At 37.9% G+C, this 72,089-nt stretch overlaps 3 protein-coding genes across 6 annotated transcripts in view; all 3 read left to right on the top strand.

Moving 5' to 3' along the window:
• The first annotated feature begins 3,797 nt into the window (after window positions 1-3,797).
• KRT74 (keratin 74) lies at window positions 3,798-17,396 on the top strand. Its single transcript, XM_074267451.1, has 9 exons — window positions 3,798-4,314; window positions 5,078-5,292; window positions 6,411-6,471; window positions 7,514-7,609; window positions 8,489-8,653; window positions 9,727-9,852; window positions 12,008-12,228; window positions 13,049-13,083; window positions 16,262-17,396. The coding sequence occupies exons 1-9, from the start codon at window positions 3,847-3,849 to the stop codon at window positions 16,465-16,467; spliced, it is 1,593 nt and encodes a 530-aa protein (XP_074123552.1). The 5' UTR covers window positions 3,798-3,846; the 3' UTR covers window positions 16,468-17,396.
• Window positions 17,397-45,456: 28,060 nt separating this feature from the next.
• LOC141542839 (keratin, type II cytoskeletal 71-like) lies at window positions 45,457-58,347 on the top strand. Of its 2 annotated transcripts, none has more exons than XM_074267452.1 (9): window positions 45,457-45,934; window positions 48,265-48,479; window positions 49,715-49,775; window positions 50,597-50,692; window positions 52,028-52,204; window positions 53,210-53,329; window positions 54,959-55,179; window positions 56,562-56,596; window positions 57,440-58,347. In XM_074267452.1, exons 1-9 carry the CDS (start codon window positions 45,470-45,472, stop codon window positions 57,652-57,654), a joined length of 1,605 nt encoding a protein of 534 aa, XP_074123553.1. In that variant the 5' UTR covers window positions 45,457-45,469; the 3' UTR covers window positions 57,655-58,347. The 2 variants fall into 2 exon arrangements, with proteins under 2 accessions (XP_074123553.1, XP_074123555.1); XM_074267454.1 differs by having other exon boundaries at window positions 52,028-52,192; window positions 53,204-53,329.
• Window positions 58,348-64,198: 5,851 nt separating this feature from the next.
• The window catches only part of LOC141544306 (uncharacterized), a 10,766-nt gene continuing 2,875 nt past the window's right edge, over window positions 64,199-72,089 (top strand). The window contains exons 1-3 of one of the 3 annotated variants that reach the window (XM_074270313.1): window positions 64,199-64,341; window positions 64,819-64,994; window positions 67,399-67,524. In XM_074270313.1, the coding sequence (XP_074126414.1) occupies window positions 64,908-64,994; window positions 67,399-67,524 (213 nt within the window). In that variant the 5' untranslated portion in view covers window positions 64,199-64,341; window positions 64,819-64,907. Of the gene's footprint in view, window positions 64,342-64,818; window positions 64,995-67,398; window positions 67,525-72,089 lie in introns of those variants that run through there. The other 2 variants (XM_074270314.1, XM_074270315.1) reach the window with 2 other exon arrangements.

Consider the following 72,089-nt stretch of genomic DNA (forward strand, 5'->3'; position numbering starts at 1 on the left):
TACTTTACTCAGCATTTCTTTAGCACTGAATGTGTTCAGTTCATGCTGAACTTGTTTTCTGAATCCTTCTTTAATACTAAGAGCTCTCCTAGGAAGGGACCATGTCTCTATCCTCTTCCCTCTGAATCTCCCCTTGAAGGTCTAAAGTAGGATTCTACAGAGGAAAGGAAGGAAAAGAGAGAACATGGAGCCATATGGATTGGAACATAGGCTCTAAAAGATTAAAATAGTGGAGGAGATAAGACAGAAGGCTATCAGTCCAACATGAGTCATCATCCTAATGGGATTAGGTTACATTAGCAGAAAGACAGGGTTCAAAACACTGTACACAGAGCATGGGCTCTCTGGGAAGGGTTAATGGCAATGGATCTGGTACTTCCTCCCCCCCCCCCAAACACACACACACACACACACACACACACACACACACACACATCTGGCTCATACTCTGCATATCTATGGTCAGGAATGAGGGACAGCATTATTCCACTGGGCTCAGTTTTGGTCATACCACATCTGTATGTCATTTGTGTTTTGGGCGCTAAATTTTGGGAAAGACATTAAAAAACTGGAATACATGCAGAAGAAAATTATAAGGATGAGAAGTTTCAATACCATTCCACAGAAGCATCTGTGAAAGAATTGTCAATGTCTAATCTAGAAAAGAGAATATTGGGAGTAGGGTACATGATTGGGGGGAGGTGGTCTTTGAGTATCTGAAGGGTGTTAAATGGAAGAAGAATTAGTTTAGTTCTGCCTAGTCCCAGAGGCAGATTAAGAACACTGAGAGAATGAAGTTGAAGATAGAATTTAAAATCAATATAAGGAAAAACTTCCACTTAAGTAGAGCTGCAAAAAGTCAAAGTTTCTTAATCCTTATAATCTAGGTAGTGGTGAATTCCCCACCAGGGCTTGAAATATTACTCACTGGAAATTGTGCTCAGGGGAGTCTTATTCAGATGCAGATTAGATTAAATAATTTCTAAGGTTCTTTCCAATTGAGATTTTGTAATTTTATAATAGTCACATAACTAGTTAAAGACAGAATTGGTACTCAAATCCATGTTTCCTAGCTTTAATTCCATTGCCTTTTTTTTTTTTTTTTTAACAAAAGTCTTTATTTTTTACTTCCACTGAATTTGTTTATACCCCTCATTTATAATGAATTTACTTTTATCCATACTTTACCTACTAAGAAGTGCAATCACTTATAGGATCATAGAGTTGCAAAAGATTTTAGGGGCTATCTAGTCCAACTTTTAGATTTTATAGATGGAGAAACTGATGACAAGAAGATTATGTAAACCTTATTACTTAGTAAGCATCAGAGTCAAGATTTGAATTCATGCATGCTGCTCCAGACAAGTAAAAGTTCTCAGTCAGGAACTCATCTTCTTAACTTCAAATCTGGCCTCAGATACTTACTAGCTGTGAGATCCTATATGAGTCACTTTACTCTATTTTCCTCAGTTTTCTTATTTGTAAAATGAGCTAGAGAAGGAAATGGTGAACCACTCTAATATCTTTGTCAAGAGAACCCCAAATGATGTCATGAAGAATCTGAAATGATTGAGCAACCACAACAACAGCTGCTGCTTTTCCAGAGCCCTTTCTTTCTTTCTTTTTTTTATAGTTTTTTTAATTAATAAAACATATATATATGGGAAATTTTTCAGCATTGACCTTTGCAAAAACTTCTGTTCCAACTTTTCCCCTCCTTCCCTCCACCCTCTCCTCTAGATGACAGGTAGTCTCATACATAGTCTCATACATGATAAATATGTTAAATACAATATAGGTATACTTATTTAAACAGTTGTCTTGCTACACAAGAAAAATCAGATTTAGAAAGTAAAAATAACTTGGGAAGAAAAACAAAAATGTGAGCAAACAATAACAGAAAGAGTGTAAATGCTATCTTGTGGTCCACACTCATTTCCCAGTGTTCTTTCACTGGGTATAGCTGGTTCTGTTCATTACTGATCAATTGGAACTGATTTGGATCCTCTCATTGTTGGAGATATTCACTTCCATCAGAATTGATCATCATATAGTGTTGTTGTTGAAGTATATAATGATCTCCTGGTTCTGCTCATTTCACTTAGCATTAGTTCATGTAAGTCAGAGCCCTATACCATACTGGCTCCTTTCCATCCTATTATTTTTTAATCTTGTTTTTTCTTTCCCCCATTGATTTTTGGCACAGAACCCATCTTTTCATCTTGTCCTATAGTAACTGATTCTAAATAAGGTAATTTGATTCATTAACTTTCTGGGAGAAACCCAGATTGGACAACACAGACTAGAAAACAGAAGGAATCTTAGAAAGACATCATGAGGTAGTTACCCTCTCTGCATATTCATTCATTCAGAAAATCTATTTTGAACATTGCTCAATACAGAATGGTGCTGAGCATTGTGAATTATACAAAACCAATATTATATAATGCAAAGAGCACTGGATTTTAAAAGTAACATTAAAGTATGAGGTTAAAATCCTAACTTTGCATCTGTAAAAAGAAATGTTGTAAAGAAATCTTATCTTTGTGATCATAAAAGAGGCAAAAAGACCCACGTATGTAAAAATGCTTATAACAGCCCTTTTTTATAATGGCAAGAAACTGGAAACTGAGTGGATGCCCATCAGTTGGGAAATGGCTGAATAAGTTATAATATATGGATGTTATGGGATATTATTATTCTATGAGAAATAGTGGGCAGGCTGATTTCAGAAAAGTTTGGAAAGACTTATAAGAACTGATGCTGAATGAACACCGTATGCAGCAACAACAAAATTACGTGATGATATTGGACTTGGTTCTTTTCAACAATGAGGTGGTTCAAGGCAATTTTGATAGACTTGTGATGGAAAGTGCTATCCACATCCAGAGACAGAACTAGGGAGACTAAATGTGGATTAAAGTACAGTATTTTCACTTTTTGGAGGATTGTTGTATGTTTGCTTGTTTTTTTTTTTCCTTGTGTTTTTCCCCCTTTCTGATCTGATCTGATTCTGCAACATGATGAATATGGAAACATATTTAAAAGAACTGCACATGTTTAATCTGATTCAGATTGCTTGCTGTCTTGGGGAGGAGAGAAGGAAGGAGAAACATTTGGAACACAAAATTTTGCAAAGATGAATGTTGAAAACTATATGGAAAAATACTATTAATAAAGAAAATACTCTGTAAATTTTGAAAGACTTATGGAAAAGCTAACTGTGATTTACTGCTTAGAGCCTTGGCTTTCTAATCTTCAAGTTAGATAATTTGACTAGGTCTGTAAGGTCCTTTCTAGGTCTAATATTGTTTATTAGAATATAGGGGAAATTGAATCAGGTGGAGGATGTCCCACCTCTATGGAGGAGGGAGAACTTGATTGGAAGAAATTCTAGTAGAGTTGAAAGGAACGAATTAGGAAAGAGATGAAATCTTAGAGTGAACCCAGAGATCTCAAAAAAGTTCAAACAAGAAGGAGGCAGAGCTAGAAAAATAAATCCTAGAGATCTCTGGGGGATAACCCTTCTAATCCATAATTAGAGAGTACAGATAAACTGCAAATTAGACCACTGCAGCTTGCAAGGACAGCATATCCAATTGTAGATTGGATGGGCTTTGTTGGTATAAAGACTTTAGTTATACCTGTTCAGCAAATTGCCCACCACCCCCTGGCTCATTGGGAGGAGGAGAAGAGATAGGGGAGAGACGCCCTTTTCCGGCTGTCCTGGATGTGATTGGCATATAAGGAGATAGATATTGCAGTTGTTCTATTAGCACTGTTTGTTCTCAGCCCTCTTGGTTTCTGATAATCTCCCACTCTCCAATCTCCATTCTTTCCCACACCATGAGCCGGCAGCTAGGCCTGAAGACTGGTGGTGAGAAGAGTGACTTCAGCGGATACTCTGCGATTTTGCCACGGAAAGTAGGGGGCAGTTCATCTTCCTATCGGGCAGGGGTCAAAGGGGCTGGAGCTAGTTTTGGCAGCCGGAGTCTCTACAGCCTAGGGGCCAGTCGGCGCATCCCTCTCAACATGACTGGGGGTATTCGAACAGGGGGGTATGGCTTTGGGCATGGGGCTGGGTATGGAGGAGCCAGGGCTACTGGCTTTGCAGGGAGTATCTTTGGCAACGTGGCTCTGGGATCTGTGTGCCCATCACTGTGCCCACCGGGGGGCATACACCAGGTGACCATCAACAAGAGCCTCTTGGCTCCCCTCAATGTGGAGCTGGACCCTGAAATCCAGAAAGTGAGGACCCAGGAGCGAGAGCAGATAAAGGCGCTTAACAACAAGTTTGCCTCCTTCATCGATAAGGTGAGCCTATTAAATCTCCAAGGGGAGGCTGGGGAAATAGGTGGCTTTGCCTCTTTACCTAGACAATGTTCTAAAGGACTAAGGTTATATAATAGGAAAGACTTTCAGACCTCAAGATGGCCAAGCTAATTTAAAGGGGAGAAGAACATCCTGACTTAGAGGTAATGATTTGGAGAAGCAACTGATGAAATGGCTTAGCCTGGCAGGCCTGAGGTAGATGAAGAGTAGCTCTGCCTTGAAAGGCAGAATTGGGGTGAGATTGGATGAATGACATGGCTTTGTAAAGGAAGTGAATGATTGCTGGAGGGCTGGTTGTCAATGGAAAAAAAAAATGGAAGGAGGTCAAAAAGGATCTCAGTAGGACTTCCTAACTGAGATGGTCTGGGAATTTTAAACCAGGCTCAGGGATGCAATTGAGGGTTGTTGTTGTTGTTGTTTTTTTTTTTTTCAAAAACGTTTCAATAATTTATCAGGAAATATTTATTTCATGATTTTGCAAAATGGAGAGTATAAGACTTGCATTGTGTACTTTTCTGAGCTATTATCAGGATCAAGTGAGACATTATCACATAGATGGAAATTGCTTTAATTACTTTGTGAGACTCTTCTTTATGAAGGTTTTCTTATGTAAGAGTAGACAAAGGAAGGGAAATGGACAAAATGAGCTCTTAATGTCCACAGCTCTATGATCCTGCTTTGTACACAGAGAACTGTCATAGGTATTCAACAATGGGCCATAAGTAACTCTCTTCTTGGATTCTAGGTGCGATTCCTAGAACAGCAGAACCAGGTACTGGAGACTAAGTGGAACCTGCTTCAGCAGCTGGACCTGAGCAATTGCAAGAAGAACTTGGAGCCCATCTTTGAGGGCTACATTGGCAACCTGCGGAGGCAGCTGGACACCCTGTCAGGGGACAAGCTGAGACTGGACTCAGAGCTGAGGAACATGAGGGATTTGGTGGAGGACTTCAAGAAGAGGTGAGAAGTCATGGGTGAATGGCAGAGTGAAAATTTCCCTGGCTGGCAATAAAACATGCACCAAGATGTCTCTGGGGCATCTTGACCTTTGGGACGTTTTTAGGAGGAAAGAGAGAGGGTAGGGAAAACCTTGCCTAGATCCTGCCTAGTGACCTGGAATTCTCAGAATGGCCAAGCTAATTTAAAGGAGAGAACATCCTGCCTTAGAGGTAGATTGGAAGACTATTCAAATGTTTTTGGATGAAATGGCATAGCCCAGCAGACCTGAGTTCTCAAGTGGACACTTGCTTGGTTGCTCTTCTATTTAATCTAGGAAGAGGAGCCTGCAGAGTCAGAGTCAGAAAACTGTAGTGTCTCTGTTCTCACCTCATACCATATATTGCTAATACCTTGGTTGGACATCAATTACATTCCATCAACACTTATTTAACTATTTTTAAAAACAGACTTTGATATCTATCCATCCTCACTCCCTGTCCCATTGCATAGACTTATTTCTGCATACCAGAAAGCCATCCCTTAAAACAAATTTTTTTTCTTTTCTCAAGAGAAAGAACAGGTAAAAATTTTAGCAAGACAGATCAATGAGTTAAAAAAAAACAGACATTTCTTTCCTTTCTTTTTTCCTCTTTGGGAGATATGCCTAGTAATAGAATTTTTAGGTGAAAGTTATGAACATTTTAGTAACTATGTAATTCAAATTGATTTTCAAAATGGTTTTACTAATATGTGGAAAAATCATCAATGCATTAGTGTGACAAACCTTCTTTAGAGTGTAAATTGTGTCTCAAGCACTATATCAGGTACTAGGAATACAAATATGAAATTAGATACAGCCTAATAAGAGGAAGAAAACATGACAAAAAAGTATATTGTAAAAAATATGATGGAATAAAAAGAAAAGATTCAGTTAGAAGTACTAAGAAAAATTGAGAAAAGAGATAGTGTTCCAATGGCAATCAGGACATTTGTCTGGCTGTGTGTGTGTGTGTGTGTGTGTGTGTGTGTGTGTGTGTTGTGTATGTATATATACAATGTGATATAATTATATTGTCTGATCCTATCCTTGAAGAGGTTGAGGAGAGATAAATGCATCCAATGTCTCTCCCTATTTGCAGATATGAGATGGAGATTAATAGGCGCACAGCAGCTGAGAATGAGTTCGTTCTTCTCAAAAAGGTGAGAATAGAAGGTTTGAGTGTTATGCAGTCTACTGGGAAGACTATTGGGTTTGCAGTCAGTGCTTTGGATACTTACTTTTTTATTAACAATATGAAAATCTTAATTTCTTTGGGTCTAGATTTCCTCAAATTCAAAGTAAAAGGGTTGGACCAAATGATCATTATAAAATTCTGTGATTCATTAGAATCAAATGAGATAATATTTGCAAAGCCTTTAGAGTCTGACACACAGTAGGCACTTAAGAAATGTTTATTCCCTTCCTCTCCTTATAGAATCATTTCTAGCTCTAAACCATATGATTCTGGTTCAATTATATATCCATCCCAGTTCTCTTCTGAACTCTGTCCTGGGGACTGAGGGAAAGAAGACAGAAGATACTTACTCATTTGCTCAAAAGTTTATTTCTCCTTTGTCAGGGAAGATGAGTTTAGAAACATTGGGAGCATAGACAAGCATGTGAAATGAAAAAAAAACTCTAGCTTGGGAGTCAAAAACCTTTAAGTCTATGCTGGGCTTTCCATGTGATGAAGAGTACCATGGAGCACCTCCATTTCTCCAACTCTTACATGGAGAGGACAGGACTTACTTCTCCCCAACCCAGTCCTTCCTGAGAAGATGCATCAAAGACTTATAGAAAAAGTGTCACATTACTACAATTTGTTACTATTGATTTATATTTTTGTGGGCAGTATAATATTGAAAACTGAATAATTGAAAATTAAAGAAAATCAGATTTCTACTATTTAAGACTTTCTGATTGTTTTTCCCACAATGACTACATGTAGTAGTTGGGTAAAAATATCTATTCCCATTTTCATTACATTTCTGTAGATGAGAATATTAAAACACAAAGAATTTTAGTGATCCATTTAAGGTCACAGAGTTTGTGACTATTACATGAGGGACTGCAATCAAGATATCAAATCCAGTGTCTTTTCTATGTCACAGAGAAACAAACCAGCTCTGGGGGCATAGGAGAAATGGAAACTGTGGGTATATGGAACATTTTAACTCCAGGTTCTCTGTGCACTTACCATAGGATGCTGATGCTGCCTATACTATCAAGACAGAACTACAGTCCAAGGTGGAATCTCTGGACAAGGAGATCAAGTTTTTGAAATGCTTGTATGAGGCGGTAAGATCCTGTTATGCACTACTGTCCAACTAGGGATTAATATAGATAGGACTTATCTCCCAGTCATTCATCTGAAAAAAGTAAGCTATAGTGTGAAGGCATTAGTACATAATGATGGAAAAATTTCCTAATCAGGGTCATAACTAAGGTAGGATGACCAGAGCTTTACTCCCAGTGTGCCATATTTAAAGGACACTGATAACCCTTTAAATTATCAGCAACAAAGAAACAACAGGATTTAGTACCTGTTAGAAAGAATACTTAGGAGACTACCAGATGGAAGGCTGGGGGACTTAGTTCCTGGCTCCTTCAGAAGTATCCTGGAGCTGGTTTCTCCTGAGGCAGTATCCTCTCCCTCCCACCCAAATTAGAACTCACTTCATATCACTTACACCAAAAGAAATTTGTGATACATGCCCTTAATGTAAAAATTCCTGCAATAAATGATAAAGAGAGGACTGATGTCACTTTTCTTTGGACAATTTTCCCCATAGAAAACAATCTCATTGGGGTTGAGATGGCTACCTTTCCTAAAGTTAAGAAGATGAACTTTTAAAATCATATCAGTTATGGGATTATGGGATTCTGCAAGACTCTAGGAAATTCGTCCTTCTGTTTCCTTTGTTCCTAATATCACTTTTTCATTCTTCAGGTATCTATTTATTTTCAATGAGATTTTCCCTTTCCATAGAAAAGAGAGTTAGAAAGGTGGTTTCCCATCTAGTGAGATCTCCTCTATATAGATTTCTGGCCTGAGTCCCACAGATCCTGGTTCTCGACCCACCTTTATTCTACCTCAAGCTATAGGGATAATATTCCAATGGACCTGAGTAGCAAGGATTGAGGAGATAGAGACCTAACTGTTTCTTGCTTCCATAGGAGATTGCCCAGATTCAGACACATGCTAGTGAAACCTCTGTCATCTTATCCATGAACAACAACCGTGAACTGAACCTCGATAGCATCATTGATGAGGTCCGCAGTCAGTATGAGGAGATTGCTCTAAGGAGCAAGTCAGATGCTGAAGGCTTGTACCAGAGCAAAGTAAGTGGTGGGGAGAGCCATGGGCTAGGAAATAAAGAGGTATTCAGAGAACAAGGGATTACTTCTAGCTGAAGATTTGGGATGGGAGATATCAGAGAAGGCTTCATGATGGAAGTGATTCAAAGGCTTGGCCTTAAAGAAAGAGAGGGATTTCGGGAGGTAGAGATGTAGAGGGTGTGGGAAACAGTCTGTGTGAATACACAGAGGAAAGATCTATTTGTAATCTAAATATGTTGGAATATAGACTTCATGGAGGGGAATAACATTTAATAAATCCAGGAAGAGAGAACAGAACAGATTCCAGGGAGTCAATGCTGCCTTTGAATCCCTTTGACTGTCAAAGGATTTTGCATAGTCAATGGGAAGCCATTGGAGATAGAGCCCCATTAATTCTTCAGGATATTGTGCTGAGGGGCACACAAAGAGAATTCCATGGATCCAGATCAGAAAGAAACAAAACATCTTTCTTTCCTTTCCCAGCTTGCCTTGAAACCTTTATGCTGATGTCTTTTGGAATTTTAGCCCATATCAGTGTGGAACTATGTGTGAGCTCTTCTTATCCCTTATTCCTTTAATTTCCATTGTGATCCTTCACAAAGAACATGTTCGTTGATTTTTAAATCTAAGACACACCATGGGGAAAAATATGCACAACACTGAAAGACACCATGATGAAAGTAACAAAACAAGCCAGTAGGCATTTGTTATAGTCTTGATACTTGCTACCTGTGTTATCTTGGGCAAATCATTTTCAATAAATGTAAAATGAAGGCATCAGAGAAGAGCCCACTGAGACTCAACCATTTATAAATCCCATTATAGTCAGAAGCATTGTCACCACAGAGGATGGAAAGCTTGTTGGGAGGCTCATGTGCCTGGGTCTGAAAATTCCTCTGTATAAAACAAATTGCTCTCTGGTTTCTTCCCTGGTGCAACCATTTATTTATTTATGATACATTGTTGAGAGGTGGGCAGCCTGACTACCTCCACCATCCCCAGCAACCTTCTGGAAGCGCACCCAGAGTGAATCATGTCATGCCCTTTCTCACCACCTCCTATTTCTTGAAAACCAGATCCAGGAGCTTCAGTTGGCTGCTGGCCGTCATGGGGATGACCTCAAACACACCAAAAATGAGATCTCAGAGTTGAACCGGCTCATCCAAAGACTTCGCTGTGAGATTGGCAATGTGAAAAAGCAGGTGGGTTGAAGCTCTTCTAGTACCACAAGGAACAAAATGACCAAGATGTAATCGAAGTCCTTGGTGTTCAGAACTTGATTCCCAATTCAGGATTTCTTCACTTACTGCCTCCAGAACCTATACTTTGGCATCCTAAATTTCATAATATAGAATCACTGCTTCACTCAGGTAAACTAATTCCTTGTACTTCTACATATAAGTGTCTCTGATCACATGGTTCTCCATTCCTCCCCCAGAGGTGTGCTGGTAAATGTTTAACAACTGACTTTCCAAAAAAAAAAAAGTACGCCCACATCCTTTTAAAGCTTAATTTACATTATGAACATTTTTTTTCTATCACTTTTTAAAGTCTAGACAATCAACAAAACAGTAAGTCAAGTCCTTTTCTGAGGCATAAGTACTCTGAAATACACTAAATACTGAATATAAATTCACTGAAACTGAAACTATTAATTCTTGAAAGCCAGTCTGAGCAGGCTGCATCATGCCCTTTCTTCTGCTCCTTCCTTTTGCTCATATCTTTCCCATGCCTCCTCCACACATTACTCCTTCAGGAAGAATTGATTGACCCCTTTACGATCTCACACTCTCAAAACCTGGGCTACCTTTTAAAATTCTACTGGCTTGATCCAGATTGCCTCTCTAGAGTGAACCCCCACAAGACTAGGAGCCCCCTGAATGGAAGAGCCATAATTCTCCCTTCTTTGAGATCTCAGGACAGGGCTCAGAATGGGTTGTGGAGGGGAGATGGGGTGGGATTGCAACATAAATTGAACATATATTAAGAATTGTTTCATTTGTTGTATTAATAACCCCAGGATCTAGCTCAGTTACTGGCACATAGCCTGGGCTTAATAATTGTTGACTGACTGATTCATTACTGGGTTCTCCTTTATCATGATTATATCCCCACCTTCCCAGAATGGGGAACAGCAAGACGAGGCTTTCTACCTTCTACTTGTCTTAGCATGTATAGAGGAAAGGGCACTAGGTTTGAAATAGAAGACCTGACCTTACTTAAATCTTGTCTTTGTGACCAAGGAAAAGTCACAGTCTCTGGTATGAGCAATAACAGCTAGTATTTGTATAGCATTATAAGGTGCAAAGTGCTTTACGCATACAGTCATATGATCCACACAGCAACCCTGTAAAATGCTATTATTGTTAGCTTTATTTTACAGATAAAGAAACTACCACTAAGTGTTTGAAGACAGGATTTGAATTCAGGTTTTTCCAACTCGGCCTAGTTCTAGCTCTTCAGTTTCCTCATGTGCAAAATAAGAATAATACTTGTATTTTCTATGTCAGTAGATGGTTACAAAAGCTAAAGCATTATTTTTAAAGGTGAAGGTATTTTCTTTTTTTATCCTGCAAGTCATTTCAGGATATACCATCTCCCAAACCCTGTAATAGAATCCTCTGGTCATGTAACAGTTGTGTAAAACCCATCAAGTTAGTTACTGTATCTTTTAGCTTCTATGATATCCAGTCCTCATTCCCACCTTCACAGGAAGAAAGTGTATTTCATCATGTAGACCAGTGGTTCATGGTCGCCATGTTTAGATTTCAGGAGGTCCATGAAGTTGGATGGGGAAAATTACTTTTACTTATCCATTTATTTATTCATTCATTCGTTTATTTATACATTTATTTGTTGCTAATATCAAATGTAAATTTGGTAATTTTTTCAGAGATTTTAAAATGGCTCTGAAAAGTGGATAGAATTTTTAACAGGTGGTCTAAGACATTAAAAAAAAAAGGTCAAGAACATTTGTTCTGGGTCATATTGATAATTGTATTGTAACTTCCTCCATTAAATTGTAAACTCCTTGAGGGAGGAGCTGTCTTTTGTCTTTTTTCATAGTCCCAGTGCTTAGCATAGTATTTAGTACTTTGTAGGTGCTTAATAAATACTTATTGATTAATTATTGGTTAATTACATTTAATCTGAATCAAGTTGCCTTTAAAGTTGTTTTCATTTACATTATTATAGTTATTATGTATATTATCCTTCTGTTTCTGCTTTCTCTTTGTAACTATTCAGACAAGAAAGGATATTATTTTGTAAAATTTCAAGTGATAAAGGAATGTGAGCTATTAATATTTCAATTTTAAAATACTGGCTATAATCAATTGCTTCCTCTTTATTCCACAGTGCTCCAACCTGGAAACGGCCATTGCAGATGCTGAGCAGCGAGGTGACTGTGCTTTAAAAGATGCCAGAGCCAAGTTGGATGAACTGGAGGGTGCCCTGCATGGTGCCAAAGAGGAGCTGGCTCGCCTGCTGAGGGACTACCAGGAGTTGATGAGCACCAAACTTGCTCTGGATGTGGAAATTGCTACCTACAGGAAACTTCTGGAGGGAGAGGAGTGCAGGTGAAATGGGGTTGATTGAGTGAGATTAAGGTCTTTTGACTCCTTTGTTGTATGATAATCAGCTTGGTTGAGGTAGAGGTATGGAAATCAGCAGACAAGACACTTGAAGATAAAATGGAGAAAAGAGAGAGGGAGGGAGGAAGGGAGGAGGGAAGGAAGAAGGGAGGGAAGGAAAGGAAGGAGGGAAAGGAAGGGAAAAGATACGTTATGGAAGGGAGAGAGGAAGTAAGGAAAGAAAAGAGGGAGGAGGGGAAGAAGGAAGGAAGGGAGGGAGGGAGCAAGGAAGAAAGGAAGGAAGGAAGGAGAAGAGGGAGGAGAGGGGAAGGAGAAGAGGGAAGAGAGGAAAAAGAGAAGTCAAAAGGAAGGAAAGGAAAAGATAATTTATGGAGGGGAGGAAGGATGGGAGAGAGGGAGGAGATAAGGAAAGAAAAGAGGAAGCAGGGGAAGAAAAAGGAAGGGAGGGAGAGAGGGGGAGGGAGGAAGAAAGAAAGGAAGGAAGGAAGTGTGGAAGAGAGGATGGATACATGAGAGTAATAAAGGAGGAAGAGAAGAAAGAGGGAAGGAGGGGGAAGAAGGGAAAAGGGAAAAAAGGAGAGAAATCTGGAGGAATAAAGGATGAAGAAGAAGAAAGGAAGAAAGAAAGAAGGAAGAGGGATAAAAGGGGAAAAAAGAGAAAATGAAGACTGTTGGCTAATTGATTATACAGTAGTTTCCTGGACACTCTTGGGCTCTTTCTCAAAGTGCCATGACCTCAAATTTAAATCAAATCTGTCTCTATACTTCTTGAAGTTTTATGCTGTTCTAATGTTCTCTTTTACAGGATGTCTGGTGAGAATCCCTCCTCTGTGAGCATTTGTAAGTATTTGATTAGAAGATATGTGGGTTCTGGAAAGAAACAAAGACGACATAACAAATTTAAGAAATTCCTTCCTCTCCTCACTGTGTTTCACACTGAAATTAGACAGACATACTGTTCTGACAGAGTCAAGAAGCCTTGGGATCCCTTTTTCTTTCTTCTTGCTCCTAGGCAGGACTGACTATAGGATGCTTGCCTCCCTGGGGTTTTCTGAGAAAAGCTTTTTGTAAATTATAAAGCCTCCAAGGAAGGCGAGCTGCTGTCAGTGCTGCTCCAGGTGATCTCTGGTTTTGTGAACTTGGGCACACCTGCCTAATGTCTCTGTGGCCTTGGGAGAGGTCTTCCTGAGTCTCAGCTGCAAGCTGTCACCCTCTGGTGGTGAGCTAGTGTGGCACGGAATCCATCCTGTTTAGAAGGGCCTGCCAGTACTTGTACGGCACTGGCAAGGACCCAGGTCAACTACACACACACCATAAAGAAGGATGAGTAGGCTTCTTCCTACCCTCCTCCTCTCCCTCTTTGGACTTGTGATTTCATATAGGTAGTTCCCAGTGATGAAACTCCCTCTACCAATGCAGGTAGCAACTACTTGTGCAACTCATAGTTTTTAGAAATTGCCTGAGGCCATTGAGCTATTACATGAAGAAAGGAAACAAGCATTTATTAAATGCTTATTATGTGTCAGGCACTGTGCTATAACTATTATCTCGTTTGAGCCTTGCAACGACTGTGGAAGGTGGGTATTATTATTATTATTATTATTATTATTCCCATTTTACAGCTGAGGAAACTGAGGCAGACAGAGGTGAAGTGACATGCTCAGGGTCACACAGCTAGCATATGTCTGAGGCTGCATTTTAACTCAGGTCCTTGTGATGCCAGGCTCAGGCATCTAATCCCTTACTTGCCTTGTTCATGGTCAATGATCCAACACTTGAACTTGAGGTCAGTTTTCTGTCTCTATCATTCTACACTGTTTATTGTTATTGTTATCATCACTGCTATATCATTATTGCCATTTTAATGATAATTCAAAAAGAAACAGTTTCAATCCAGATTCAGAAAGAAACAATCCTAGTTGTTCTCCTATTATTACTCATTTATAGTTAACATTTTGTGCCCTGCTCTGCAGATGGGTAAAATGACTATTTCTTGTAGTTGAATAATAATATTGGGGTATAGACTTAATTTTTGCAGACTCACTGAAAGTACCTTTGAGATAGCTCCAGTAAATGATGAAACAAGGATGATATATATCTTGTCCTGTCCCCACATGTATTTAATCTCTTCCTATGACTATATTTTGAAAGCCTTTCACCCCATCTAATTTGGATATTATGTCTTCAGTATGGCAACCTCTATTAAAATCTTTATTCTTAAAACTTAATAGACCAAATATATCCAGGAGGGCGAGGGTATCAGTTCTGTTTGTAATGATGATCCATTTTACATAGTTTATTTGTTGATTTTTCAAAAACATTTCAAAATTTCTCTTTGTAAAATGGGGATTGTCATCTGTGATTTTATAAAGAATAGTGAATATCTGTTATAGAATTTTAGTAACTTGAATGAGTCTTTCTAGGTGTATGGCAGATACTAAATATTTTCTTGCAGTTTCTACCACTTCATTGAATGATCCACATCAATCAGTGAATCTGGATTATTTTAAGATATTTTTTATATAATTTTTATGACAGTCACCTGTTTCTTAATTACTCTCACAAACCTTTTATTTCTATAAACTTTAAGTTACTATTATTATATAAAAAGTCTATTCATCTATTTTGATGAAATTCAGACAGAAATGGTTTAGGGGCCAATCACTATCCTTAGGATAAATAGGAAGTAAGCAACAAATTTCCAATAAAAAAGGGAGTTTAGTTGGGACTTAAAAGAAACTAAGGCATTGAGTAGGAATTGTGTTTCAGTTATGGAGGACAGGCAGAGAAAATTCTAGGAATTGAAAGATAGAAGAGTTTTGTAGAAATGACAAGGAGCTCAGTATCACTGGATCAAAAATATATGTTGGGGAGTAAGATAATAACAAGACTAGAAAGGTAGGAGGGGGCTATGATTTGAATATCATATAGGAAATTTTGCATTTCATCCTGGAGGCAACAGGAAGCCATGGTATTATTAGGGGGAGGCAGGTGACATGATCTGACCTGAATTTTAGGAAAATCCCTTTAGTGTCTGAATGGAAAATGGATTTGACTGGTACACCCACCAGCAAGCTATCACAATCCAGGTATTAAGTGATGAACTCTAAAAAGAAGACTGGATGATGGGGACATTTGAAAATACACATATGTATATGCACACACATATCCTGTTCCCATATGGTTTTGAATTCCTCTGTTAGGCCTTTATATTTTGGAAGCTTTTTATTTCTTCCATGAATTTTAGGATTGATTCTTTAGTGTGCCACAACTATTAAAAACACTGTTCTTAAGTTTTGATCAGGGCAATTAAGAGCAACAATTTGGTCTGAATCTGCTGCTAACACAGTTTATTAGCTAATTTATCAAAAATATTTTGAGGTATAAATTTGTAGTATGGGGATTTGTTGTCTATCAATTAATGGATAAACGTGAGGCCATATCTTGCTAGATATTCAGTTAGTGCCAATCTTTTATGGCTTGCAGTAATGCGTTTCATAGTTTCTCTGGTACCTTGTATAATCTACATTGACCACTAAGTCCTGGATCTTTAAGGATAACCTTTTTGTAATTTTTAGTAGCAATGACCTAATCCTGAATTGCCTTCATAAAGGCCTCTATTTCCACAAATGAATCTTCCTAATGCAATCATTTATTTGTTTGATATTTTTTATCAATATATTGTTGTATGAGCTCATGTGGATATTGCCCATGATTTCACTACTAGAACTGTTGATTCCAATATTGTTGCTGCATGAGAATTTTTTTTTAAGTCCAGAACAGGAAACTCTATAGCTTCCCATTATTTCCTGATCTTTATGTTGGAAAGTTTAACTTCATTTCTAGTCAAAAGTCCTTTGCTGCAAAGGAAACTAATTCACTTATGGGAATAAAATAAACTTACCTTCTTTTTTTCCACCTCCTATTGCCTACCCAGCATCCCTTCTTGGTTTTACTGTTTGTCATACAGTCTGACCCACTACCACTGGCCTTTTTAATTTTTGTTTTGTCTCCACAGCTGTGATCAGTAGCAGCAGCGGGAGTAGTTATGGCTACCGGCCCAGTTCAATCAATGCCAGCTATGGCAGTGGTATTAGGTCAAGCAACTCTAGCAGTGCCCGAAGTGTTGAAACCAAAACAAAAGGAGAAGGAGTGGGTGACCTCAAGAACTCCCCAACTAGGACCTCCTCGGCCAGTTCCCCAGCCAAGAAAACTACCAGATAAGCTTTCTGGTCCCATTCACCATGGCACTGTGGAAGACGATGATTTTGCCCACAGCCCTGAAGATGATACCTACTCTAACAGTTGCTGTCCTAAAATATCCATGATTCCCAAGTCTCTAGACCATTTAGAATCAACTTTGGTCGCTCTACCATGTGACCTATATGATTCCAAATTGTTACTGATAACAAATATCTTCCCTTTGAAATTTTTGCCTTTTATTTCTTTGGAGACTTCAGTACTAAAGTAAACCTTTAAAAGTGAAATCTACAATTATATCCTTTGTCCTAAAGAATATTTAAAGAAGATAGATACTTAAAAAGAGAGAGAGAGAACAGTTATACCTTGGCAAATGCTTAAAAACTGTTTGAGAGATGATGTTGACCCTCACTAACATGAAGAAGGAAGCAGTGAGTCAATGAAAGAAAAGTTGGCCAGCTTCCATGGGTTAAGCCTTCACAGGATAGTTTTGTTATTGGTTGTGAAAGGCTGTGATTTCTCAGCCCATCAGATATACACATTGTCACAAAGACCAGCCCAAAAGTGTTTTGGACTTTCTATGTTTTTATTTATCCTTTTCTTTTAACATAAAGTGAATGGAAAACAATGATCAGCAACTTCAGCAACATTCAGTAGGTGAGGTCATCTTAAAGTCTTTGGGTCTGTGAATTTTGTTCTTGATCTCTCTGGGGTCATCCCCTCAATAACTCCTAGTTTTTCAATGCTTTTTTTGCTTCTAGAGAAAGCCATGAGCTGTGTTCAGTGAATATAATTTTCTCCTTTGGCCCCTGGGTAGTAATGCCCAGATCTGAGCAACTCTAACTCTGTGTGTAAATATTACCTAAATAACTAGTGTGCTCTTTGCTTATTGTTCTCCTTTGCTTATTGTTGATGGTTCTAATTTACAGCTACTGTATATTAAATAAACTGCATTAGAGTAACTTCAATGGGGTAATCTGTTTTCAATTAGCCTAACTTTCTGTCAAATTTTATGATTAACTTACTTAAGAGTGCTTAAAATTTTTAAAAATTCTCTTTTCATAACAAACCTGTAAGATAGGGAATGAAGATATTATCTCAGTCTAACAGATAAAAAAATGAAAATTAAGAGAAATTATGTGATTATGTGATGGGGAAAGGCTTCCAGAAGGGCCATCCATACAACATTTGTAATTTAAGTTCAACATCTTACATTTACCCTAAGATAATCACAATAGTAACATCAAGGATCACTGATCACAGATCACCATAACAGATAGAATGATAATGAAAAAGCTTGAAATATTATGAGTATTACCATAACATGACAGAAACACAATGTGAACACATGCTGCTGTTAAGACTTGCTTAAAGCTGGATTGCCACAAACCTTCAATTTGTAAAAAATGCAATTTGTGCAAAGTGCAATAAAGTGAAGAGCAATAAAATGAGGTGTGCCTGTGCAATTACATATATATGCAGTTATAAAATAGCATATATATATACAATTACAAAATATATCATAATATATAATTGTAATTGTTCAGTTGTACCTGACTCTTTGTGAACCCATACACCATGGCACAGTAATTCTGTCCATGGGTTTTTTCTTGGCAAAGATACTGGAGTGATTTGGAATTTCCTACTCTAATCTTAAAGGAGGGAAAGAGACTCACATGTGCAAAAATGTTTGTGGCAGCCCTTTTTGTAGTGGCAAAAAAACTTAGAAACTGAGTAAAATATCCCCAATCTAAGTGTTATTTATTCCATATGACATCTTAACTATATGGCATATTCTAAAGTTGAGGGTTTAATTTTCACAAATTTTGGAAATATTTACTAGTTATTTATTCAGCACATAAATGTGAGCCATAATGAAGATAGCCTAAGAAAACTCTTAGCATTGACTTGCCCAGGGAGATTGACTAATGGTGCATATTAACTAGACACAGTTGTAGCTATGTCAGTTTTTTGTACTTTGCAGAGTCAGCAGTTACCTGAGTTCTGTCTGGAACTGTCCCCTCCAGGATCAAGGTGTTCAGAAAAAAGCAACAATGAATAAAAACAAGGGAATGTTGTCCTAAGATGTGAAAAATTATCAAGTCTGTATTGTCCAAAAAATAAAACATTTAAAAAAAATTTTTAAATTAAAAAAATAAAGCATTTAATTAGTCATTTTAGTATCATTCAATGTAGCTTATAGGTTAATAAAATTAACAACCAAAACATTATTGAGAATTGGCCTAATTCCACAGGGCTGACATGGCTGAGTGCTCCCTAAGAAAACCATTCCCATTGTTTCTCTTGACCTGTGGTGGAATCCTATCCAGGAATTTAATGTAGTAACAGACTTTTGATTTAATCATAAAGTTATTTGTCTGCATAAAAATGTGTTTGAGTTTTCATTCATTCCTGATTTGTGATAGAGTACTAATAAACAACTATATTGTACAAAGTACAATAGATATGAATTTCCTAAGACCACCAAACCCACAAACTAGATATTCCCTCATCTTCTTTAGTTCAGTAAATCAGCTGGAGGGAGGTCTATCATCCTGTAGTGCAATTATTCCTAAAGTATTCATCTCTAGATAGGGGTTCTAAGAAATTTAAAAAGCTCTTGGAGTCCAGAAAATCCTCCTTTTTATAGTCTCTTGTACTAGGACACATGACTGCTTAAAAGGAAGGCCCTCAGTTTGGCCTTTCCTTCTTTCTCATTTGGATTCTTTTAGGTGAAAGAAAAGTGGAAGGGGATTAAAACATTTAAGCTGAGGGCTAAAAGATAACACGTACCTGTGTCCTCCACTCACTGTCTACAACTAAAGGTATTATTGTTAGGTCTTCTCCCCTGGTAGGCACCAGCATCAAGGCAGCTTATTAGGCCAAAGCATTGAGACATTGGACATGTATATATGGGTAAGACCAGGACCCTGTGAGGTTGACTTTCATTTCCTCCATATTAATCTTCCTAGAAGATCAATCCCATCATTTCACTTCCTTAAGGATGTATGATTTCTCTGACTATCAAATTCTAATTCCTCTTTCTCTGTAAGGTTTTATATTTTTGTTTTTAATCTGTTCTCCCTAGGATTCACTCAATTTCTCTATAAACACCATCTTCTCTACAAACAACTCTTTAGTTGTGCACAGACTCAGCATCTGCCAATTCCTGTTACTCCAAATTTTATGCTACTCTTTCAAGGCCAAATTAAAACTTGCCTTTTTCATGAAGTCTTCCCTGACTAATTTCACAATTTAAAAAAAAGCCTTCTCTCAATTCTTGGGTCATTATACAACACTGTCTTGAAGTTAACTTTTTAAAAATAGTAACTTTTTATTTTTGAAACACATACAATGATAATTTTCTTTTTTCTTTATTTATTTTTTAATGTTTTTAATAATTTTTATTTACCAGATATATACATGAGTAATTTTACAACACTAATAATTGCCAAACCTTTTGTTCTAATTTTCCCCTCCCCCCCAAGATGGTAGGTTGACCAATACATATGTATATATATATATATATACATATATATATATATATGTCCACATACATGTCCAAACAGTTGTTTTGCTGTACAAAAAGAATCAGACTTTGAAATAGTGTACAATTAGCCTGTGAAGGAAATCCAAAATGCAGGCGGACAAAAATAGAGGGATTGGGAAATCTATGTAGTGGTTCATAGTCATCTCTCAGAGTTCTTTCACTGGATGTAGCTGGTTCAGTTCATTACTGCTCTTACAATGATAATTTTCAACATTCATTCTTGCAAAATCTTGTGTTCCAAAATTTTCTTCCTTCCCTCCATTCTCTCCCTAGTGCAATTCTTGTATACATATTTTTACCTTCATCATGCTGCACAAGAAAAATCAAATCAAAAAAGAAAAAAATGAGAAAGAAAGAAAAAAGCAAGTAAACAACAGCAAAAAAAGGTGAAAATTCTGTTGTGAACCACATTCAGTGCCTACAGTTCTTTCTGGATGCAAATGGCTCTCTTCAATGCAAGTCTATTGGAAGTGGTCTAAATCACCTCATTGTTGAAAAGAACCACATTCATCAGAATTGATCATCATATAATCTTGTTGCTGCCATGTACAATGTTCTCCTGGTTCTGTAATTTCACTCATAATCAGTTCATGTAAGTCTCTCCAGGATTTTCTGAAATCATCCTGCTAATCATTTCTGATGGAACAATAATATTCCATAATATTCATTCACCATAATTTATTCAGCCATTCCTCAACTGATGGGCATCCACTATCTCTAGTTCCTTGCTACTAAAAAAGGGCTGCTACAAACATTTTTGAACATGTGGGTCCTTTTCTCTTTATGATCTCTTTGGGATACAGACCCAGTAGAGACATTGCTCAATCAAAGGGTATACACAGTTTGATAGCCCTTTGGGCATAGTTCCAAATTGCTCTCTAGAGTGGTTGGATCATTTCACAACTCCACTGTAATGAGCTGTTGTCTCTAGAAGCTGCTGGATCGCTCTCTGGGAAGAGATCTTCTGTGTCTACTCAAATCTCTCAGACAGATTCTTCTTCCTGTAACGAACCGTTGTCTCCAGGCAGTTGCTGTTAACTCTTGTCCAAAGAAGTGACTTCCCTTCCTGCAGAGAGCCCCGTCAGGCCTGATGCAATTCAGAGTCTTCCTTCTTGAATCCTGGCTCTGAATCTCCTCCAGCTCTTATCCTTCTCCAGGCCGATCTGCCCTTTGCGCCCAATGCTGTCTCTTTTTATCCTCCCAGAGAATGGGCGTGGGATAATGCAAGGGCTTCTGGGAAGAACCACCCCAGCCAATGAGCTTGCCCCCTCTATCAAGTCAACCTGAGTTCTCACCTTGTAATTGTCCAGAAAACCTGAATTCTCACCTTGTCACCATCCAGACAACCTGAGTTCTCACTTAGTAATCCTAACATCTCCCCCTTTCTTTTGATTTAGAACATAGGACAGTCATGACCTTGAAACATAAATCCATCAATATGGGAAGTATTACAGATAATTACATAAATTACATAAGCACATAGTAACATAGTAACGTAACACATGCTAGAAGTATATAACATAATCATAAATTGAAAATTTATAAATGTCCATAAGTCCATTGTCCATTAGTCTCATCTTGTATGAGGAAGTCCAATGATTCCTGCTGGTTTTTAAAGTTCTTTAACAGTCTTCTTATTATCCATGCTCTTTCAGTGTCAGATGTTTCTTAGATCTTCTCCTTTATTTTGAGGCCTTTCTCTTTTTCTGTCTCTCTCTGATGGACAAGGCGAATATGACTCGTTGGCACCCATCTGATTCCTTCTCCTGCTGAAGAAATACAAGCAAACCCTCTCCCCCAGGCAGTTAACCTATCTGGTCCCTTCCATTCACCACTTTCTGGATCTCTCCACATCACCTGGCGATTATCTAAGGACAGTGGAGCTGCTCGCACTGGACACTGCCCTTCTGGTGGGTTATAAAACCTGTCTGCCGGAGCCAGTGCATCTTTGTCAAAAATTAGAAAATTAATGGTATAGAGAACTAAATTTAGAAGTTCCCTAGGGCTACCTGTGGCTCCCCCTTTCTTTTGTTTTTGGAGGAGTGTCTTAATATCTCTGTTTCTTCTCTCTACTATTGCCTGCCCTTGAGGATTAAAGGGTATGCCCGTGGTATGTAAAATCTTATACTGTGCACAAAAGTGTGTAAAATGTTTGGACGTATATGCAGGTCCATTGTCTGTTTTTATTGCTTGTGGCACACCCATAATTGCAAAAGCCTGTATAAGGAATTCAGTGACCACTCGGGCTGTCTCTTTTGCTGCTGGCATTGCAAATGTGAATCCTGAAAAGGTGTCTACCACGACATGAATAAAAGATAGACGACCAAAAGATTTATAATGGGTCACATCCATTTGCCAGATTTCATTGGGTCTCAAACCACGAGGATTCTTCCCTGGAGGGAGTGTAGGAGCATGGAAAGGAAGACAAGCTGTACAGCTTTTTACTATGCTCCTAGCTTCCTCTCTTGTGATTCCAAATTGTAAACGTAAAGCTCGAGCAGCCTGATGATATTTAGAATGAGATTCTTGTGCTTCCTGAAATAAAAAATGAATAAAAAAAATGAAAAAATTGTAACGAGCTGCCGTCTCCAGAAGCTGCTGGATCGCTCTCTGGGAAGAGATCTGCTGTGTCTACTCAAATATTTAAGACAGATTCTTCTTCCTGTATTGAACCGTTGTCTCCAGGCAGTTGCTGTTAACTCTTGTCCTTAGAAGTGACTTCCCTTCCTGCAGAGAGCCCCGTCAGGCCTGATGTAATGCAGATAGTCTTCCTTCTTGAATCCTGGCTCTGAATCTCCTCCAGCTCTTATCCTTCTCCAGGCCGATCTGCTCTCTGCGCCCATTGCTGTCTCTTTTTATCCTCCCAGAGAATGGGCGTGGGATAATGCAAGGGCTTCTGGGAAGAACCACCCCAGCCAATGAGCTTGCCCCCTCTATCAAGTCAACCTGAGTTCTCACCTTGTAACCGTCCAGAAAACCTGAATTCTCACCTTGTCACCATCCAGACAACCTGAGTTCTCACTTAGTAATCCTAACATCTCCCCCTTTCTTTTGATTTAGAACATAGGACAGTCATGACCTTGAAACATAAATCCATCAATATGGGAAGTATTACAGATAATTACATAAATTACATAAGCATATAGTAACATAGTAACATAACACATGCTAGAAGTATATAACATAATCATAAATTGAAAATTTATAAATGTCCATAAGTCCATTGTCCATTAGTCTCATCTTGTGTGAGGAAGTCCAATGATTCCTGCTGGTTTTAAAGTTCTTTAACAGTCTTTTTATTAGCCATGCTCTTTCGGTGTAAGATGTTTCTTAGATCTTCTCCTTTATTTTGAGGTCTTTCTCTTTTTCTATCTCTCTCCAGGTGCTTGTTGCCACCCATCTATTTCCTTCTTCATCTGTTTTCTTCTGTCTGTTAAAATACAAGCAAACCCTCTCTCCCAGGCAGTTAACCTATCTAATTTTCTTCTATTTACCACTTTCTAAATCTCTTCTCATCATCTGACAATTACATTGGAGTTGTTTGCACTGGGCACAGCCCTGTTGGTTTAAAAGGCCTGTATTCTCCCCAAGTGTAATCCATTTTTGCAATCTGATTGCCTTTTGGCTCACTTATCAGGTAATCCCTTTCTGCCATGTGATTGCTTCTCTGCTGATTGATTAAATCAGAGTCCTGGCCTTCTAAAGGCTCTTTAGGTGTAACATCAGCTGCCATCATGCCCCAAGTCTTTTTTGCCTGGGACCCTGGATCTGGGCCCCTCATCCTATTTCCCTGAATTAGTTTACACTCTGATGCCCAATGGAGTCCTCTGTTGCATTTTGGACATGGGGTTTTAGGTCTTCTCTCACCCTGTCTTCTCACTGTATCTCCATACCTACACTGAGCTCTTAGATGTCCAATTTTTCCACATTGAAAACATCGCCGAGTTTCTCTAGAAGTCCCTTGCCAGGAGGGACCCTGTCTTTCCACATTCATCATTGTCCGGGTGTAAAAAGCATTTGTTCCCACTGTAGCACAGCGTCTTATGATCTCCTCTAAAGGAGCATCTTTGTCTAATCCCCATATAATTCTTTTGCAAATCTCGTTGGCATTTTCCTTAGCCAGATGTCTGGTCATTATTTCTGTAGCTGAATTTTCTCCAATAGTTCTTTTGACAGCAGTTTGTAAACGTCCCACAAAATCTGCAAAAGGTTCATTGGGACCTTGCTGTATTTTAGTGAAAGCCTCTCCACGATCTTTCTGTCCAGGAAGGACACCCCAAGCTTTTATTGCAGCCTTAGCAATTTGTTCATATATCGTCATGGTATAATTAATCTGTTCCGAATTCTCTCCATACCGACCTTCACCAGCTAAGTGCTCAAAAGTGAATTGTGTGTTAACTCCTATTTCCAAATTGCATCTGACTTGAATTTTACATAATTCATGAAATTCCGAAAGCCATAATAAATTTTCTCCAGGTTCCAGGCATATCCTTGCTATGGATTTCCAATCATTCGGGGTTAGGACTTCATAAGACAAACCATCTAGTAACATTTTGACATAAGCTGATGTAGCCCCATAAAGGGTACAACCTTTTTTCAAATCCTTAATTTTATTCAAATCTAAAGGTGCATATTTTCTCCTTTTATGACCTACAGAGTCAGTATTTTCAATCACAGGATATGCATGTATAAAATCACTTATATCCTGTCCTTCTTTCTTAGCTTTAACCAATGCTTTTTCTAATCTTGTCATAGGCTTAGACTGCTTCACAGACAATTCTGTTTGTGTTTCTGCCTCTTCCTCTCCTCCTTCTTGCTCCACCCATGAAGGGTTAATTGAGGGAGGAGATGGGAGGTGCTCCTGTTGCTGTTGCTCAGAATTGTACTTAACTTCATTGTTATCTAATTCATCCTTTTCACCTAGTTTAGTTGACACTTCCCCATTTTGCTCCTTCATCTCTTCCTTTAGAATAACATTTTTTAAAGCCATTTGGATTAAATTGTAGGTATGAATTGTATCTTTGGAAACTGAGTTTGGTCTGGAACCAAAGGGTAAAATGTCACAAAGGTAATTGTACTGTTCACCTAATTGCTCTCCTACTAATTTCCACTCATCTGGATCCAATTCTTCTTCCAGAGAAAAAAAAGGACATATGACCTTCACAGTTCTTAAAAGTTCAGTAATCTCCTCTAAAATTATAATCAATCCTTGGCTTTTCATAACCTTGATGATGCTCTCCAAACATTTTCCTTGAACAGAAGGTGTTTGCCCCATTTCACTATAAGAGATTCCTGGTTTAGCCCTTAATAAGTTAAGTTCCTTATTTATCTATTAGCACGCTCACTTAATCTTTAACAAAGTTTCCTCGTTACTCACGGTTCTGGGTCAGAGAGACTGAGATCTAGATCGGAAGCTTTTCCACTGGAATCAGGACCGTGTCTGTCCCTGTTCGGTTGCGAAGGTCTGGTCTAGCTCCTCTTGTCAGGATAAGCAAAAGTCCTTGCCCCACGTTGGGCGCCAATTGTAATGAGCTGTTGTCTCTAGAAGCTGCTGGATCGCTCTCTGGGAAGAGATCTTCTGTGTCTACTCAAATCTCTCAGACAGATTCTTCTTCCTGTAACGAACCGTTGTCTCCAGGCAGTTGCTGTTAACTCTTGTCCAAAGAAGTGACTTCCCTTCCTGCAGAGAGCCCCGTCAGGCCTGATGCAATTCAGAGTCTTCCTTCTTGAATCCTGGCTCTGAATCTCCTCCAGCTCTTATCCTTCTCCAGGCCGATCTGCCCTTTGCGCCCAATGCTGTCTCTTTTTATCCTCCCAGAGAATGGGCGTGGGATAATGCAAGGGCTTCTGGGAAGAACCACCCCAGCCAATGAGCTTGCCCCCTCTATCAAGTCAACCTGAGTTCTCACCTTGTAATTGTCCAGAAAACCTGAATTCTCACCTTGTCACCATCCAGACAACCTGAGTTCTCACTTAGTAATCCTAACACTCCACCAATAATATATTAGAGTCCCGGTTTTCCTACATTCCCTCCAACATTTATCATTATCTTTTCCTGTCATCTTAGCTAATTTGAGAGGTCTTGATGCTAATTTAAGAAAATAAATAAGTAATGATGAAACAGTCCTGAAGCCTCATCAATCTCTATTCTCTGGGTTGAGAAGGTAAAACATATTGACATGTTATTTTACTTTTATTGCCTTTTTCCTGAAAATATTGAAGTGCTAGTATCCTTTTTAAAATCAGAGATCAGAAGTGTGAGGCCCCCCAAAAGGGGCTAATCAAAATATTCTTGTGATTTGAGTTTTTGTGAGGTTAGTCTTTGAAATAGTGACAATCCTAGGGTTAAAGGTACAGAATAGTAATTTCAGCCAAAGCACAGTTTTTTTTAAATAGATTTTATAAAACCATGTGTCAACACTACACACACACACACACACACACACACACACACACACACACACACACACATTTCTGTATATGTATGTGTGTATATAGTCAATAGCAGAGGGTTAATCAAATAAAATCCAGCAATTACAACTATGTTGTTCCCTATCTTCCAATATTGATAATTTAAAAAAAAATCTTAGTAGCATGTTTTTTCATAATTGGCTAAAATCTATTAACATAAAAAGGTAGGGAATGGATATACAATTAGGCATTTCCTAACCATACTGCCATATATGACGTTCAAGTAGCCAACCAAGATATTTTTGTATTCATAGGCAGTATATGCAGAGTTATAACCAGAGATGATTAGCAAATCTGTTTAAATATATAGGTCAGAACCAGAAACTGAACCTACTAAAGCAGTATTCATTTTTTTCTTCACCATGCCATGCATGCTCCATAGCATCTGTGGCATTCTACATGCATTAAAATATTTCATTAAGAAGATCATAAGGCATCCAGGGTATAGCCAAGATGGTGGAGGCGATACACATTTCTCTCCGACCTTCTCCTACAACCTCTGACTAATTAACAAATCCAGCCTCTGAATTAGTTCTGGACCAGCAGAACACACAAATATTGAGAGTGCAACCAATTAACAACAGAAGATAATTTCCAAGATCGCCAGACAAGTTCTGTTTCAATTGGAAATGGGAGAGAGGCAGACAAGCACAAGCAGCTGAGCACAAATGCCAGCACAGACAGTGCAGAGCCCTGGGGCAGTGCGGACTCCATGGGGTGGTACAGAATCTACAGGAATCTTCAACAATGTTGGCCACTCTGCCCTGGTTGCAAGCCAGTAGATCAGCAGAGAAGTTATAAAGCATCCAACACAGACACAAAAGGTAAAGAGTTTACCCTGAAACTCCAGAGTCTCATGGGGCCTAGCCATGCCCACCCAGCACCACAAGTGAGTCAGCACGGACTCAGTGCAGCTGTGGCCTCCTTATAGAGGAAGTTGCTACTTGTAGAAGAAGCTTGGAAAACCCCCTCTGCCCTAAAAGCAGACTTAACTTTAAAAGTAAAGAGAGCTTTTCTGATGAAAGAGAACAGATTTCAAACCCTGAGGAGACTAAAGGAAGATTGTCTCCAGATGAAGCCCCCAAAAGTAAAATAACCTGGTCCCCATCACACAAGGCTTTCCTAGAAGAAATTAAAAAGAATCATAAAAGAGAGCTAGAAGAAAAATGGGGAAAGGAAATGAAAACTTAGCAAGAGGTTTTGGAAAAGGCATATAACTCATTAAAAGATAGATTTGATAAAATGGAAAAAGAAAACAACTCCCAGAAAAACAGAATTTGTGAAACAGAAAAAGAAAATAACTCCTTAAAAACAGAATTTGTGAAATGGAAAAAATTCCATAGAACAAAACAACTCATTTAAAAATTCAATTGGACAAATACAAAAAGAAGTAAAAAAGTAAATGAAGAAAATAATTCGCTAAAATTTAGAACTGAACAAATGGAAATGAATGACTCAATGAGACAAGAATCAGTGAAGCAAAACCAAAAAAAAAAAATAGAAAAAATAGAAAAAAAAGTAAAATACCTGATTGGGAAAACAACTGACTTGAAAAATAGATCTAGGAGACACAGTCTAAGAATTATTGGACTCCCTGAAATCCATGATGAAAAAAAAGAACCTAGACACTATTTTTAAGGAAACCATCAAAGAGAATTGCCTAGATGTCATAGAATCAGAAGGTTAAATGACCATTAAAAAATTTAATGAACATCTCCTGAAAGAGACCCCAAAATTAAAACCCCAAAGAATGTCGTGGCTAAATTTCAGAACTATCAAACCAAGGAAAAACATTACAAGCAGCCAGAAAGAAACAATTCAAATACCAAGGAACCACACTAAGGATTACTGAGGACCTAGCAGCTTCCACTTTAAAGGCTCAAAGATAGATCCAGTGACCCCTTGTAGACCAATTTCCCTCCTTGGAGAGAATCCTTTGGAGGCTCACTGGCCATGGTCCTCTGCTGTTTTCCCTTTTAGATGTGCAAGATAAAATAGCAGCTAAGAAGCTTGTTCTCCCTGTTACCAGATTTCAGTCAGGTTTTGACAATTATTTCAGTTGGGGTTGAATTCTTGCTCCAACATTTGCACTCTCCGTGTTATCCTGAATAAGTCACTTAACCTCAATTTCCTCATTTATAAAATGATGAAAATGGACCAGATGACCTTCTGACATCTTGTCTTTGATTCAAAGATCCTATCATTTTGAAATTCCTTGCTTGCCAGGAACCTTGTTTTCTTAATCTGTTCTGCTAATGATTGAGCTGATTGTGGGAAAATAATTTCTCTCACATTTCCATTTTCTCACCTATAAAATGAACTTCCCCATTTCTGCCAAGGGTCCCACCAACCTCCCCATCATAGAGATTTATAACCTTGATTTCATTTCACCCTCCGCTCATCTCTAACTTGTTCTTCATATATAAGCCATTGCCTAAAAACATGTTTCTCTACAATATCTTTCTCAAATTTCCTCTTAGTTCCATTCACAAACCCACAACCTTGGTGGTGGCCCTCATTGTCCCTCCCCTAGACTACAGTACTAATATTCTAGTGGGCTTCCATACCACAGTTCATTCTCCATTCAGCTGCCCAAGTTATTTTCCTAAAACTTAGATCTATGTCACCATGTCAACCCAAACTCTACTCAACAAAAAATTCAACAGCTCTAGGATCAAATAAAATGACTTTTGTTTGAAATTTAAGATCCTTTATTATCTGTTCTCTTCCTATATTTTCAGTCTTCCTTTAAAGATTTTTTATTTATTTAAAATAAATCTAAAATAAGAAAAAAAGCAAAACATAAAAAAGAAAGACAGAAAAAGAAAAGAAGCACATTGTCATGTACCTAGCAGAACATCATGTAAAGTTCAAAATGTGTAGCAATAAATTCTCATTTCAAGAAAGCATACATAACAATAGAAGATATTATATTCATGATCATCTACCTTTGCTTCTTTGTAGATTTTTTTTGTTCTCTGCTGTGTACTTTTTATTTCATTCTTTTTATCCCCTTTCTTCTTCCCCATTTCCCTCAAGCAGGCTACAACTAAGCACAAATATATTTACACACACACACACACACACACACACACACACACACACACACGGCTATTTTTGTCTCCTCTCTTCTCCTCCCCTCCTCTCCTCTTCCTTCCCCTTCCCTCCTCTTCCCTCTCTTTTCCTCCCCTCCTCTCCCCTTTCTTCTCCTCTCTTCTCTTCTCTTCCTTGTCTCAATACATATGTCTCTATATGTATATCCATTTTATATATATATATATGTATATATATATATGTATATATATATAGTTATTTATATATAGAAATGTGCATGCAAACATTCTGAAGAGAGAAAAATGGATGGAATATATATTATATATAGATACACATTTGCACATTTCCCTTGGGCACTTAGGTAGCACAGTGGATGGAGTGCCAGACCTGAAGACAGGAAGACTCATCTTTGTGAATTCAAATCTTGACTCAGACACTAGCTATGTGACTTAACCTTATTTACTTCAGTTCCTCATCTGTAAAATGAGCAAGAGAAGGAATTGGCAAATCACTTAGGTATCTTTACAAAGAAAACCCCAAATGGGTTAATAAAGAGTCAGACATGACTGAAATGACAACATTCCACCCAGGCAATAAAAGTTATGGAGAAAATAGTGAATAATTCCATACTTCCTTCAAATGAATAATTTAAACATCTCATACATCACCTAAGGAAACAAATTTTATCATAGAAACTGTAGGTAAACTGAGTCAAGTTACTGATTAATCTATATTTAAAGGATTCATAAATAGGCTGATTGAGGAGGAGGAGGATTTACATGCTCCAAACAGTTGGGGACAGTTGAGATTCTTCCTACAGTTTCTTATATAAGGAATGCTTAAGGCTCGAAATAAAATTTACATTCCATAAAACAGCTTTTGTTCATGTGAGGATAATATTGAAAGAGTCTTTTACTTACCAAAAATTTCAAGAGCCTTGAGTCCTAAATAATAAAATGAAATGAAAAATTCCCTTAATGATAGTAAAAGACAAAATAGTTCAAAGCCGGATCTTCACATTGGTGTGCTTTCCATCTCCACATGGGATGTGGTCCACCTCGATAAAATGTCTTGAATATTAGACTCTGAGACTTCTGGGTTGGATCTAATAGGACAATTGGATCTAATCAAACAAGGAACTTATTTACTCTTGATCAGAGAAGTGATAAATTCAAAATGGCCATCTGACAAAAGTAACCAGACTGCTCAGTGGGGGAGGAATTGGCAAGAAGGAGCCAGGTTGGAGGTAGGGAAACTAAACAGGAATCCAGGAATGAAATAATGATCATGTGGAAGTAGGATGGTATCTGCGGAGATAAAGGAATGGGTATATATGTGAGACTTCACAAAACAAAATAGCAGGTGATTGAGTATATAGGGTTGAAAGCAATCTATAGAATAACATTTTCATATAGGGACAAAGACTTAAAGCCATGTTAGTTGACTTAGTTGCACAAAACTAGATATTGAGTCACTTAAACTGATAAACTGATAAAAAATCAAACAAAAAACAAGAAGTAGGTGAAAGGTAACTGGAAGCACTGAGTGAGCATGCTTAATGAGTTAAGTAATAGTAACTTCTCCCTAAAGGAAGAGTTTGCCAAGGTTTTGGAACATAGGTTGTATGATGAAGGAAGGGAAACATGTTAAGGAGGAACTTGCAATGGGAGGACCAGGAAGTCTGTTAAGTTTGTCACCCCCAGCCAATGAGATGCTGAGGAAGGAATCTTGCACTTTGGGACAGGAAATAAAAGACTCATTCTCATGTCTATTAAGGCAGACCTTCCCAGGAACTGCCCCTTGAACAATTCTGCTTCTTGCAAGAATTATAATTAAATTGCCTTACTTCATGCACTCCTGAGTCCTCCTTATCTTTGTAGTGAATTTCTATTAGGATAATGGCACAAAGACAGTTTTATTGGCAGTAAAGGGGAATTGCCAGGGGTTGCTTCTTTAGAGAAGAAGATAATAAATTTAGTTTGGGGGATGTCAAGTTTTTGATTGCAGTGGAATAGTCTAGGTTGAAATATGACAAGTGGAGATAAGACTGTGGAACTCAGTTGAGGGTAAGGACAATTGTAATCGAGAGAGGAATGAAGTACTTACTATGTAATGGACTATACTAATATTATCTCATATGATTTTCATCCTGGGAGATGAGTGCTATTATTATTCCCATATTACAAATGGGAAAACCAAGGTAGACAGAGATTAAAGAGCCTTCCTCCATATCATACAACTAGTAAATATTGGAAACTGTATTTGAACTCAGGTCTTCCTGACTTAAGGACCAGAGATTTATTCACTATGCAATCTAGCTACCCTGAAGAGGTAAGCATTATGAAGAGAGAGGAGCAAGAGAATGAGATTTGAGTGTTGGGAATAGGGCAGAAGGGAAACCTTCTCACCTGTGGATACACACATGCACTGGAATCCATATATTGATACTCAGTCACACAGTTATGTTTACTTGGAAAAACAAAAAGAGATCCAGAAGAAGCACTCACATTTCTTTAATATTCCAAGGTTAATGAAAAACAACACTGGGAAGGAAAGAAAAGAGAATGACATTGACATTTAGAGAGAGATTAAGGATTGCCCAAGTGTCAGTCAATTAGTCAATAAGAATTTATTACCTGCTTATTATGTGCTAGGTTCTGGGTTAAGTGTCAAAAATGGAATTCAACTTTGAGTGCTTGCCTGTAAAGCTTCTGACATAAGCCTGCTTAGATACATACAGACAGGCTTACCCTCAGAAACACTTTCAGTTCTTGGAGACCTAGGGATGTAGGTGTGTGGTTATATGTAAACATTCACTCACCAAACAAAAATACATCACAGTCACTAACTAGCACAATAGCTTTAAAGTGCACTAAGACTTTTGGAACACCCTGTAAATGGAACGTTGTTTGTGCAGGAGTGAGAAAGATTATGGGAGAAATGGAACAGATCATGGAAGAAAACCTTATGATGCCCTCTCTCCTACCAGGTACAGAGCTCAATGCCCTGAGGCAAGGAAGTACTCTCCTTTTTATTTCACTAGACACTTCCAATACCCTGTGTAGTAGGTAAATTTCCTTCAGAGACACTGAGCCAATTCCAAAGGACTTGTGAGGAAAAATGCTATCCATTTCCCGAAAAAGAACTGAATACAGAATGAAGCACACTTTTATTATTTCCTTTATTATTCTTGGTTCTCCATCTGCATTTTTTTTTTTTTTTTTTTGCAATATGGCTAATGTGGAAATGTTTTGCCTGATTGCTCATATATAATCAATTATCAAACGGCTTGTCTTCTCAAGGAAGGGAGAGGAGGGGAGGGAGAGAATATGGAACTTATTTTTTTAATTGTTTACATATAATTGAGAAAAAATAAAATAAAAATTACATGTTAAAACCAAAAGAAAAGTACTGAGGCTTTCCTCAAGACTTAAAATGGCTCAGGGAAGGAAGGCTTAAGCTTTTTGGCTTAGCTTCCTAGTTGGTTTCTACAAAAACCAGTCCATGAAGTCAGTAGCTCCTGAGGGCTTGACAAGAATACCAGCATGGCCAACATGGACCTTGAATCAGCACTATAGTCTTTCAACAAGGTATTCTTATTGACTCTCCTTTTTTACTATGCTCAAGAAAACCTGCTTTTGTTTCTTAGTTTAAATTTATTTTTTATCAATCAAGAAGCGCTTCTTACCCCTTCCCTTTGGGGAAAAAAGAAGAAAAACAAAAGCCCAGTAACAATATGTGCAGTCAAGCAAAATAAATCCCCATACTGGGTGTGTGTGTTTGTGTATATACATATATATATATATATAATATATATATACACTCACCGTTTATGCATATATATGTATATGCATGTACATATAGCCAACACATATGCATATGTTTATATACATACATAAATATATACAATATACTTATATAGCTAATGTGGGAATTTATATTTTAATGTTTGGGTATTATAATATATATATATATATATAATATTATAAAGATACCTATTTCTTGAATTGAAAATGTCTGCCTTAATCTGTATCTTGAGTCCATCACTTCTCAGAGTAGTAATGTTTCTTCTTCAGTTTTGGAGAATGATGTAAATGTCCTTTTGTTAACAGATGTTCTATAAGGGTCTTCTTTTGTTCCAATCCCAAATCTAAAGCACTAGTGATATATACAACACTCTTCCATGATGAGGTCACCCACCTACCTTAGTGCCAGAATTAAACCTGTTGAGCGACTGGGTCCGCCCCATAGATGAGCTGCTCAGATTGTGGGGGTGATCCCCAAAGGGCAGTGGGGTGAGCTGGGCCAATCTTCAGTGGCTCTTGCCAGAAACTACAGGAGGAAGAAAGGGATATGAAAGGGGGTTGCTGAGGTGTGCTGGGCTCACCCAATTTGGGAATGAAATACTTTAAATTCTGCCTTTCAAAGCAATGCAAAACTGGAGGGATGGGAGCTGAGGTCATCGGAATTATCATCATTAATTCATTTTAATTTCTTTTTCTGGGGAGGGGGTATGCAACTATTTGCTTAGCAAACAATTTGCTTTATTTTCTTCTTGTCTCCAGCTTCTTCACACTCTTGAATCCTCTTCCATCCATCCTGTATATACACTGAGAGTATTCAGAAACTTTGAACTGGGGCCCTTCATTTCCTCTTAGCAACCTGTGGGACATTCTGACTCAACCAGGTTTAGGGTTTATAACAATCAGAGGGCTTAGAAGACATCTAAGTTCAGTCTCTCAGTTCAATTCATTTTTAACATTTATTAAATATCTATTATGTACCAGGCACTGGAAATATGAAGGTCACACTCCCTCCTTCAACCTTTGCCTTCAAAAAAAGCTTACATTTTACTGGAGTGATAGAGCATATATATAAATAATTATATACACACATACATGCATATTTTCTTTCTTTATAGTCTAAATACATGCAAATATGTTAACAAAATGAGAGGGGCAAAGAGATATAGAAAGGAAAGAAGGAAGGCAGGCACGAAGTTAGGAAGGAAGGAAGGAAGAAGAGAGACAGACATAAGACAGAGAGAAGAAGAAGGAGGAGGAGAAGAAAGAGGAAAAGGAGGAGGGGGAAAAGGAAGAGGAGGGGAAGGAAAAGGAAGAAGAGGAGAAGGAGGAAGAGGAGGAGAAGAAGAAGAAAGAAGAAGAAGAAGAAAAAGAAGAAGAAGGAGGAGGAGGAGGAGGGGGGGAGAGGGAGAGGGAGGAGGAGAAGAAGAAGAGGAGGGAAAAGAGAGGAAGAGAAAGGAGAGAGAAAAAGTGGGGAGAACAATCAGTTTGAAGATATTAAGAAAAGCCTAGTTTAAGAGACCGTATTTTAGCTGGGGTTAGAAGTAAACTACAGATTTTAGAAGATAAAGAGAAAGAGCACTAACAGAAGTGGGAAGCCTTCTAGGCAAAGCCAGAGAGCTAAGACATAAAATGCCATGTATGGAAAAGGGCAAACTAGCTAATTTGTATTAGAACAGGAAGTGCATGAAGGGGACTGATATGAAACAAGATTGGAAGGCTCAATGGCTGGCTCAGTGACTATCTGAATTTCTATCTTGCCTCAGATACTTATTATCTGTGTGGCACTTCACTTAACCTTTCAGTGATTCAGTTTATTTATCTGAAAAATGAGAGGGTTTGACTCAATAAAGAATTTTCCAGTCTAAATCTTTCCTTCTGTGGAAAGGTGAACTAGAACTAATATAATGGAGAATTTTAGATTTCAGACTAAGGATTTTATATTTGATTCTAGAAGCAATAGAAAGTTACTCAATAATTATGAGTAGGGAAACGACAGACATCTTTGTTTTAGGGATATCTCAGAGAGAAATGACTTGCCCAGAAGAGTAGGTAGCAAATCCAATTTGAACCCAGGTTACTGGTTCCAAACTCCAACTTCTTTTTGTGGCCCTATGGGCACTTTCGTGGCTAGTGTTTATCTTGTGATGTTTGTGATGCCAACATGGCTTGTCTACTCCATTTGAGGCTACCTGTTTCCCCCATTCCTTATTTGTTTTTGCCTCTAATCCGTCAGTCAGACGGATTTAGCCTAGAATACTCTGTTCAAATCTATTTGCCAACCCACCTTAAAGGATTGGATCCAAATAGCCCCCTTTAAGGAAATTTTCTGGATCATTTTGCCCAACTCTATTTCTTAATTTAAATCTCCCCTCCCCTCTCCTTTACCTTGATGGGATAAACTTAATTTATATTCTTTTCTCCAGCATAAGTCCTTGTCTGTTTCTGAGTGCCTCCTGAGTGTGTTTCCTAGCCATTATTAGGGAATTAAGAGATGGATATAGAAGGTATCAAAATGGATAAGGAGAAGACAAATATTACTAATTTGATCACAAGAAAATTCGGTCCCATCCAGAAATAAAAGTCCTAATCACTAACGAATTAGAAATTCTTGACTATGGGACTGAGAACCATTGCATTTAAAGTGATTTTATTATATAATTGATCTCCTTTGTAATCCCTTCCTCCCTTACTTCCTTCCTTTCTTTCTCCTTCCCTCTCTCCCTCCCTCCCTCCCTCCCTCCCTCTTTCCCTCTTTCCTTCCTCCCTCCTTCCTTCCTTCCTTCCTTCCTTCCTTCCTTCCTTCCTTCCTTCCTTCCTTCCTTCCTTCCTTCCTTCCTTCCTTCCTTCCTTCCTTCCTTTCTTCCTTCCTTCCTTCCTTCCTTTCTTCCTTCCTTCCTTCCTTCCTTCCTTCCTTCCTTCCTTCTTTCCTTCCCTTTCTTTCATCACTTATTAAGTACATAGTAAATTCTGACATTGGGAAAAGAATGTAAAAGTAAGTCACTGTATCTGTTCTCATAGAGTAGATTGTCTTTGTTATGCCCCCCTCCTCCCATCATTCTCTTTTGGGCAACATTCCCCCCCTCCCATACCCCATCCCCAGCACACACATCTATCTCTTGCCCATTCCTTGGGGTACCATATGGCTGTCTTACACACCTGCCCCTCCCTGGATAATTCTGCTATTTTCTCTATTTTTCTCCAGTATTATCAGCAGCAGCAATAATAAACACTGGGTGTCTCATTCTTATTTAAGACTAACTGGCAGGTTGTAAAGGATCTGATAAACTAATTCCAGCTAAGGTGGTAATGACTGATAATGACTTAATGAGTTACCTTTGCCAGGAGCATCTGCATTTCAAGAGGTAATTTTAGATTGTAAACTCTCAGAAGAAGGGAATGATTTGTAATTCATTTTTAATCCCTACACCAGTTGGAATGGATTTTAGAAGTCCTTTAAGTTTCTTTTATTCTATAAAGAGGATTAGATAAAAAAGTGAATTGGGATTCTCTGATTCCAAATCAAATCCTCTTTTTACTTCATCATTCAACCACCACATCCTGTTTTCCCTGAAATGTGGGTGATCCTTCTTTTTTTGTTTTGTTTTTGTTTTTGGATTTTCTTTCTTGATGTCTTTTGATTATTTTAAAAATCGATTTTCTGAATACATTCCCTCTCCTTCCTTAAGCTTTCCTTTTTATAAATAAAAATATAAAAGTAAAGCTTTCCTTTTTATAAATATTTTTTAAAAGAAAAAAAAAGTTTAGGAAAAAACCAACTAACATATTTAGTTTATCGGATAGCATGCTCAAATATTCCACATTAATAATCCTCCACCTCAGCAAAGAAGTTTTCTCATCTATTCTCCAGGGCCAAGTTTCTTGGTCATCATAATTATACAACATTCAATTTTGTTTTGTTTTATTTTGTCATTGTTGTAGTCATATGTTATTTTCTTGGTTTTGCTTACTGTTCTGTTTCCTGTTCTGCTTTCCTGTTTATTCTGCATCAGTTCAGATAAATCAGCACATGCTTCTTCGAATATTTTTGTATTTGTCATTTCTTATGGTGAGGTAATATTCCATTGCCTTCATGTGCCACAATTTGCTTAGTCATTCTCTAGTCAATGAACATATGTTTTATTTTCAGTCCTTTGCTACTACAAACAGAGTTATTCGAAATATTTTAGTGTAGATGTCTTTCTTTTTGTCTTTGATTTCCTTGAACTATGTACCCTAGTTTCAAAGGATATGGGTATAACCCACCCTTATTGCCCTTTAAAACTAAATTCTAAATAGCTTTTAAAAACAGTTAAACCAATTTATAATTCTTTTCATTTCCCTAAAAGTCTCTTAAGCATCTTTTGCTATCTTTTCTGATGAACATCAGAGTTGTTTTGATTTCCATTTCTCTTACTATTGTGGAATAATCTTTCATATGGTTGTGAGTAGTTTGTTATTCTTCTTTTGATAACTACTTGTTCATATAAGTTTATCACTTATCCACTATGGAATGGTCTTGTCCATTGTGGCTCTTAGTCTTATCTGTTTGTGCTAATTTCCTATTAACTTAGATATCAGATTCTTATCAGAAATATCTGATGCAAAGATTATTTTCTCATTAAACATGAGACATTCCCTTTTAACCTAGTTGCATTAAGTTTGTCTTTCAATTTCATGTAGTTAAAATTGCCCATTTTATTTTTTGTGATCTTTTCCCCTTATTTGATAAAAGAATTCTCTTCCTGTCTTCCAGTTTCCTTCTTCATTTTTTAGGATGAGTAATTTTATATTTAAATTGAGTATTCATGTATAATTTGTAGTCTGTAGTATAGGATGCTGGTGTGTGTAATGTTCTTCTCTAAATTGTAATGTTCTCTGGGAGTAGGTTTTTTGGAGGGCTTCTAGGAGCAGCCTTCCTTTCAGTTCAGTGTAATCACCCCAAATGCAGCCAGGAGTTAAAGTTCAAATCCTTTATTTACTCTTTCCAAGTATTGTCTCCTTCCTTGGGCCTGGTTAGCTTTAATAAAGGCCTATCTCTTTCCTTGGTTCCGAGAGCTCTTGCCACTAGTCCTTTGCCTCTGCCAGCTTCAGCCTCTAGCTCCTAGAATGTCTCCAGCCAGCACAAAGGTGGAAAATGGAATGAATCTGCCTTCAAGAGTGGGCTTGTGCTTTTTTGGGCTCCTCCTTATATATGCTCTCTTGAAGGTGTGAATCTTGTGGAACTCTAATTAGTAAGTACATTAGAGAACTGTTAAGCACCCTGCTAAACAACCATTTTCTTTATCAATTCCAGTGACTTAGCACCTTGTAAGAATTCTAACAGGTCTGAACCTATTTTTTTTTTTTTTTTTGGTCAATCTACTTTCCAGTTCTCCTAACAATTCTTATCAAACAGGGAGTCCTATCTCAAATAGTTTATAGTTTCAGTTTTATAATGTACTGCTTTACTGAGTTCAGTTGTTTTTGATTCTTGATACTGTTCCCCTGAATGTTTTTTTTTCTGTTTGTAAACTAGCATCAAAATAACTTTTATGATTAATATCATATCATGTATCACATGATATAATAAATATGATATAATATATGGTTCAATATGATATGGTATATGATTTGGCATGATACAATGAGATATAATATAATATGTTATATAATAAACATAGAATTTGAGATCCAAGAAGTACTATTTACCTTTAATTTCTATTTAAAAAATAATTTTCCTTGAAATACCAAGTCTCTTATTCTTCTAAATAAATTTTGGTACTATTTTGTCTGACTTTGTGAAATGCTCTATTGGCAAAGATTAGCCCCTATCTATGATCTAATTTACATCCTGTGCTTTTGAAGATTATGATGAAGGACTACAAATTCTGGCAGGAAGTAATGTGAAATGATAACAATAACAACAATGACAATAATGAATAACATTTATAAAGCACTTTCAGGTTTGCAAAGTATTGTACATATGGTGTCTCATTGTATTCTTATAATAATCCTGGGAAGCAAGTGCTGTTATTCCCATTTTGCAAACAAGGAAACTGAGGCAGATAAAAAATATGTGACTAGTTCAGGGTCATAGAGCTAGTTATGATCTATTTTGAATTCAGCCCTTCCTAATTCCTGGTATGACTGTCCTTTGGGTCACCAGAAGAAGGAGGTGTAATGAAAAGACAAGTTGCTTGGGAATCAGAAGTTCTGATTTCAAATCCTGCCTCTTATGATTATTATCTCTATAACCCTGAGTAAATCATCCCATTCCTTATCTGTAAAAGAGATCATCTTTAAAAACCCTCTTAGCTCTTGATTTTGGGTCCTGTTTAGTGACAACACCAGATCATCTGACACTAAGTTTACTTCCTCACCAGTCTTTTGGATTGTGCAGATGCTGATAACTGCCAGCAGAAGCTGCCTCCTTGCCTCTACTACAGTAACCAGATATTGTCATTTTTCCATTTGCAACCTTTGCATCTGTTCTCTCTTTTACTCACAAAGCTACTACTCCAGTTCAGTTCCCTATCACTTTTCCTCTGGACTATTAAAACAGTCTCTTAAGATCTCTTCCTGACTCTAGTCTCCCCTCTCTAACCCAGTCCTTTTCTAATTGCCAAAACTAAGGTGAGAGCCCTGTTATGTCACTATCTTATAGACTAAAATGCAAACTTTTCATTTTGGTTCCAAATTCTGTCTCCCATTTCACCTTCCAGATATATTTCCTACCATCCCTGTCAGACACTATCTTTGATTCTTATAAATATTGCTCTTTTAGCTTTCCTTGAAAACTGTTCCACTGCCTTATCTACGAAGAATCTGTTCACTTTCTTCCTTGCTGTCCCCTACCCCCAACCTCTTCTTCGAATCCTTATTCTCCCTAAAGGCTATGAAAGTTCCATCTGCTTCAGAAACCTTCCCTGATTTCCCTTCAACTCTCTAAATGCCTTGTATTATAGTCGTCTATTTATATAGGATATCTCTCATCAAGCTCATCAAGGAAAGAGGGGATTTCTTTTCTTTTTTCTTTTTTTTGTCTTAATATTCTCTCCCTTACTGCCTCCCAATCCCTTTCTCCAATCAGGTACACAACTTAGTAAACACCTTTTGAATTAAGGGCCTATACTGACGAAATTAAGTAGACCTAGAAATTGTAAATTATTTCTTGTAGTACATTCACAGGGAAGGTTTTTACTTAGTTGCTTGAGTGAATTCTAAAGAAACTGGTAGAGTTTTAGACACCAACAATAGCTGAATAGGGGGATGTTAGAGATGGGAGAGGAAGAAGTGTTCCTTGGTTCTCTTCATAACATATCCTGGAGGCAAATTCTCCCTAGTTCCAACATATTCTGGGAAAGGGGAGATAGAGATGCAACAAAACAGGGATGACTTGTTCTTGTTTCTCAGTCTGAAGAGATCTCTCTCCCCTGGTAACCAATTTTTTTAGGGTGAGTACAACAGAGAGAAAGGGATGGGAAGAGAGGAGAGAGAGGAGGATAGAAAAAAATAAAGGAAGAACAGTATAGAGAGATGAGCAAAGGAGGAAAAAGGGAAGAGAGAAACTCAGAAGGACTAGAAAAGATGGGAGTGTTTTTCCTTCTTGATCCAATTTTTCTTGTGCAGCAAGATAACTGTATAAATATGTATACATATATTGGACTTAACATATATTTTAACATATTTAACATGTATTGGACTACCTGCCAGCTAGGGGAGGGGGGGTGGGTGAAGGAGGGGGAAATTTGGAACAAAAGGTTTTAAAAGGGTCAGTTTTGAAAAATTACCTATGCATATGTTTTGTAAATAAAAAGCTTTAATAAAAAAAAAAAAGAAAAGATGGGGGTGATCAAATGTGGATCAGAGGCCCTTCAGTAGGCACAGAGAGGAATTCTAATCATTCCTTCCAAGGTACCCCTATTCAAGAGTCAAAGATCACTCATCAGTCACCCAGCTACCGGGCTAGGCCAGGCCAAGCTTCCCAAATGCAACGACATCTGCTGAATAGGAGCCAAACAGTGATTCTAATCACCCAGATGAAACTACCGAGTCACAGGACCCACTGAGGAGCCAGTGGCACTGAAGGGGGGGGGAGCCACAAAGGGGAAATGACACTGGGGCTTTTTGTTGCAGATTTCTTCTAGGGTCTTGCCAAGTCAGAGCTCTGCCAAAAAGCAGTAGCACATGTGAACAACAGTCCATGATTTATGGACAAACCTTTCCAAAAAGTCCTCTGTCTTTTGACCAGAATGAGAGAGCCACCATGACCCAAGAGTGTTGACAGCTTGCTTCCTAGGAATGGGCCCAATCTATTTTGGAAGGTGGGAGAGGAAGATCAAAAGTTGGGCAAGAAGGCAGAATGAGATCCATCTTGCCTTATGTCTTGGATTGAAAATTTGGAGAATTTGTGATTATAAATTTAAATTTGTGATGTATAAAATTTTAATTTACATGTTTTCAATTATCTACCAAAAAATACATAGGACTCATTACATGGATCTCATCTCTACTAACAATCTATTGTTAATCTTAGACAATATTTGCCTCCAAATGGGATAGGATTACAGATTTGTCACTGGAAGCAACTCTTAGAGGTCAGCTAATTATAATCCCTCATTTTAGAGATGCGGAAATTGAGATTTAAATTTAAGTGATTTATGGAAGGTCACATACGATGTAAATGGCAGAACCAGGATTTGAAATTGGTTTTCTGAGTCCAGAGGAAGTTAGATGGTACAGTGGATAGATAAGAGTGGTGGATCTAAAGTCAGGAAGATCTGAGTTCAAATTCAGCCACTTACAAGCTGGGTGACTGGGCAAGTTGCTTAACTTTGTAACTTTGTTTGCCTCTGTTTCCTTATCCGTAAAATGGGCTGGAGAAGGAAATGGAAAATCACTCCACTATCTTGCCAAGAAAACCCCAAATGGCATTACAAAGAATTGGATATGACTGAAAATGGTTGAATAATAGCAATAACCACCTCTGAGTCCAGAGACAGCATTCATTCTCCTACATTGTTTTCCTTTTTTCTCCCTAAGCCTTTTCCATTCTTTTCTTTCGGTTGTCTTCCAGAGAGAATGTATTAGCATATGCATAAATAAAAGGAGAAGCAGATATGCCAAACTAGACAACACAAGACTAATTATCTGTTCTTCACTTTGTCTGGAAGATGGGTTCAATTCAATTCATTATATGCTGGAGATAAAAGAATAAAACAATCAGTCTGGGAATCCAAGAAACACACACACACACACACACACACACACACACACACACACACACACACACACACACACACACCCTCTCGCTCTCCTTTCCCCCCTTCCTCTCACTCTCTGTCTGTCTCTGTCTCTCTCTTTCTCTCTTTCTTTTTATCTTATTTTCTGAAGAGAGAATATAACATTTACCGTTAGTAGATATAAAGTTAATTGAGGAGGAAGAAAGACTATTTAAGAGATGTTTAAGAGGTTTCCTTCATATAAGAGATAGTCTCCAAGAAGCAAAGAATTCTACAAGAGAGATATAAAGGAGGAAACACATTCTTCCCTACTTCCCCTTCTGGGTTTCTTCCTTTCTCTTCTCTTGGTCTCCACTTGAGTTTCTTCTATCTTCCTTCTTTATTTTCTCTGAGTCTTGTCCATTTTTCTTTTTTGCTCCTCTCTCTGATTCCTCTTCCAACCTTCTCCATTTATTCCCAGTGTCTCATCCATTCTCCTCATTCTTTTCCTAGAACTCTTCCATTTTCCTCCCTTATCCATTCCAAGATGACTCCCTTTTTGTCCAAATACCTTTATTTCATCCACTTTCACTTTTCTCTTTAGGTATATTTCTATTTCTCTTATTAGTCTGTCCTACTTAGGGGTGGGTGGAACTTGCTCTTTGTGAATTTTCCACTGGAGACAGAAATGGCAAACCTTTCCAGTATCTTTTCCAAGAAAACACCATCAGCAGTAGGGCCCATGGGACATGATGATCTGAACTACCAATACCACAATGATTACTTAAGTGGGGGTAGAAATCTGTAATTAAAAATATAGGAACACAAATTTATGCATAATGGTTTGTATACCCTACAATAATCCTTCACACAGGAGTTCTTTCTAATTTAATCAATAAGTAAGCATTTATTAAGTACCTGCTATATGCCAAGCCTTGTGCTAGGTGCTGGCAATACAAAGACAAAATAATAAGCAAGGGGAAACAATATGCAGCAATATACAAAATAGATTCAAGATAATTTGGGGGAGGAGGGTGTGAGTATTAGGAGAGGTTTCATGTGGGAGGTGGCACTTGACCTGAACCTTAGAGGAAGTCGAGATTTCTAAGAAGTAGATTTGAGGAGTTAGTATATTCCAGGCATGGAGAGCAGTTGGTACAAAGACATGAAGGTGGGAGATGGAGTATTATATGTGGGGAACATTATGAAGGCCAGTTGAAGCTTGGTTTAGGAGAGTGGGAGTTAGAACTTGGAAAGACCTTAATCTCTCTAGTCCAGGAGTTTTTAAAATTTTTTGTTTGTGCATGGACCCTTCCACTGGTATGATGATATTTTCATTTTCAAAGAGGACCAATGATATCACATGTCTGGTCTCTCAAATGACTTAGATTCACAATAGACAATAAATAATATTTGCTTCCATATATGATAGGATAATAGGTTGAGTACTGGGAGGAACTCCTAGAGGTCAGCTAATTACAACCCTTTGTTTTATAAATGAGGAAATTGAAATTAAATTAAGGTGAATTATTCAAGGTCACATAGGTAGTAAATGGCAGAATCAAGATTTGGATTCGGTTCTTTGAGTCTAGGGGCAGTTAGATAGCATAGTCATCAACCTCTCTTTCCCTTCCAGGGTCACCTAAGTCCAATGGCAGAACAAAAATGAAGACAACTGGTGATGGCCCAGGATGTAGTAGATAACTTTGGTATCTTTGCTGTCTGACTGACTCCAGGTTCTCCGCAGGCCCCTGGAACAAGTTGTTCTCATTCACCCATTGCTAAAGGGGGAAGTCTTCAATGCATGGGGTAGACATCCCACTAACTCACTGACCAGTTTGAGATCTATTGGATACCCCCAAGAGAGTTTCATCAGGGTATAGCTTTTGCACATACTGTAGCTTCTTGGAATCATAGGTGAAAGTTGGATGAAGATGGACCCCAAAAGTGGATGAACATCCCTGAAAAGGGCTCAGAAAATCCACATACCATAGGTGCTGGTTCTTTATATACACCCCATATACAAGTCCCTTTCAAAGGAAACCAATTATATTGAAATATAATCATTAACATATTTTTTAAAACCAAGTTTACACAGCACAGGTTAAGAACCCTTTATATAGTCTAGCTCACTTTATAGGTGAGAAAACTGAGGCCCAAAGAGAGGTTAAGTGATTGTTTAAAGTTATATAAATAGCAGAACCAGAATTTAACATAACTTCTGACTTTCAATTAGAGCTCTTTCTGCTCTGCCAACCTCTTAATCACTCTCTTAATCACTCAACAACCAGGAAAATAGGTGAGGATTCCCCATTTTCCTCAAATAATAATGGAACATTTTCTAAGGGGGAATAGAGAGGAAGCTTGGACAGTTGGCATTTTTTTGTGATTAAGATACCTGAGCCTCTGTTGAACAGCTTAATCTCTTGGGGAATGGGCCATGTAGCCCACTCAGGGGAAGTCATCCCACACTGATGAGAGCATTCACCTCAACAAAGCTGAGACTGCTTGTAGACCCGTGGCTCTGTCCCCTATGACCCCAGACAAGGAGCTATGGACCTGGAAAGGAACATTCAGGAGGAAAAAGCAACAACTTCATCCCCTTAACCTGACTCCCTCAGAGGAGTATTGGTCTTTGGGCTAATTACTCTATGACAGCAAGTTAATTAGATAAGAACCAAATTATATGAGCAAGGCTTGCAAGCCCAGCAATTTGAGCGTTTCATGTTGTTTCAGAGATGAGGAGGCTCAGCAGAGAGAAAATGATTTCTTGCTTCCAGGCAAACCAAACCCACGAATTAATGCCTGGACTGCCCTTTTAGGGTGCTAGCCTGGGTGTCAAACACATAAAAGGGGAATAGGTAGCCATCTCTCACACCACTGAGCTGGGACTTCCAGACTTTGCCTTCCTCTTGCTGCATCTGAGAGCCATTTCCACCTGCAACATGAGCCGCCAATTCAATTGCAAACCAGGAGTCTATGCCAAGGGAGGCTTCAGTGGCTGCTCGGCCGTGCTTTCTGGAGTTACCGGCAGCAAACTGGGTAGTTCGTCCTCTTACCAGGCAAGAAGCAAAGGGTTTGGGGGAAACTTTGGCAGTCGAAGCCTCTACAGCCTTCGAGGGAGCCGGAATATCTCATTCAACGTGGCTGGTGGAAGTGGATTGAGTGGGACTTATGGACTGGGCAGGAATCGTCCAAGTGGCTTTGCTGGGAGCATGTTTGGCAGTGTGGCCCTGGGACCTGTGTGCCCATCAGTGTGCCCTCCTGGGGGCATTCATCAGGTGACTGTTAATGAGAACCTCCTGGCTCCACTTAACGTGGAACTGGACCCTGAGATCCAGAGAGTGAGGACCCAGGAACGGGAGCAGATGAAAGCCTTAAATAACAAGTTCGCCTCTTTCATCGATAAGGTGGGTTTGACCTAACTTGGGGGTTATGGCGAGGGACTTATTGAAACTAATGTTCAGGTGGAGCAGGAAGATCTTTGACCTTTGGAGGGACTTCTTAAATAGAGGAATAGTTGTTGCTTTTAATGAAAACGTGTCTCAGCAAAAGAGTGAATTGGCTGAGTTTTTTCTGTTGTTTTTAATAAAAGTGCTTCTAGGGAGAATATAAAAGCTATATCTGGATTATCTCAGCCCCTATACAGAACCTTGTCCTGAGAATCACGAAGGGGGAGAGCTAATTGGAAAAAGAAATGTGGACTTTAATGTTCTCTTGGTACCAAGAATCAGCTACTGGGCCTTTGTAGAGAAAAGTGGATGAGAAACAACAATTCTCTCTCATAGCCTTCCTAGAAAAATCAAGAAAGCATTCTACCTCTTTCCAACTGTGTCTCCTTTACTGGGACCTAGCATTTAAACCATATCTTCTCAAGCCACATTTCTATGGAGTGTGACTTTCAATGAATTCTATATGACCTCAGGGAAACATATGGGGAGAGGGCTATGAAGAAGTGTAAGGTGTCTGCTATAATGGACCATAGAGGATCTTCTGGTCAAACTATCCCTTTGCCTCTCAAGCAAGTACCGTAGTCCATATTTTTACGAATAAGATTTCAAGTGCTTAGTGACTTGCCACACTTCTAGGGGAGGAGACACAGGAATCCTAGTTTTCTGCCTTCTAGACAGAGCCCTGTCCCCTTTACCACAGAAGGGGAAAAATAAGAATTTATATAGCACCCAATAATATTACAGACAGTGTGCTAAGTGCTTTTTGCTTCTCACAAGAACATTAGGAAGTAGGTGGCTTTATTATCCTCATTCTATAACTGAAGCTGAGGCAAATATACCTAGGAAGTATCTGAGAGCAGATGTAAATTCAGTTCTTCTTGACTCCAATTTGCTGCCCCATCAGCGGCCTCTCCCTCCCAGCAATAAGCTTTTGCAATAATGGGCAAAGTCAGGATAAAATCTGAGGTCCAGAGGTCATCATCCATTGGTCTATGTTCAAGTTCAATCCTAACATTGCCAACACTGACTTCTTGAATCCTGTGGATTTTTCAGCTTTTTACTTTTGTCACTAAGCCCATTGCCTGCTAGTTAGCCTTGGCCCTACTTCTATAGCCACTTAGTAAAGGTTCTAAAAGGAACCTCCTTTTGCCCTTAGAGACCAGAATGGGAGGGTGGCAAGCCCCCTGGGTGAGACAAACTCTGAGGAAGCAGGAAGTTCTGAGAACCAAGAAAGATAAACTTGAGCATCTCTCATGATTGAGAGAGAAGTTAGACAATCCCCAAATTATTTTAAATTGACAACAGAGTGTATACCTCTAATAGAGGCTGTGAATCCTCCAGATCAGACAGCTGGTAGGGATTTCAATTTCAGTTCATCAGCCAAATGTTCCTAGCAAGCCAAACACTTAACACTGTGGAATCTAATAGTCCTTGGAGCTTAGCTTATACTGGGTCAAGTTGGCTTTGTGGTTAATTTTCAGCAGCTGGAGAAATCCTCTTGGGAGCTCAGGAAATGAGATACTTGGTGGATTGAATGGCATGAAAAGAAGGGCAGCGTGGTATGACAGAAAGAGTTCTAGATTTCTCATCTGAGCTGAATTCCAGTTCTTTGACTTATAGCTTTAATTCATTTTTTTCTGGGCTTCTGTTTCTCATCCATACTATGAAGGAGTTAGACCATGTTAGCTACAAATCTCTTCCAGATCTAAAATATGCTTACCAAAATAAACTCTTGATCATCTATGTGAAGATTATAAATTTTATGGATTATTTTTAATCATAGACAAGGTAAGAATGCTAGATGTTATATAAAAGAAACCATTTTGCTCAATCCCCTCACTTTACAGTTGGGGAAACTGAGTCAAAATGAAACAAATTGTCAATGTTAATTCCTAGTTTGAAGCTCATCTCTAACTTCCAGCCCCACTATCTATGTGCCCCCTAGTGTACTATTAGTCCCTCTGGAAATAGAAAACAAACAAAAAAACCCATAATATAACCCAATGTACTCTCCTCTTTTCTCTCAATCTTTGACTTACTTAAGAGCCTCAATATATATGTTTTATATAAAAGGGGAACTAAAACAAATAGTAAAATGAATTTAAATTACCCAGGCATGGGGCTATGGGGACCACTGAGCTAAAGTTTCTCCCCTAGAAGCTAAAGAGAGGTACATGGTGTTTTGAGGGATTGGGGCAGATTATCATCTTGTTTGTTTCAGCCACCCTTACAACCCAGCTAAATGGAATCTCCTTACTTGGGTTCTAATTTCTGGGGTTGGGTTCTAGGTGCGCTTCTTAGAACAACAGAACCAGGTACTTGAGACCAAGTGGAACTTACTACAACAGCTGGACCTGAGCAATTGCAAGAACAACCTGGAGCCCATTTATGAAGGCCACATCAGCAATCTGAGAAGGCAGCTGGAGACTCTGTCAGGGGACAGGGTGAGACTGGATTCAGAGCTCAGGAACTTAAGGGATGTTGTGGAGGACTTCAAGAAGAGGTGAGAAGGGAGGTGATCCACATGGACTGGGTACCTGGAATCTTTGCTTCAAAGTCTCTAGACATTTTAACATATTTGCCTATCCATTTGGTTTTAACCATAATTCCAAATAGTCTCATGGAATAATTGCCAATTCACTGATCTGTGTGTCTGTTTCCCTATGGACTTTCTAGTGCTATTTCTTTCTTTTTCCATCTTTTCCAATTTTCTGAGTGTCAAGTAAGCCTCAGAATTGTTTTGATTTGCATTTCTTTTATTCATAATTATTTGGAGTAATTGTTCCTATGGTTTTTAATAGCTTGCAATTTTTTTGAGAATTGTTTCTACATATCTTTATTGACTTCATAACTTATTGAGAAGGGGTTCTTGGTCCTTTATTTTTGTGTAAATTCCTTACATGGTTTGGATATCATACCTTTATCAGAGACATTTGAAGAAAAGATATTTTTCCACAAATGACTTTTCTTTTTTGATCTTAGCTACATTGATTTTATTCCTGCAAATCCTTTTAATTTAATATAATCAAAATTATTCATTTTATTTTTTGTGATCTCTAACCCATTTTTGATTAAGAATTCTTCCCTAAAATTTAGTTTTGCAAGGATGAATGTTGAAAACTATCTTTGCATGCATTTTGAAAAATAAAAATCTTTTCTTAAAAAAAGAATTCTCCCATAGCCATAGACATTAAAGAAACCGCTAATTTTCCTCAAATTTTTTAATGATGTGGTTCATTGATTTAAACTGTGAGTCCATTTGAAACTTATTATGGCATGTGATGTAGGATACTAGGCCAGACCTATTTATATGAATAATACTACATTTTAGTTGTTGCGAATAAAGAGCCCTAGTTTCTGCTTCCTTTTGTATCTCCTTCTAGGGATGTGGGTAGTGCTCTGCAATAAAGGCATTCTAGAAATTATATAGGAAAGTATATAGCTGGGTGGTATAGTTAAATTGAGTGCTAGACTTGGGGTCAGGAAGCCTCATTTTCCTCATTTCAAATCTGGCCTCAGACACTTACTAGCTGTGTGATCATGGGCAAGATCCTTAACCTTTTTACCTCAGTTTCCCCATCTGCAAAATAAGTTAGAGAAGAAAATGGCAAACCAATCCAATATTTTTGCCAATAACAGAATTTTGCCCAAATAGAGTTTGGAAGAGTTGGACACAGCTAAATACAAATGAACAATGAAAGAAAGTATAATTTATCTATAAGCTATCTACCCTTCCAGGTATGAGGAAGAGATCAACAGGCGAACAGCTACTGAAAATGAATTTGTACTGCTCAAGAAGGTGAGTTGTAGAGGCCTCGGAGGTCTTGGGTGGGTTGACATCTCCCTGATCCTTTATGCCACTCAACCTGAACTATTTTGAGACCAATAAAGAATAGAGGTTGAGAGAGGTCAGGATGAAAACTCCAGAAAAGAGAAAGCTTTTACAGGAAGTGAAGATAGAAATGAAGGTGGTGGTGGTGGAGGAGGAGGAGAATGATTTCAGAAATATTTTTAAGCATGTGAAGATTGCCCTAAAGCAGGGAATAATCTGGAGTTCATGAATAGATTTTAGGGCATCTATGAACTTGGATGGGGAAAAAATGCATCTTTATTTTCATTAACCTCTAACTGAAATTTAGCATTTTGTGCAAGTATTTAAAACATTATTCTAAGAAAGGTTCATAGGCTTCAACCATCTACCAAAGGGAGAAGGTCCATGATACAAATACCTATACCCTAGGTTGCCTAGGCTACCAGAGAGTTTCTATTGTTCCTGAGAATCAGATGTAAGGGACTTCCATTGCAGGAAGAAGTACCTACAAGGGGGATTTCTAAACTATCAATAATATTAAGGCGGCAGCTGGGGACATCCCTTCCTAGAAAGGAATCCCCTGTCAAATTCAGGTTCCTTGCCCAGAGTCCTATAGTCTTATGCTTTTCTAAACATGCCATAATGGGTGGGGGGCTGTTAGAGAACCTTTACCATTTCCTCCTTCTTTGCAACCTCGCATTGGAGAAGAATCCCAGTTCTCCCTCTTGATAATGGATGACTGGAGCTTAAGAAGAAGTCTAGCTTACAGGCAGTAATTGGACAATGTTTTGGGGGGATGTCTCTCCTAGGATGTGGATGCTGCTTACACGAATAAGGTAGAGCTGCAAGCCAAAGTAGAATCTCTGGACCAAGAGACCAAGTTCCTGAAGTGTCTATATGAAGCGGTAAGTCTTCACTGCAGACAATATTCTTTTTTTTTTTTTTTATTATATATATATATATATATATATATATATATTTTATAATATTATCCCTTGTATTCATTTTTCCAAATTACCCCCCCTCCCTCTATTCCCTCCCCCCGACGACAGGCAATACCATACATTTTACATGTGTTACAATATAGTCTAGGTACAATACATGTGTGTGAATATCATTTTCTTGTTGCACAATAAACATTAGAATCCGAAGGTACATGCAACCTGGGCAGACAGATATTAGTGCTAACAATTTACATTCCCCTCCCTGTGTTTCTTCTCTGGGTGTAGCTACCTCTGTCCATCATTGATCAACTGGAAGTGAGTTGGATCTTCTTTATGTTGAAGATTTCCACTTCCATCAGAATACATCCTCATACAGTATTGTTGTTGAAGTGTATAGTGATCTTCTGGTTCTGCTCATTTCACTCAGCATCAGTTGATTTAAGTCTCTCCAAGCCTCTCTGTATTCCTCCTGCTGGTCATTTCTTACCGAGCAATAATATTCCATAACCTTCATATACCACAATTTACCCAACCATTCTCCAACTGATGGACATCCATTCATCTTCCAGTTTCTAGCTACAACAAAAAGAGCTGCCACAAACATTTTGGCACATATATGTCTCTTTCCGCTCTTTAGTATTTCTTTGGGATATAATCCCAGTAGTAGCGTGCAGACAATATTCTTGAGAGTTCTCATTTCTCTGAGACTGAATGAGGAGCAATGAGGGGAAGTAGACTCTAGTTTGAAATAAGGAAACATTTTCTAATAATCAGAGCTATCTCTAAGTGGAATGAGTGGTTGAATGATCCCTTCTCAGGGATGCTATTGAAGGAATTCTCTAAGATAAGGACCTTGTGACCAATGAGGTTTCACATGTACTATGTTGTTCTGGATGCCAAAGTTACAAAGACAGCTAGAACATAGAAACTGCTTTTTATTTATACCTGAAGGCAGAGTGATAGAAGCATATACATAACTCAACCAATGTTCTAGAGCAGTGCTCTCTAACCATTTTTTAAAAATCACGTATCTCTACCAAAAAATGCTTGAGCATGTATACTTGATAGCCTTGGAGAAGCATTTCTCCTCTAATGATGGGAGAAGAATAGAGGCTGGAAGGGAAGAACTCTTTTTGAAGGCAATGAAGAATTGGACCAATGGCCTTTTATATTTTTTGAACTTTCATGGGGCAGAAGGAAAATTGCTTCCTGGAATTTATTTTTCCTCTTTAGGAGAGGGGTCATTCAACCTTGCTCAGAGCTCTCACTCTGAGACTATCTTTGTACCCATGATAGGAGATTGCTCAGATCCAGTCCCACATCAGTGACACATCTGTCATCCTCTCCATGGACAATAACCGAGACCTGAACTTGGATAGCATCATTGATGAAGTCAGAGACAAGTATGAGGAGATTGCCATGAAGAGCAAGACTGATGCTGAGAACCTGTATCAGACCAAGGTGAGTCTGGGGGTATCTTTGAGGAGCACTGGCTTCAATCAGCATAGAGGTATGTCATCTGTGTTCCGAAGAGCATGCTAACATTTTCTAGGGGCAGAAAAAAGGGTTTGAGCTGCCTTTCTACCATGTTATACTTTCTGCTAGTCACCAATAATCCCTAGACAATAATCTCCCCCCCCCCCCAGGATCTTCTCTGACATGGCATCATGTGGGTTTCTCTAGCCTAGAGAGCAAAGTTTCCAACTCTTGTGAGGAAGAGAAAATGAATTTGTGAGAACCATTCTTTGACTTCTAACATTCATAGAGAATCAAAGTGCTGAGATTTGGTCAGTAGCCACTGATCCAAGAAGATCAAAGCATCAGTTTCAATTCAATTCAATCAACATTTGTTAAGCAATTTTGCTTGTTCAGAGCCCCATGCTAAGAACTGATAGAGATATAGAGATCAGACACTCTTCCTGCCCTAATGGAGCTTGCAGGCTAATGTTGGGTGGGAGAAGAGAAACCCACATAGAAAACTAAAACACAAATTATTATGTAAAAAGTACAAAAAAAGTGTTATGGGATGTCTGAGGGTCATGTTTGTTCCTGACTAAGAGGCTCAGGAAATTCTCCCAGAGGAGGAGGAGGTGTTTAGGCTGTTTTAAAGGATGGGTAAAATTCAACAAGTTAAAAGTGCAGGTGGATGTGAAATTTTCCCTTAAGTCTTAGTCTCACAAGAGAGTTTCCAAACCCTATTGAACCTTCAAATTTTGCCTATTTTATCTGAATGTCTCAAAGAGCTTCCCTTGTTTGGACATAAATACCATTTTTTAATTAGGCTTTCTGCCTGATTTCCCTAAACTCATAGTCCTCAGTTTGTTTTCAAAGCTGATGTGAATCTATATAATGTGAACCCCATAACTGCAAAGATGGCAGAGAGAGGAGAGCATAGGACTCAGGTCCTCACTCAGGGGAAAGAGAGGGAGCAGGAAAAACGTTTGTCAACAAGTTCTGCTTTGGGGTCCCAAGTTCCAGGAACTGCAGTTGATGGCCGGCCGGCATGGGGACGATCTCAAGCAAACCAAGAATGAAATCTCCGAATTGAGCCGGCTCATCCAGAGGCTTCGCTCAGAGATTGAGAATGTGAAGAAACAGGTGAGGAGGATTGACTGCTGCTGGTCCAATGGCCAGTTGCTGGAGGGGGAGGAGTTGGATTTAATAATCAGTATCCTGACTCTCTTATTCAACAGAGAATGTGTCAGTGGAGTCAGGGTCTCAAATTCTCTTTAGGGGTTACTTATTACATGAGAATATGAGAAGATTAAGGAGGAAGAAAAATAACTTTTCAAATTACTGATGGAGGAAGCCACCTAAGCAGATTTTTAAACATTAGAGCTTGAGGGGAGGTATACTCTATCCATATTAAGGAAGTAAACAGATGGATTTTTTCCTTCCTTCCTTCCTTCCTTCCTTCCTTCCTTCCTTCCTTCCTTCCTTCCTTCCTTCCTTCCTTCCTTCCTTCCTTCCTTCCTTCCTTCCTTCCTTCCTTCCTTCCTTCCTTCCTTCCTTCCTTCCTTCCTTCCTTCCTCCATGTTTACTGAATGATTACTATGTATGCTAGGCTCTGAAATGATATATAAGAGATGTATAAGAAGACAGATAGAAAAATGACTAACTTGGGTGTCAGAAGTCCTGTGTTGAAGTTCTGCTTCTTATGCTTACTTGAATGACATTTGATGTCACTTGAACTCCATGAGCCTCTATTTCCTTGAATGTAAAATGGGAAAATGAATTGGAAAGTCTCTAAGGTCCTTTCATGTATTATGATCTCTATGATTTATAATGCAAGGGTGTTGCACTAGATTGCTTTTGAATTGTCTTTTGGTTCTAGATCTATGATTATAACACTAAGACAATGCTTGTCATCTAGGATTTTACCCTCTAGAAGCCTACACTATGAATATAAAATCCTAGAATAGAAATCTAGAACCCTGCATAGAACCTGGAATTCAAGTGCATGAATCCAGAATTCATGTAACTAGAATCTTAGTGCATTAATCTGGAACCCTGTATGTGAATCTAGAATCCTAGTGCATGGCTCTAGAATCATAATACATGGATTTAAGTGTAATCCTATGCAACCTCTAATTCTACAGAGAAGACTGAGATCTAACTTTAATGATGAGGACCCCAGGCAGAAATTTAGAGTTGGAGTTAGGGTTAGTTTAAGAGAATGCTCAGTAGTAGGATGACATAATCCATAAAAGGGACCCTTGAACATGCCATTACTCTATCATCACAAATGATAGAAGAGGATGAAACAGGCTTCCATTACAGCAGGAGCAATTAAATGAATGTTTTTTCATAGGATTTAAAGCTGGAAAGGTCCTTAAATAGCACTTGTCACAGTCCCTCATTTCACAGGAAAGTGAGATCTGCAGAGGTTTGCCAAAGGTCACACAAGTAATTTGTTTTAGTAAATAGTAGTATTAAGTGCTGGGATTTGAATTTAGGACCTCTGACTCTAAGTCTCTAATTCTTTCTGCTAAACATCCCCCCATCTGACTTCAAATTTGAGGCTCTTTTAAAGAATTTTTTTTGGCCGATTGGAAAACCAAATGAAAAAGTGTCACCTCAAGGGGCAATCTCTGTCCCCGGAAATTTTTAGGAATGGAAAGTATGGTTAAGGAAGAGAGAATTGCCCAAAAGTAAAAGGATGAATTGGATAACTCCTTTGTCCCGAGCCTCCCCAAATCTTCTGACACTTTCACTTCTATCCTGCAGTGCTCTAATCTGGAGCTGGCCATTGCTGATGCTGAACAACGAGGAGACAGTGCTCTGAAAGATGCCCGGGCCAAACTGGAGGAGCTGGAGAGTGCCCTGCATAGTTCCAAGGAGGAGCTGGCTCGCCTGTTGCGGGAATACCAGGAACTGATGAGTGTCAAACTGTCCCTTGATGTTGAAATTGCCACCTACAAGAAGCTACTGGAAAGTGAAGAGTGCAGGTAGGAACTAATTTCCATATGCAGACTAATTAGTGCTAGGAAGCACAATTTACATTCAGGAAGAAAGGAATGAGAAAAGGAAATCTACCCTAATCTGGTGAAGATATTCCAATTTTCAGAGGAAGGGCATAAGAACCCTTACCTTCAAACGGAGGCAGAAAATTATGGTTTATTGGTTTGGGATTCTGGGGTAATATTTACATTTTCTAAAAAATGGAAGGTTTCAATTCAGTTCACCAAATATTATACAATTATGTGCAAGTCCCTTCTTTAGGTTCTAGTGATATTAGGACAAAAAGAACCAAGCAGCCTATAATCTATTAAGGGATAGAGACGTAGGGAGAACAACTCTTAGAAGAGGAAGCTCTTTTATTTATTTTTTTTATTATTTATTTTCTTTTTTTAATAGTATTTTATTTTTTCAAATACATTTAAAGATAGTTTTCAACATTTATTTTTTATAAATTTTTCTCCCTCTCTCTCTTATGCCTCCTCCCCAAGACAGCAAGCAATCCATCTGATATAGGTTAAATATGTGCAATTCTTTTAAAAATATTTCCATATTTGACATTTTGTGCAAGAAAAATCCGACCAAACTAGAAAAAAAGAAAAACACAAGAAAGAAAAAACAAACAAACCAAAGTGGAAATACTAGGCTTCAATCCATATTCAGTCTCCCTCTCTGCGGATGTGAATGGCATTTTCCATTACAAATCTTTTGGAACTGCCTTGAATCACTTATGTTGAAAAGAGCCAAGTCCTACACAACCGAACATCACATAATCTTGTTGTTGCTATGTACAATGTTGTCTTGGTCCTGGAAAGCTCTTTTTAACAATTCAGGTTAGCACCTTCTCCACAACTTGGAAGAATCTTTGGTTGTTTGCCAAGAATACTGACAAATTATGGGACTTGCCCAGGTTGAGATAGTATAGATGACACCACACTTTGTTATAACATGTACCTAGATAAGGATAGTTTTACTTTCACTAGAGGTGGAGAATACTAAGGTTTGTATGGAGGGAGTGGGAAATCAAGAACAACTTCCCAGAAGAGGAGGCAAAAGAGGAACCTTGAAAGAAGACAAAATGTCTGAGAAGATTCTGAGAAATAAGAATTGGGCATATTCCAGACCTGGGGAGGTTAGAGAGTGACAAAGGTAACATTGAATTGCTAAATGGATGTCTTCAGGGGTGATATCTAATGATCCATTTGGCCCTGATAGTGTTAAAAGCAACCTGTGGTTAAGCCAGTTATTCTGAATGACTCAGATACTTCTCAGACCAGTAGGATGGGGTTGTAAATATTCCTTCTTGGATTTTTATTCATCCTCCAAGGAGAGTTTGGAGAAGAGGCTGACCTATTCTTTTTTTTCTTTACAGAATGTCTGGAGAATTCCCATCCTCTGTCAGCATCTGTAAGTACCTTGAATTTTTGAAATTATGGGATGTAGAACCCTGTGAGATAGGGAGTGCAAATCATCAATACAATTTTGCTGATGTAGAAACTGAGAAAAAAAGAGATGAGTCACCTGTTCAAGATCAGCCAGCCAGTTAATGGAAATCAGGACAAAAACTCAAATCACACTAAGTGCAGAGCTATGTTTACCAGGCCATTTCACCTTTGCTTCATGAGAATTTACAGTCAGGTATTTCTGTACACTTTGAAAAACTTAATTCTCTAACTAGATGTAAGTTTTAGTTATGGCTAGCACTGTTACTAGAGTATTACTATGTTATGACTGGAGGGAAAGGAGAGAATGGAGACAGAGCCAGGAAGTTATCTAGGGGATTAAATGAAGAGAACAAATAGGTCTCTAAAGAGAGGTCAAGACCAGAGGAATAATTGGAATAGTGTTGAGGGCAAATTACTGTAAAGGAAAAATCAGAAGGCCATGGTTAAAGATTGGATAGGTGTAGAAACCAAGAAAGTCTATCCTTTAGATCCTTTCCTGGGGAAAGGGAGACTCCTTAAGATGAACTATTTTTCTTGCATAATACTGATTTGTGAATTTGTGACCTGTAAGGGGCAGATGCAGGTCTGAGAGGGCTATAGTGAAAACTTGAGAGGGCTCTGGTTCTGACTCTTAGAATTGTTAGCATGATCTTGTACAAGTCAGATGAGTAGTGAGAGAAGTTATATACCTTAGAACATTCTACAAATGTTATATAGACAAACATGTCTTTGCTCTGGCCCTGGGCCCTGGGGAAGGAGAGACATCTCTTAGAGATAATCTGACACCATGGTTCTCTTCTTGCAGCTGTCATCAGCAGTACCAGTGGAAGCAGTGGTTATGGCTACCGACCAAGCTCTGTCAGTGGTGGCTACTTGGCTTCCAGTGGGACCTGCCTTTCTGGAGTCTGCCCCACACGTACCAGGGATGGCAAGAGCCAAGGTTCCACTGTTGGCGACTACAAGGATTCCCTGAGCAAATCCTCTACCCTGGGTTCTCCCATCAAGAAAACCAGCCGATAGATGCTCTGCAACGTGTTCTCCTGTTGATTGTCGTCACTGGTCACTACCGTCTCAGCCCTTCATGTCACACATCTTTGCCCCAAACTGCTTGTCCTGGGACACCAAAATCTTTTTGTTTTCCTGAGTCCTTAGCCTTTTCTGAATCTGCCTGGTCCTGGGACAACACTGTATTCCTAAATTACTTCTTTTATTTCTTACCCCTTTTTCTTATGCCTGTCATTTACCCCCCAGACCCATGGCCATGTCCATACCGGCCATACCCTGAACGCATTTCACGTCTGCTGGCCCCCTCTCTCCTCTGGCTTTAGAATGCAACTGGAACTTCAGCCATTATGGACCTCCTTCTATCTGGATCTGCTTAGCTCCTCTGGTCACCTTGCCTATGCCCTCTTGGGTCCCAGAACCCACTGGTCCCGATACTCCTGGGGCTCAGGAGTCAGATAGTAGATGCCCTCCTATTCTAACTCCTGTCATGACCATCCACTGATTCTGGACTTAGAAAGGGTAAAAAGGGCCAGGAGTGACTTGGTCATCCCTCGTTTAAACTTACCTGGTTCACTTTTAGCTATATTAAGTGTGATACAGATCCATGGTAAGTTTTATGTCTTCATTCTCTTATAAGCAGAATCAGAAGCAAATATATATACATATATGTCATTGGCTTTCCCCAGCTTCCTTTCATTCCTACTTTCTAACATATCTCAATAAATAGCAAAATCAAAATTATTTGGTCTCTGAGTGTTTAAAATGCACATTTCTGTATTCACTCATCTACAAAACCATGAGTATACAAACACACATAATGAACTCACATACATGTACAAGACATGCACATATGAACACATATATGAAAAAACATTGCCATACATAGGAATAAATGCATACATATATTAACACATTTCATATATAAATATACATATTTGCATCCATTTGCACATATAATAACACACAAACGAAAAACATACATTTACTAACATGTTAATACTAACAGAGAAATATATTATTACTCATGTGCATATACATTTACATAGCACATATAAGAACATACAGATAAATGTACAATGATGTACATTTATTTGCTTACATATACAAAAACACACATGACACGTGCATCCGCACATAACTGAATACATAGATTCACCTATATACACATAGATAGAAGACACAGTGCACATAGCACTTGTATATGGATTAAATACATATGTGATGCTGTATATACACACAATACACAAAGAAAACCATATACCCTTTCATACACTTGCATTTATGCAGATCCATGCTCCCAAACACATGCAAATATGCACATATTAGTGATTTCCTATGTATCCATACATAGATAACCTGTGCACTTGGCTACTCCCAGAGGGGTGGTATATATTATATACACACAGAGACACACGCATACACACACACACTCTGCCAACTGCCTCTGGAGTAGTAAAAATGAGAACAAGTTAAAAGTGTTCTGGGAGATTATGAAATCCATCCAGGGAGAGTGGAATCATATAGGATTCAGTTTGAGAAGGGTCCCTGAAGGGATGAAAGCTGGGTCTTTTCCAACTGACTTCAGAAGGACAGTTGAGTAGTTCTGGGGGTGGAAGAGGTACTAAACAACAACTTGCAACTGAGAATATGGAGGTAGAAGTTTTAGAAATATTATCATTTAATAATAATAAAACAGGGGAAGGGAAGGGAGTCTGCTAAAGTTTTTTCTAGAATTTTTCAATAAAATGGCATGGTTAAACTGAGGCCTGGGGAGAGAGAAAGGATTTAGATGAACATAACCTTCCCTTTCAGCCTTTGGCATCAAATCCTACGGGAGCTGTTTTCATTGTCACTTTTCAGGTGGGATTGGACATGGGGAGGAGCAGAAGGGAGGGACTTCGGAGTGGGTATTTCTACATTTTAGGATAATAGAACAAAATCCTAAAGGTAAGTAAAACTTTAGATCTCCACCCCTCCCCACAACTTATCTTTTATAAATAAAGAAATTGAGATGTTTGGTCTTTTGCCTAAAGTCATATAGGAAAGTAAGAGTTACAACACTATGGTTTGGACCCAGGTTCTCAGGCTACAAATTCATCTCTTTCCCCATTGTACCACATTGAATAAGTCAAATGTGGCTGAGAGCTGCTTAGAATAGGCCCTTAGTTGCTTGATCTTTTTCTTTTTTTTGGGGGGGGCATGGATCTCTTTGGCAGTTTTGTGGAGCTAAGGACTCCTCAGAATCATGTTTTTAAATGTATAAAATAAAATACATGAGTTTGCAACATGCTATCTGCACCCAGAGAAAGAAATGATATATAGAATAATTTTACATATATATATGTATAGAATAATTCCATAAGCACATACACATATGTATTTATTATATATATATATTATATACATATATGCATGCGTATGTGTGTGTGTATATACACATGCCTATTTGTGCTTAATGGTAGTCATCTCTAAAGCAGAAGGGAGAGGGAGAAGGAAAAAAAGGGGGGGGGAATTATATTATACATTATAACTATAATATATTTTAAAAGAATAGCAAGTTCAAAAGGATAACAAGAATAGCAACAAAAGATTTTTTTTAATAAAGCAATTACATCGGAATATAAAATTTTAAAAAGTACAAGCGTGCAGATCCCAGATGGAATATTCCTAGTTAAAACCACTGTTTGAGGTCTCTCCAACAGAAGCCAAAGGTAGCAAATTAAGTAAGGGTAGTTGGAAATGATGCTATAGGACCAGCAAGACTTACTGGGACACTTAAAAAAGAGGGGCAGCCAAATAAATCCCTGAATCCCACAATCCCAGAATTTGAGTTTAAAGAGACCTTAAGAGTAATTTAATTCAAATGCTCCCCAAGGACTATAATTCTCTATAACTGAGCTTCTTAAACTGCAGCTGTTGACCCCATATTGAATGTTGAAACTGAATGTGGGGATCATGAAGTTATGATTTACTATCAGTGTTTGATTTATATATCTGTTTTATATACTTTTCTATCAGGGATCATGTAAAAATTTTCTCAGACAAAAAGGAGTTACAAGTGCAAAAAGTTTAAGAAGCCTTGCTCTATAACATACTTGACAAATTGTCATCCAGTCCCAGGATGATGGGTGTCATCCAGTCCCAGTGGGCAGATAAAAGACCCAGAAGTGTTGGAGAATTTTTTTTCTCTCTTGGCAATTTGGCAGCATTCTCTACTACTCTGCTCTGCTGAGGACATATCTGGCTAAGATACCTAAGATACCGTCTGGAGGGCAAATGCAGAGAATGGCTTCCTATTTTACACTTTCTCTTTGTCTCCCAGCTACCCCTATTTCTTCCCCTTCCCAACTCCAAAATCCAGATAAAGGTAACTCCAGGGCAGGATTTAGCCTGACTGATTTTGACTCCTCATAACTCTACCACGAAGTAATTAAATGACGAAGTAATTAAATGTCTCTCTCTCTCTCTCTCTCTCTCTCTCTCTCTCTCTCTCTCTCTCTCTCTCTCTCTCTCTCTCAAATAAACCTTTTTTTCTTTTTAAAAATTTGGGGTGGTGTGGAAAGGAAAAGAGATATAATTACAGAAAAGTAAGATGGAGGGTTTGACTGGCTCTAACGTCCAGTCTTTGGAGCATATGCTAATATCTGCTGAATTATAAGATAAAGTAAAAGAAAAAGAGATTTGTTGAATTCTTTTTAAAAAAATGAGCAGAAGAGAAAAGAAGGGAGGTCAGATAGAATCACTGAAAACAAGACAATTTTTAAAGTTACATGTTGAATTTATTATATATTTTTAAAGAAAAGCAAACTGCACATAAAAGATAGAAATGAATTTTATTATTATGTTCTAGAGCTTTTCATTAATTCCTTATTATTATGTTCTACAGGTAGAAAGTAAAGATAAATTTATCTGGAGGAATTAAAGGTCAAGAATTTTTAGGGAAATGATGAAAAAATGTGATTACTACAAGACAATAATTATCAAAATTATTTATTATATACTGATTAAGAAATAGGTTGATGAGTAAAATAGATTAGGTACATCACATACAGAAACAATGAGCTCAATAGGCTATTGTTTGATAAACTATCAATGGAATAAAAGCTCATTATATGACAAAAGCTGCTGGGAAAACTGGCAGAGACTTGTATAGTCTAAAATCTCACACTGTATACCAAGATAAACTCAAATTGGGTTCATGATATTATTCAGTCATTTCAGTCATGTCCAATTTTTCATGGTTCTATTTGGGTTTTATTAAGGGACAGATCAATTCTCCAAGAGTTGCAGGGCAGCAGGAATTTTGGACTAGTAATGAGATAAATTGGAAGAGAGGGAAAAGAAGGGAGGTCAGACAATGCAATGGTCTCTGAGTCAGAGAGGTCAGAGAATAGCAACTGCCTCCCAGTCTCCTTGTATCATCCTGTCATAAGAGGAGATCCATTCTGGGTTGGACCGCCAGCAGTCACTGTCAGGTGGCTCCCGTGTATTCCAACAGAGTTTGTCTTGGTAAAACTACTAGAACTCTAGAACTAGCACTCTGGTACGCTAGCAGTACTCAGTTGGTAAATGGCTAACGCCAGATGAGTCTTCCTGACTTCAGGCCTGGCACTCTACCCCACTACACCATCCAGCTGCCCCAAATGAGTTTCTGACTAGCATAAGAGGTGACATTAGAGAACTAAGGAAGAAATATCCTTTTAGAACCATAAATATAGGAAATGTTACTAATTAAATGAAAGATTCAAAGGATTACAGGAGAGAAAATGGATAATTTGATTATGTAAATAGATTTTGCACAAATAATTGGAATAAATTGGAAGAGCAGCATAACTGGGGAAAAAATCTTTATGGCAAATTCCTCTAATAAAGTTTTTTATTTCCAAAACATATAGGTAACACTTCAAATTTGTAAGAGTAAGATTTATTTTTCAATTTAAAAACTGTCAAAAATATAAACAAGCATTTTTAGAGAAAGAAATCTAAGATAGTTTACTTTAGACCATAGAATCACAGACTTTCAGAGTTGGAAGGAAATTTATAGTCCTACAAGTCTGATCTGTTCCTGAATATAAATCTCTGACATGAGCTGGTACCAAGATCAGAGCTTCTTAAACTTTTTTTTGCTCATGACCCCTTTTCACTTGAGAAATTTTTGCATGACTCCAGTATGTAGGTACATAAATCAAACATTTACTAATAACAAATCACAGTTTTGCTACCCCAATGATTTACAGTTTAAGAATCCAGTAATAGTGAACTCACTATCTCCTGAAGATCTCAGTTCTATTTATTAGGTAATTTTTTTCCTTATATTATTACTTTATGGTTTCAATAATAACTAATATTTATATGGAGAGCACAAATGACTAAAGGAGCACTTAATACAGGGGGAAGGGCATAGTGCCTACTATGTACTAAGCACTTTGTCCAGAAACCCTGAGAATGTTTCTCTGCCAGTTTAATTAGTTAATTAATTTATATATTTTTTTGGGGGGGTCTAAGTGAAAGAGGAGAGAATTTGCCTCAATTGTTATTGGCTTTAATCATTAAAGGGTGTGTGGCCAAGGTCTCTCATTTCATCCAGAGTCATTTTCAGTCTTCCTGATCTATAATCTGGCCACTGGACTCACGTGGCTCTAGAGGGGAAAATGAGGTAGGTGATCTTGCACAGTCCTTCCTCACTTAAATTCAATTCACTTCATGTTATAGCATCGCCTCCCTGATGTGATTGATGACCCTTTTCAAGAATGAGGGATAAACAGCAACTTTTTTGGGAATAAGAACAACAATTTTCAGAAGATATGATTAGGTGAATTGGATTTAGATGAGGCAGACAGAGCTGTACAAAGTGATCAGCCTGTGATATCTCTTCCAGAGTCATCAAAGTCCAGTAGCAAGAAAAAAGTCAAGATAACTGCTGATGGCTCAGGATGCACTGATGACCTGATATCAAACTCTAAGCACTTCACAGTACCTGTTTTGGTCACCTTCATGGTCATTGGAACAAATTGTTCTCATCCACCCATTCTGCCATGGTACGTTCTCACATGTATCTGTAGCCATCCTCCTAATTCATTTACCCTCAACCTGGTGTAGCCCATCTACCAGAATGGTTTTACTGAGATGTGTATGCTTGGAGCCACAGGTGAGAATGAGGTGACAGATGAACACCAAAAGTGGATGAGCAGCCCTGAAAAAGACTCACACCTAAGGGTCTGGTCCTCCTTGAACTCATATTATTACCTTATTTTACAGATGAAGAAACTGAAGATCAAAGCCAGAAGACTCCGTGGAGTCCAGATGGACTCTTGGAGTCTTACTTGAATAGCATTAACAAATGCTATTTTTCCTCCATATGATTTAATACATCTTAGAAATTATTCACTATGAACTGGCTGTAGAAGAAGTTGCTTTGTGGGAAAAAGTAAGTTTTTCTTACTAAAGTTTTTCTCACAATGGGCATTTCGGGTCCTATCCATCAGGAAGTATAATGACTGGACTTAGATATGGACATTCTGACCAATGAAATCAAGATCCTGAGGGCCCTCTATGAGGTAGTGAGTTGGTTTCTATGGCAGCACAGGGGAGTAGGATTTCAGAATAGTTAATACTCAGAGGAGGTGGGACACTCTATAGCTTATTCATGCCCTCATTATATACCTACATGACTTTGCTTGAAAGTCTCTCAGCAAGGCCCAGGTAAAGGATTTTTTGTTTTGTTTTGTTGTTGTCTTTTAATAGTAGTCTGGGAAGAACACAGGGTGTGGTGGAGAAAGCCACCAGATAGATAATCAGGAGCGGAGAGCCTCAACTCTGCCACTGTCTTGACATGTGGGACTTAGAATAAATCACTTTGGTTTACTCATCTGTAAAGTGAATATAAATAATTCCAGAAATGCCTACCACAAAAGATTGTTGTAAAGGTTGAATGAAAATAATGTATGCAAAGTGCTTTAAAAAGCAAAATAATAATGATAATAATAACACTTCTATAAGGCTTTGAGGTTTGCCAAAGATCAAATGAGATAATAATGTATTCCAAGTGCTTTGAAAAGAATTATAACAATAATAATTATTATTCTTAAGACTTTAAGGTTTGCAAAGTGCTTTATGTGTGTCATTTGATTTTCATAATCCCTTTGTAAATTTAGTGTTTTTACTGTCTCCATTTTACAGATAAGGCCTATGGGCCCAAGTTTCTAACAACAAAATCGTCTTGTTTATGGACAGCAACAAGTCCCAAGAAGCAACATAAACTTAGAAAGATGGGAATGACACCCGAGGGAGAAACTCAGAATGAGGACAACCTACAGACAACACAGACCAAGATTCTATTAGGCGCTGATGCCCAGGTGACTCAGAGCTCAGCTGCTGCTGTCAAAGATGGAGGTGTTCTTTGGGCTTACCCCCATTGATCTAAGCTACCTTCAGGAAAGTCAGTCCTAGGGTTGTGTATCCAAAATGCAAAAGAGATCAGGTGGAGAGATGAGTAGAAATTGGGCAGTGGATATGGTTTCGCTCAGACAAGAAATCGCATTTGGATTGTAAACCAAAAACAATACAATTGTTTATATAATATATAACATAACATATTATAATATAATAAATAAGCATGTATTTAGTACCTATTGCATTCAGAGAGGGTCCAATGGGAGGCTAGAATTTCCTTTTCTTTACAGAGTAGAATTCCTACATCTCAGCTATTTGAAGGAAACTCACAGGTTCTATTGTTCAACCTTTTCTAACTGAGGAAGCACCAACAAAGAGAATTATACAGTTATGTACAATATTACATAGTAAGTGAATTACAAGGCAATAAAATAAGGTACTAGGTGGGGTCCAAAGAAGCAGATTGTTTCTTGCCTGGGGATATCAGTAGAAATTTCATAGAAGAGGTCACATCTGAGTTAGGTTTGAAAGAATAGGTAGGAAAGTAGGAGAGGAAGAGGATTCCAGATTTAGAGATTATAATGAGGAAAGTCATGGAATTGAGAGAGAAAAGAGTATGACATAAGTGGAGCAAAATAGAGCAAAGAATTACCTCCTGGAAGACAGACTTATAGCTGTAAGAGAAGTAGACATTTTCTAGTTCCTTTCTGTAGGTTTCTTTGGGATTCTAGTCTCTTATATATCTTTATATTCTTTGCTTTATGGAAGAATAAGGTGGAATAAGGAGTAAAGAGAGGAGATGGAAAGGAGGAGTAAAAAAAAAAAGATATAAAAAATTAGAGAGGTCCAGGTCCATGAGACAGACTCAGTACCTAGAATGCCTAGCAATTAAGTAAATATTAACAATTTACCAAGTACAAAATATCCTATAAAGTGCTACCAAGATAAAAATGGAAAACATTTCCTGCCTTCAATGAGTTTGTATTCTTATATTAGCTTGGTCTACTAATGAGCAATTGATATTTTTTCCAATTGTTTATATCTGACTTTGTGTGGAAAGTATTTTGTAATTGTGTTCATATAATTCTTGGGTTTGTCTTGGCAGGTAGGACCCCCATGTATTTTATTTTGTCTACAGTTATTTTAAATAAAATTTCTCTTTCTAATCGCTTGATGATAGGCTTTGCCAGTAATATATAGAAATGCTGATGATTTGTGTGGATTTATTTTATATCCTGCAACTTTGATAAAACTATGAATTGTATTGAGTAGATTTTTAAATGATTTTCTAAGATTAAGTATATCATCATATCATCATATCTATCATATCTCATTGCCTATTCTAATTCCTTTAATTGTTTTTCTTTTCTTATTGCTAAAGCCAACATTTCTAGCACAATGTAGAATAATAGTAGTGATAATGGGCATCTTTGTTTCATGTCTGATCTTTTTGGGAATGTGTCCAGCTTTTTGCTGTTGGTTTTAGAGAGATACTACTTTATAGTATATATAGTGTTATATAGATATTATAAGTAAAGATCCCTTTATCCATATGATCTCTAGTGTTTTAATAGTGATGGGTGCTGTATTTTGTCAAAACCTCCTTCTGCATCTATTGATATTATTTTATGATTTCTGGTGCTTTTGTTATTGATATGGTCTATTATGGTAATAGTTTTCCTGATACTGAATCAATCCTGCACTCCTGGTATAAATCTCACTTGGTCATAGTGTATTATCCTGCTTAAGAGCTTGTATTCTATTGGATTCCTCCAGTCCTAGAGTAAATATGAAAGCTCATATGGAATTCAACAACCAGGAAAGAGAACCAAACCCAAAGTCAAAGAGATTGGCTTGACCAGGTTTTCTATCTCAGCTCTCCAGATTTTAGATTCCATTTCGAAAACAACTCTGACCTTTCCAATACAAAAGTGTCCTGATGTAGGATGGGTCAATGCCACTGGTTTATTTGTATGCTGGAAAGTTTTTGTGTGAGATCTATAAATGTCTGAGTCTCTCTACAAGCATCTGTTTCTTCATTTATAAAACAGTGCTAACTGTAATAGTTGGTGTTAGCTAAATCATTTCACTGATAACTCAAGCTAATACCAAATGTGCAGTGTCAATTTTAAAATGCAGTACGTGTCATTTATTATAATAGCTGCTTTTATTATTGATTTAGAAAAGAAAGGGGTAATGGTAGCCAGTGAAGGAGTTTCATTCACCTTCTGGCTTAGTGATATCCCTAGGCAAACTTTTTTTCAAAGTTCTGCCCAAGGGTGAGGAATCTCTTAGGCATTCACTCACTTAGTCAGAGGAATTATAGTTTCATGCAAATGATCTTTCCATCCTATTGTTTCCACTTAGTTATTGGCACTACAAATGTCAGCCAGAGAAGGTTTGGAACATGCAAACAGAACCAAAGAGAAGATCTCTAAACTCAACCAAGTGATTAGGAAGCAGTGGAATGATATTGAGCTGGTAAAATCCCGGGTAAGTAGCTGATTCTCACTTATTTCTTCAGTAATCACTTACTACATACAAGACTGTCTGCCTCAGTTTTCCTCAATTGTTAATTGAGAATAATAGCACCTATACGCCAGGGTTGTTGTGAGGAATAAATGAAATAATAACTCTTAACCTGTTTAGTACATTGTTTGGTACATAGTAGGGGTTATATAAATAGAAATGATGATGATGATGATGATGATGATGATGATGATGTGATGATGATGATGATGATTATGATGAAATGACTTCCTCAGGGGAAATATCAGCAGGAATAAAATTGTAATCAAGGTTCTCTGATTCTAAATTCAGGTCTCATTCATTCCACTGAGAAACAATCATTTCTAGTTCTCCTTACTAAGAATGTGATTTTGGGTAAATCATTTCAATTTCCCTGGGCTACTTCCCTACAAAATGAAGATGTTAGATTATATTGTCTCTAAAGTCCTTTTTAGTTTTTACATTTAATAATTGACATATCTAGAACTGGAAGAAATGAGTAAAAGTTTTAGAGAAACAGTTTTCAACTGCAGGAGAGAAGTCTTATCTCTGTCTTGTGTTAGGGATACTTCCTCTTTTGGAGGGGGGATGAAGATGTATTTCAGGATAGTGATTAGTGGGAATTACAAAGATCAATCAAAATTGAGTGGGGATGAACTGGAGTGGAAAGAGATTTGACTTGCCAAAATAATACTTTACTTGCATGAATAATTTCATTCTACCCCATCTTCTCCAGTAGATTATCGTTTCTCTCATCTTCATTCTTTCAATTATTTTCAATCTCTCCCTATCTATTGGCTGTTTCATTATTATATTCAAACATCTCTCTCATTCTCAATCCTCACTTGATCCATCCAGTTGATAGCTGTCATATTAGATCTTTTCTCATTTTCATTGAACAGCCCTTGAGAAGTGCCCATTGTCTTTTTTAAAATTAATTTTATAATTTTAACTTTTTTGACAGTACATATGCATAGATAATTTTTTACATTATCCCTTGCACTCACTTCTGTTCCGAATTTTCCCCTCCTTCCCTCCCCTAGATGGCAGGCAGTCCCATACATGTTAAATATGTTATAGTATATCCTAGATACAATATATGTGTACAGAACCCAATTTCTTGTTGCACAGGAAGAATTGGATTCAAAAGGTAAAAATAACCTGGGAAGAAAAACAAAAATGCAAGCAGTTTACACTCATTTCCCAGTGTTCATTCTTTGGGTGTAGATGATTCTGTCCATCATTGATCAATCGGAACAGAATTAGATCTTCTCTTTGTGAAAGATATGCAATTCCATCAGAATACATCCTCATACAGTATTGTTGTTGAAGTGTATAATGATCTCCTGGTTCTGCTCATTTCACTCAGCATCAATTCATGTAAGTTTCTCCAAGCCTCTCTGTATTCATTCTGCTGGTCATTTCTTACAGAAGAATAATATTCCATAATATTCACAATACCACACTTTATTCAGCCATTCTCCAATTGATGGGCATCCACTCAGTTTCCAGTTTCTAACCACTACACAAAGGGCTGCCACAAACATTTTGGCACATACAGGTCCCTTTCCCTTCTTTAGTATTTCTTTGGTGTCCATTGTCTTTTTAAGTCAACTTCTTAACTTTCTGAACCTTGGCATCATTTGGCAAGCTATTTCAGACTATCACTGGGGCATGAGGTGAAAAGGAATTATTCAGGATGGTGGCAGTGTCAAAGGAGAGAAGAGGTGTGTACAAGAGATATTGCAAAGATAGAATTAGTAGGACTTTGCAACAAATCAAATATGGAAGGGTTGAGAGAGAATTAGTTAAAGATGAGATCTCAGTTTTGCCTCAGTAACTGGGAGGTTGGTGGTACTCTCACTGATAACAGGAAAATTCAGAAGAGAGAGGGTTAAGATAATGAGCTTAATTTTAAATATGTTGAGTCTGAATTCTCTACAGGACATCCTATTAAAGATGTTAAATAGGCAGTTAGAGATGAAAGACTGGAAGTTAGGAGAGAGGTTAGGAATGAGTCAACACAGCTGAGAATTTATAGAGATAAAGAAATATTATGTAGAAAGAGGAAAGAAGAGGACCAATGACAGAGCCTTTGGGGAAGACATAGATGAAGAATTAGCAAGAGGCTGAGATTTGTCAGCTAGAATAAAGCAGTATTTTAAATAATGAATACCAAGAGGAGAGTATCAGGAAAAGAATATTAAGAGTAGTATGATTAACTGGGTCAAACCTTTAGAAAAGTCAAGAAGCATGAAAATTGATAAAAGACCATTGGATTTAGCAATAATTAGGTCATCAATTGGAAGAGAACAATTTCAATTGAATGATGAAACCGGAAGTTATAATTCTGAGAATTAGGAAGAGAGGAAGTGGGCACATCAATTGTTGATGTCCTTAAGGTCTTGTCAAGGATAACTCATAAAGTGAGCAGAAAGCAAGGATGGATGGATGGATTAATTGAAGATTTTTATTTTTGTTTTTTAAATTTTCAATGGTAATTTTATTTTTCCAAATATATGCCAAAGATAGCTTTCAACATTCATCCCTGAAAGACTTTGTTTTTCAGATTTTTCTTCCTCCCTTACCTCTCTCCTCTCCCGAAAACAGAAAGCAATCTGATATAGGCTAAATATGTACAAACCTTTCAAACTCACTTCCATCCCATCCCATACAAGATAAATCAGATCAAAAGGGAAAAAAACATAAGAAAAAATAAATAAGAAAAAGGTGAAAATACTATCCCTTGATCCACTTTTAGTCTCCATAGTTCTCTCTCTGGTTGCAGATGCTATTTTCCATCCCAAGTCCATTGCAGTTGTCTTGAATCACCACATTGCTGAGGAGAGTCAAGTCCATCACAGTTTATCATCACGCAATTTTGATGTTACTGTGTACAATGTTTTTCTTATTTTTGCCCACTTCACTCAGCATCAGTTCATTTAAACCTTTCCAGACTTTTCTGAGATCAACTGTTGCTGCTTTCTTATAGAAAGCATATTCATATGCCATAACTTATTCAGCCACTCCCCAACTGAGGGGCATCCATGAAATTGCCAGTTCCTTGCCACTACAAAAGGACCTGCTACAAACATTTTTGCAGATGTGGATCCTTTTTCCTCTTGATGATCTGTTGGGACATAGAACCAGTAGAAACACTGATGGATCAAAGGGTATACACATCAACTGAGGATTTTTAGAGGATGCAGGAGCTCTGGGTATGTTTATAGGTAGGAGGAAAGCAGTTAGTAAACAAGGAAAGACTGAAGATAAGTGAGTTTGGAAAGAAACAGTTCATTTCTCACATAAATGGGCTTGTGGGAACAAATCTAGAAACTGGATCCCAGGGCCAGTAAGGGGTCCTGATATGTCACATGACACATTGTATATCTATTCCTGTTGGACTGGAGAAAAGTTTTTGCTAAACCTCCCAGCTAATTTCTGAGTGGGGTGTAATGGGGAAGGCAGGATGTACATACACTCCCAAGTTACAATTCCATCCATTCATTGTTGCTGTTCTTCTTTCTCAAAGAGAACTAATGATTTGAGAAGGGTGATAAATTGGATTTAAGTGAGACAAAGTTATACACATTCAATTCAACACATCTACTGTGAGTAGAACACTGCTCAGGACTGAGGATGGTGCTAAATTTGAATTCAAAGTGGTCTCTGCACTCATTAACATTAATAGTTAAGATACCTGATTATTGATATGAGCTTTAGAAAGTGAAAAAAAATCTACTGATTAAGGGAGAAATATACCAGTATCAGAGAACAGAATCATGGCAGTGGGGCAATGAAAGTTTTGGGGGATCACAGGTAGGCGACAACATATATAAGTCAGTTTAGCTCATTGAACAATGAGAGAGGGGAGGTAAAAATGAAAAAAAAACTAAAATGAAAGCAGCAAAAATTATAGAAGTCCATAGATAAACAAACAGACAAAAGTAGAATTTAGGGAGGTACAGAGAGGGAATTTAAGCAAGGAAGGTTTTCTGGAACAGGGGAGTATGGAATGTGATTGGTAAGACTGGGAGAAGGTAAGAAAGAATAAATGTGGAAAAGCTGCCATTGGCCATGATCAGCTATGGGTTTAGCTCAAGAAAAATTGGGGAATGGCCAAAAAGTTGTAGCATATGGTTGTGATACTGTGCTATAAGAATGATCTTAGAAAAGACTTGCTTGAAATAATGAAGAGTGAAATGAAAAGAACCAAGAAAATAGTTTATAGTAACAGTATTATTTTAAGAATGTCTTTGAGTGAATAAGTCCTTTTGACTATTATAAATACCAAAATCACAATAAAAGACATATGAAAAAAGATGCTATATGTATCCAGAAAAAAACTGATAAGTGGAAGTATATATAGAATAATTTAGCATATATGTGTGTGTGTATCAAATATAATTATCTCTAAGGAGGAGAAAGGAAAAAGAAAAAGGAAAAAAATAAATTTACATGATAATTTTATTATATAATTTAAAAGAATAGCAAGTTGTACATAAGAGATTTGCAGTTTCATATGCAATTTTTTCTATTTATTATTACTA

The sequence above is a fragment of the Sminthopsis crassicaudata genome, chromosome 5 (assembly GCF_048593235.1).
Source record: "Sminthopsis crassicaudata isolate SCR6 chromosome 5, ASM4859323v1, whole genome shotgun sequence".
In the NCBI taxonomy this organism is placed as follows: Eukaryota; Metazoa; Chordata; class Mammalia; order Dasyuromorphia; family Dasyuridae; genus Sminthopsis; species Sminthopsis crassicaudata.

What these genes read in the sequence shown, in the direction of transcription:
- KRT74 (XM_074267451.1), top strand. Translation starts at nt 3,847, where the DNA reads ATGAGCCGGCAGCTAGGCCTGAAGACTGGTGGTGAGAAGAGTGACTTC. An exon ending in TTGGCAATGTGAAAAAGCAG is followed by an intron (nt 9,853 to 12,007) that starts GTGGGTTGAAGC and finishes TTTATTCCACAG; the next exon opens with TGCTCCAACCTGGAAACGGC. An exon ending in TCCCTCCTCTGTGAGCATTT is followed by an intron (nt 13,084 to 16,261) that starts GTAAGTATTTGA and finishes TTGTCTCCACAG; the next exon opens with CTGTGATCAGTAGCAGCAGC.
- LOC141542839 (XM_074267452.1), top strand. Translation starts at nt 45,470, where the DNA reads ATGAGCCGCCAATTCAATTGCAAACCAGGAGTCTATGCCAAGGGAGGC. An exon ending in TCGCCTCTTTCATCGATAAG is followed by an intron (nt 45,935 to 48,264) that starts GTGGGTTTGACC and finishes GTTGGGTTCTAG; the next exon opens with GTGCGCTTCTTAGAACAACA. An exon ending in TTGAGAATGTGAAGAAACAG is followed by an intron (nt 53,330 to 54,958) that starts GTGAGGAGGATT and finishes TCTATCCTGCAG; the next exon opens with TGCTCTAATCTGGAGCTGGC.